This window comes from Amia ocellicauda, chromosome 10, assembly GCF_036373705.1.
Source record: "Amia ocellicauda isolate fAmiCal2 chromosome 10, fAmiCal2.hap1, whole genome shotgun sequence".
In the NCBI taxonomy this organism is placed as follows: domain Eukaryota; kingdom Metazoa; phylum Chordata; class Actinopteri; order Amiiformes; family Amiidae; genus Amia; species Amia ocellicauda.
Genome location: NC_089859.1, coordinates 26,103,657 through 26,175,745, shown reverse-complemented (window position 1 = coordinate 26,175,745; position 72,089 = coordinate 26,103,657). Strand labels below are relative to the sequence as shown.

At 42.1% G+C, this 72,089-nt stretch overlaps 3 long non-coding RNA genes across 3 annotated transcripts; all 3 read right to left on the bottom strand.

The window, feature by feature from the left end:
• Positions 1–322: 322 nt before the first annotated feature.
• Positions 323–1,696, bottom strand: LOC136760375 (uncharacterized). The gene is made up of 3 exons (XR_010820192.1): positions 1,399–1,696; positions 1,055–1,188; positions 323–550 (listed from the first exon to the last, which is right to left on the bottom strand). It is a non-coding gene; the product is annotated as an uncharacterized LOC136760375 (long non-coding RNA).
• Positions 1,697–29,685: 27,989 nt separating this feature from the next.
• Positions 29,686–30,975, bottom strand: LOC136760374 (uncharacterized). The gene is made up of 3 exons (XR_010820191.1): positions 30,673–30,975; positions 30,329–30,462; positions 29,686–29,824 (listed from the first exon to the last, which is right to left on the bottom strand). It is a non-coding gene; the product is annotated as an uncharacterized LOC136760374 (long non-coding RNA).
• A 1,483-nt stretch (positions 30,976–32,458) lies between these two features.
• LOC136760372 (uncharacterized) lies at positions 32,459–34,593 on the bottom strand. Its single transcript, XR_010820190.1, has 3 exons — positions 34,497–34,593; positions 32,932–33,012; positions 32,459–32,596 (listed from the first exon to the last, which is right to left on the bottom strand). It is a non-coding gene; the product is annotated as an uncharacterized LOC136760372 (long non-coding RNA).
• Positions 34,594–72,089: the final 37,496 nt, after the last annotated feature.

The window sequence follows — 72,089 nt, the reverse complement described above, 5'->3', positions numbered from 1 at the left end:
TCCTGGGTGAGAGTGCTGTTGTACCCTTGAGCAAGGTACTTCACTTAGATTACTGCAGTAAAAATGCCCAGCTGTATAAATGGGTACAAAATGTAAGTCGCCCTGGATAAGAGCGTCAGCTAAATGACAAAAATAATAAATAATAATAATAATAATAATAAAAAGCACAGTGAAGGCTTGGTAAAACCACTGCACAACTACAGACCTACAGTAATTTGATCAGGGTCAAATTGTAAAAGGGAAGCATGACCTGCCTTGGGCACAGCTTTGCAGCACATCTCTTTCCACTCTGCCACGCTGACTTCCCTATGTAGTCCTTACACTGCGCTGTATTTTAGTACACAATCGATACAGTGCAGCCTGTGTTTCACTGACCTGGGTGCTCTGTGTGGACTCCTTCTTAGCCTTCTCTTCATCTTCTATTGCCATGAGCATCTGCAGGTTGGTTGATATCACAGCAACCAGCAGGTTGACAAGGATGAAAGTCACACACATCATGTACAACAAAAAGAAAATGGAACCCCCAATCATCACCCAGCCTCCTTTTGCCCTGCGAACACACGGGGAGAAGGGAGGGAAACGAATCAATGTTAACCAATTCTGCATCGACACTATGCAGACAAAATCCATGAATCAACAAAACTGGTTATGTATAGATTTAACCAAGTTTAAACCTCGTTCTGGTCTTACTAAATTATATCTAGTGTACTGACATGGACAGAGCTTGAGGCTGTTAAAGCAGCCACACAATCAGGCAACTTTCCAGACGTATTTTCATGACTGTAGCACTGATAGCACTCGCTGCATAGCTGTACCAAGCCCAGTGTGGTGTGCAAAACCATGATATGCTGGGGTCTGCTCCAACTTGTGCTTGGTGTTGTGGCATCCTTATGTCAACATTGCTCATTATATGTCAGGACTCTGTTCTATCACTGTAGCTGTGCTTCTGTGTTCTCGCTGGACTGGTTTTGTTTCCGCTTAGTCTGACTGCAGAGGCTAAGGGTGTTTTGCCATTACCATTAACCTTGTGTTACTCGTGTGTGAGAGTACGTACAGTAACTGCTTAAAGATGTTCACCCATCCATCTTGCGTGATACAGATGAAGAGAGAGAACATCGAGGCACCCAGAGTCCCGAAGGCCGAGGGAACGTCATGCCCAAACAATGCGTTTCCAAATAACGCAAACGTCTACAGACAGAAACACAGCAATGAATAAACTGAACTGACATTAATCACAAAGCATAGGATTGGAATAATAACAGGGCTCCACTGAAGCAAACTATTCTATATCTTATCTCTCGGTCAAGAACAAGTTGACAATGACATCACTGAGCAACTGGCTGAGTGAATGGAGATCGTGATCCACTGACTATGCAGCACAATGGGCAGATATCTTACCACCATTATGATCATCAGCAGCGCAGTGATATTGGCCACCTCTGGTATGGAATCCCAAAGCGCCTGGAAAATGATCTGCACACCCCTTAGTGCAGACACGCAGCGGAATATGCGCATCACCCGCAGGATCCTGCGCACAATAGACAGAACACACCAAAGAAGATCAAAATCACACCACACGTCTGAACATCAGTTACACATTCATACTGCTACGAATGATGACAATATAATACTGGATGGTAGGAAGTCAGGACTGGGGCTCAAACACAGATCGCTAGCTTTGCAGACAAGCTTGTCACTGACTGTCCGTTGCTGCCTCTATCCTCTCTTCAGCAGCACACAGGCTGAAGAGTCTTAAATAAAACCATTCAATGGCAGTAACTGACCAAGTCCTTTCACTGACCTGAAAATCTTCAATATGGTGGTAGTGCTTCCCGCAGGCATTGCGATGGGAAGCACAATATGGCAGCCAACATTGAAGAGATCAAAAATGTTCCACCGATCCTGAAAAAAAGAGCAAAGCAGGTTGGAGTGTTACACTGAAGGAGGCTGTGAGAGTGTGTATGTAACTTGTGATCATCCACAACAGTGCAACAGAGAACGCATGCAAAATGAATGGTAATGAAGATGTGTAAGCTCTCTGGCACATACAGAAATTGAAACCTGGCAAACACAGCTGCGAGTCTTTTGGGGTAAATCTCTACCAGCGTTGCATATCTGGATTATGCAATATCCGTGCATTGGTCTTGGCAAAATTGTTCACACTGTCAAGTTGGGCCACTCAAGGACAGTAACTTAGTTTTTTCTAGTTTCTTGCCACTCCAGTGTCACTTTGCCTGTGGCTTCTCAGACCAATGCCCTTCTTTACCCTGCTGCTCGGATTGGGAGGATGACCCACTCTAAGCAGATTCAGACTACCAAACTGTGGGACGTCACAGAGACGGGTGTATTTCATGTGGAACACTTATTGCACACAGATGGACTCCATTCACTGTGTCAATTCTGAAGGCACTTGGTTGCACCAGAGCTTATTTACGAGTGAAAAGCAAAGGCGCTGAATACTCATTGGATTAAGTTTTAATTGTTTTTTCACCCCCCCCATTGTTCCCCACATTGAAAGTGTGGAGCAGGTTGTGTAGATCCCATTAAATGCATCACGATTTCAGGTTGTAACACATCAAAATGTATTCTTCCTATAGTCGCTGTGTCTATGCACATACCACTGTCTACCAAAGAGGTCTTTGATGTCAATGGCCAATACGAGCAGAAGGGAAAGACAATTGTCCATATCTAAGCCTTGGTTTCCTTCCCTTAAATCTAAAATTACTCACCTTCCAGAAAATGATGAAGCCACGGAACCACTTGAGGCCAATCTCCCACACGAAGATCACCAACAGGACTCGTTCAACAAAAAAGAAGGCAGTGGCATAGGTCTGAAACAGAAGTTTATTAAAGCTGTGAATGCTGTCCAACTCTAGCTGTGAAGAACCCCGGTGTCTTTTGAATATCAATTTTAAATGAACCCCTCTCTTATTAATTGAAGCCACTTCGGAAACCGAAGCCATCAAGAGCTCAGCTGTGAATACAACGCAGCAGACAGAAACCACCTCCAGGAAATGGGCGACTCTGAAAGCCCATTGGAGGACACCTGCAAGTCACCCACATTACAGGACAGTAGTGGTGAGTGGAGTTAATTAACAATGGAGAACAAAATGTGAAGGCATAAATATACATCATGGACAGCTCCAATTTAAAATCAAACAGTTTCACAGTGACTTACTGCAGCAATGGATGGGATGGTCTGCAAGCAAACCAAGAGACAACTGAAGGATCTAACACAGGTCATAACAAAACGAAAAAAGAAGGAGTTTAAAAGCCCTCCGATCAGTTTCTCAGCCACTTTCTCCTCTGCGTCACAATCATCCTGCAAAGGGAGGATACAAACAGGCCAGCAATTAACATCCAGTCAGCGGCTTCCAATTAAATTAGTATGTCACCCATTTCCTGATTCCCATCAGCCCATCCTGTTATTATTATTATTATTATGCATCCAAGGCCATTTACATGTTCATTCCAAATAACATACATGTTACAGGAGGGTTGACAACATTGCTACAAAAAAAACAAAAAACACATGTAATGTTCTTACAGCAAAGAACATTAAGTTGTATATCTGTAACTAAACCAGTCATGTCGATATACTGCTACACTGAGATATGAACCTATGACTTATCCTCAGGCACGCACTCACTCACCTCCCCATCAAGTATGCTCCACTTACTAATCCTCTCTGGCTCTGAGTCCCTGTCCCTGCTCATTTTACACTTTGAGTGATGCTGAAAATAAGAAACGGCATAAGAAACAGGTGACAAGGGCGGCCTCCAGTCAAGAAGCCTCCTGAAGACTTTCCCAGCACATTTCCTTGTCATTTCTATGACACTACACAGTCATATCAACCCTTTTATACACTGCATTTTATTCCTCAAACCCTTTAAGTGGCTTCAGTTTTTCTAAGCCCTGTTGTCTCAGTACCATCATTTGAGAAGATATGATGACAAAGTGTTCAACTCTAATAGATTCATGGATTGAATGAGACAGATGTCATTTCATTAAGAGGGTGATATACTGAACATACTTCGCTTTGAGGGCTGTATTACTCATACCTTTGGGTATTTCTGGTAAAAAAAAGTATGTGTTGAATATGTTCATTTTATAAGCAGCTGAAATGCTTACATACATAAATCACCACCCTGTATATTAATATATTATTCATTTCAAATAATATTATCATTCCTGGAATTTGAATCTGGTCAAATACCGTCAAACATGAAAGACCCTGCATAGAAAACTGTTAAGTAGGCGTTTAAAAAACAACAAGGTGTAACTGAATGATGCGGGACGTCTCTACTTAACCGACCTGCAATACAACTCACTTCCCCGGGTGGTGAAATCGTTTAACAGAAAGCAAGAGTTACAGGCCAACTTGCGAGCTTTTCTTTAATGTTGCTGCTCCAGTCAAAAAACACCCGTTTTGTTAATACACAGTACAAAGGCTTTATGGACAACGCAGTGAAGGACATGATCCATTCAACGGTTGTATTCATGAAAACACGAGTTGAAGATTAGCCCAAACGTTTCTGTTATTGAGAACAATTTGCACCAGTAAAAAACAAAAACGTTCATAGTCCTTAGAGGGATGTAGTAATCGCTCCACAATTAGTATTATAATTATGAATAATAATAAGCGCTGAGATTTAGGACAAGTCCTACATACAGGCGCTGCTTTATAAATCAGCCGTTGAGACCAATTCAAATCAAACAGTCGGATAACACTTCTTTGTTGACTTATGAACATCACACGTACAACATTTTCACAAACACCGCCTTTGTACTGTTTTTCAAAACCAGCACAACTAATCAAATAACGACAATATGGATATATGACGTGTAGAAATTCACGATGATAATTCTTTCACAATGGACTGATTTGATCACAAGCCCAGGTTGTCGGCTACATATGAAATGTAATAATACAGGCAGTGTTTGAAGGAGGACGTTTATACTGTACTATTAAATGCTGACCGTTAACAGCTGAAACGCCACTATTTCATTCAAATCTGCAGTAACAGGATCGGACAAGCAGGAAAACCATCATAGAGATTTTCATTTCAATTTCCAACGCCGTTCAAATGGCGGTTATGGCGCTGCCGGCGCTGAACTAAATTCAAACTCCAAATGCAGTTTTAACCATTTATTTCACCCGTCGCTACCTGAAGGTGTTAAAATGCCATTTGATGCCAGAGCAATGATAAGTGACTCACTTTTGCGTAGACTTTGCTGGGTGTCTGGCACGTCTGTCCGCCGCTCCTCTACCCGCCAACAGCCGCTCGTCACAGCCGCCTCTTCTCACCTGCTCGCGTCTCCCACAGCGCTCCGACGTCACACGCTGCCCGTGCGGCCACCGCACGTCAATTCCTGTGGCCGCACAGAGCGAACAGAGCATGCGCACAGTGCATCAACAGCGCGGCTGTGAGCGCATGCGTGTCTTATTACTAGTGCGTTACTGTAGTATAATCATTGTTTTGGTTTCATAAAACAATCAAAGGAATAATGCAACAAAACAATACAATAATGTAATATAAAATCAATAGGAAAGTACTCGTGAGTAGTCCCAGTGTGTGATACATTTCACATTAAACGAAGGTATGGGGCCTGGACTATAAGATAAGTGTGTTAATAACATACATTTGGAGATATTCAGCATTCTCATGGATTAATTACTTTCCATTGTATCTTCTTGGACTGGTTTGAGTAACTGAAGGTCTTCTAATCTTTCTCTTATCTGAGAGATTTCCAATTGTACATGGGTAATCCAGAAGATACAGACAATATCTATGACCCAGACAGAAAATAAGAAGTATCGGAACCATTCCCCAGGAAACCCTGTAAGGAAAGAAAAAGCTTAGGCTTTAAACTGTAAACTGTATACAGTTTAGTCCTGACGTTGTCACAAAATATTGCCCCTTCACACTTTAACGTTGTATCTCTGTGATTGTGGATACACACACACTTCCTTTTAACACATTGGCCAAGGAAACTTGTACACAGTGGCATGGTGGGGTAAAGTTACATTTATAATGATACCAATATTATCAATGATATTTTTATTTATTGTTACTTACAGTGCAGGTGTGATGTTCTTGAGTAGGAATTTCCTAAAGATGAAAATCAACATAAAGGCATAATAAGCTGAAAGTTCTTCTTCCTCCACATTTTCAGATGAATACAGACTCTTGTTTCAGTGTTTCAATGAAACTGAAGAATATAAAGTTAATCCTAAAGGCAGACTGAGTGTTTTCCATGGTTCACTAAGGATGCAAAATAATATATGATGTCTAAAAGAGGAAATATATAATTTCCTTCTGTTTGAAGGATTATTGTAATTTTTGTTTTAAATACTCTTGCTTTCACAAATCATCTACAAAGCAAAAGACAAATGTGCAAAATGAATGATGAATATTGTCCTAAGTCCTAACACCTAACTTCATACCTCTGGATGGATCACAGAAATTGACGATCAGACTCTGTTATAGGATTCATTGCTCCTGTCTCTTTGAACAAGATTAAACTGTACTCTTGTCTACAGTGTTTTTACATCTAACTAAACATAACACCTAATAACAACCCAAACACTGAGCTCATACAAACCAACATACAGTTTACTGACATAATCTTTGTTTAAGCCTATATTATAATTAATATGTTCACTTCTCTGTGAGGTGGGCATACAATGCAGGCACAGACCAGGTTAAAAACAAGGCCACAGCTTTTATTCAACCACTAAAAAATATTTTAAAAACAGAATTACTAGCACCAAAAGTGCCACACAAGCAACACAATGCAATGATCTACTGTGTAAAACAGCAGTATGTAATGTGCAGAATGGAATTAATCAAAATTTCAAAGAAGCACAATGTCCAAGAAAAACGTTAGCTCCAATATCTATAATGCAAAGAATAATAAATCAAATCATGTGAAAACTCCACAATCAAATGTTATTTGAGCGGAGAGATGAATGAGGCACATGCGGGTTTATAACCCCTGACCTGGAACCCCAAGCCCTCCTTCTTAAAGAGGACGTCACCCTCGCTCCACACACCCCGTGTATAACATGTATAATAACGTGAGTATCGCATCTTTCATAAAGTGTGTGTGGGGGGGGCACCTACGATGAGGTGGACAAATTGATGCGCTCTCACTATTGGTGGGGGGTGGGGGGGCTCAATTGATGCTTATGCTTATTAAGTATTGATGGTTAACAACACAATCTACTAAATTCCTTTTTCTTACAAACGTTGAGTCAAAGTTTTTCATTTCTTCTACCTGGATGTCAGAAGCAGTTTAATCCGGATCCACAAAGCTGACTGTGCATCAGAGCTCATAGTTTGAGTTGATTTCTCACTTAATCCACAGTTCAGTAGGGATTGTAGCAGTCTGATTCACCTTTACAAATAATGGTTAATATAACGGGCTCATCTTGCTCACAGCAGAGTGCAACAGTATACTACACAGCCCTTCCTACATTTAGGTGAATTGTAAATCATACAATTTTCCATTGTCTTGGAGTAAACCCATCAAGATTCTAGCATCATTTCACTGATAGTTTAACTCCTCTCTTACCTTGCTATTTCTAGGGCCGTTGCCATTTTATACAAGCACCTTTACCACTCTGCCAACAAATGCTCATTAGAGATTGAGATCACAGATCTGGATCTCATATTTGGCTAAAAGTGCTTTGAGCTCTACGGCCTGATCTTCATTTTGCAAAAGCACTTCCAACTTGACCATTTACAGATTGATTTTAAATCCCAGACTGGTGTCCTGTTGACCAGATTGTATATGTTTTGGGCAGTAGTGTGCATATGCAATATAGTGTAACAATTGTCACCCTGGATAATAATCAAATGTTTTTAACATTAGGAAATCATCTCTTTTAAGTTTTGAAGTTTATTGTCAAGACATTGATACATGTTGTTTGTTGTGTTCCTTTTATGTCTGTGTAACTTGGTGTATGCTGCCTTTTTGGTCAGGCCTGACTTGTAAAAGATGTAAATCTCAATGTGATTTCTCTGGTTAAATAAAGGATCAATTAAATAAACAAATAAAGCTGTATATATTTGTTTACCACTGCCTCTAAAATGTCGTGACATCATTTTAAAGCTGCTTTGCCATTTACATATATTGTCAAGGTGTGTACAACGGGGTACATCCCCCCCCAAAATAATTTCCATTGTTCGTATTGTTTACATCGAACTTATCAAAATAGTGTTTTATATTTGCATATATTTATCAATGGATCTAAAACCTTTTATTTGATAAAAACAAACTGGTAACTTCTTTACAAGTTCAGCTAAAGAAGACCCTCATGTCCCAATCCACACACATTGATTGCAATGGTTTTAACAATGCAAGCTTTGTATGACTATATACTCAATATGGCTACAAAGGACCTTTCAAGAACAACACTTGGTCCTGAGCAAAAGCTCCTACAATATTGTAATGAAAGAGCCCAGTTTAATTGTTCAGTAATGGCAGTTTCCCCTCACCTGGATCCCCAAACACCTGTGTCTAGGAGTCGTGATGCAAGCTGATCACCTGATGGCAGGTGAATTTCCTGGAAGCTACGCCACCTTGGGTTGTAAGTGAGAATGCCCTGAGTGTCAAAGACTCATCTCTGGCAACTGGCAAGGTGCTCATTTCTGTTCACAATGTAAACAGCCAGTGGCCCCACTCGCTCTCCTGTAGAGTACAGATGTTCTTCTAGAACATGCAGGTGTGAAAAATCATCCTCAGGTTTTGCACATGAAACTGTTCCAGAAACTGGCAATATTCTGTGCCCCGCACTTGGAAACAAGTCATGTGCACACAAGAATGACCGAGCCCTCAAGAGATGTTAAGTACACTTGGTAATGACATGTCACGTCTTCTATGGAAGTCATTAAAACAGTTGTCAATGTTTTTGTTTTTCATTTATTTACTTCAAAAGAAACGTCTATTCGATAAATAACTGCCATTTCCCCGCCTCAAGGTCTTCATCTAGTGGAATTTCTACTGCTTATACACTGTAATGATACAAAATAAAATAAAATCCTTACACTTGGAATTTGAAAGATGAGGAAAAAGGTGACCAAAAAATGACCAGCAACTAGTCACATTTCTGGACAAGTGGGGCAGAGACCTTGCAACACTTAGTTCTTAGTTAACACTTCTTAGTTAATGTTTTCTCGCCTTTTCTTGTGAGCAGTGAGAGTTGAAGGTTCTGTTTCTGAAGGCTCTCAATCAGTCAAAGGAATTAAATTGTCAGGTGTTGGATTCTTAGGGAAATGTGCCTTTGGATATTTTGTATAATGATTATTTCAAGTGAAACTCCTTAACAGGCTACGAGCACATGACAACAAAAGATGAGCGATAGTAAATAAAGTGTTTTGTGGTGTTGGTGTGGGTTGGGGTTCAGGCTGTTGTTGGCCTTATATGGAGTTAAATAACCCACTGCTGTAATACAGTAAGTTATAGTGAAATGTCTCTCCTTTGTGCAATGCAATGCAGTATCACATTTCAGAATAAAGCTTTTGATTTTTTTTAAGTGTAAGGCCAGTTCATCTTTATATATGTGTTAACTGATGATAAGGATGTTTAAACAAAAAACAACAACTGAAAAACATAAAATGAATTCAAAATCCAGAAAGCTTTAATAATTGATAAGTAAATAATTTAATAATTGTTATACAGCAGGGTAGGAAGGCAAGGAATGGGGATAAGTACAGATTTACATTTCACCAAAAAAGACTGCACTGACTTGACTAAAGCACCCAGCTGAGTTGGTAGAGTAGTCATAGGATGCACACATATTATTAAACGCCAACACCACCTCTGTATTCCCACAGATCACTATAGAACGTGCGTCTGGATCTGATGACGTGATGTCTTATTAGTGAAGATAGCGTTAAAATAATTCCACCCCTGCTATCGCCACCACCCCCACCAAGATCCCTCCCTCCCTCCCTCCCTCTCCTGAAGGCACCATACCAGTGTTTTCTCATCACACAAATCACAAGCGGAGTAGAGCACCCAGAGTCAGTGTTCCTGCTGTCTGACACACTCCCTCTGAGACCCTGCAGTCAGCGGAGCCCAAGATTTCAACAAAGTGACCCACAATCCAGGAGGTAAGAAGGAGCCTGTTTATTTTGCAGAGACTGGTGAACTGGGCTTTGAGTGGAAAGTTAACGTGTGAAGCTGACCTAGGGGTTAACAGCAAAACGAGCAGAGAAGGGGAGAGCGGCGGGGAGAAATCTCAGCCTTTTGCAAAGCCTCTCAGGCTGAAGGGAAGCTGTTGTCTCTCTATCTCTGGAATACTTTATTCCCGTCCAGATGGATGAACAGTGAAATGTATGTTTCCAGATGCTATGTAGATCTGTAGATCTTTATCATACCAGCTTTGTGGATAAAAGTAATCTATCAGCCTGGAAACTAAATACAGAATACTGCACTGTGCAAAAACAAACATCTCCATCAGAAATTGAATATTTTAGGTATTTTATTTTAAAAACATTTTTGTCCTTGGAAATGCAAGAAAATAAGGACAAATTTAGGTCCGTTTACTAAAACTAGCAAGTTGGAAGAAAAACAGTGTATTATAAGTGTATTAAACTAAAATTCACTAATTTTAATGAGCCAAGAACATCAGGAAACACCAGAGACTATTGCTGTTGTCACTACTTATATTCCTTCAAAAATTATATATATATATAATTATAGGGCTGTACCCAACTCAGAATTTTGTCAGCCGAATCGGATTTGGCTGTTCAATACAGAGATTTGACTATTCGTTCATTTTTTCTTATTTGTTCATAATAGACTATCTGGCAATCAGAAAATCCATTGGCATGAGTTTCAGTGATGATTTTGACCACATTAACATAATTAAATGCAACAGAGTCATGGGAACATAATTTTTTGCATTTAAAAATCAAGACAGATGCATGCGATGCAAGATTTGAACTGCGGTCCATTTGAATTGCCGACGTCGGGCTACCATAAGGATTTGTCGGAATAATGTGAGAGGCAGCACACGTGTATTTATTATTAAATCAAGCTAACCAAAATGTTTTATATCACTGTAAACATTAAAAACGTGTTAATGAGTAAACAAATCACTGTTTAAAAATGAATTCAAATTGATTTGACTGACAAAAAAAACGATAAAAAAAAACGACTGCTCGACTTGAAGAACCTCAGTGGACTGAGGGGTCTCCGACTGATGATTCGACTCGTCGACTTTCAGGGGGCAGCCCTAATATATTATTTTTTAATCGGAGTCCTGGTTTAGAATGACTTGGCCGTGCAGACTGCAGCTGTATAAGCGGGGTCTGTTCGAAGCATCAGCTATTGCAGTGAAGTGCAGAATACAAGCACCAGATGTAAGATCCCAAAGAAATGTAGAAATGCGTGTAATGTAAAGTGAATGAATGCACAAGCTGTGAAAGTTGAAATATAAGATATGATTTTCCACTTTCATTCCAATTAAATAATTTCACACCTCAAGGACAATTAATTGGAGTGATCTTCACACATGCAGGTAACATTAACTTGCTCATCCTACACTATGGGGGGCCAAACAGGCCATAATACATTACATTGGCTCGCAACTTCACGTGCAAACTACACTGCTCAAAAAAATTAAGGGAACACTTAAATCGCACAACGGATCCCGACGAACGAAATATATTAAAGATCAAAATCTTTACTGTACATTGTGTATTGCGTTGAGAACAAAAGGACGTACCAACGGTCAATGGAAATCAAAACCACCAACCGAGGGCTGGATTCAAACTCACACCGAAAATCAAAGTAAACAATTGTAATCACAGGCTGTTCCAACTTGCGTGAATTTCATCACGGCAACTCCTTCAAAGGTTCTCAGTTGGATTCAGGTCTGGGGAATGTGAGGGCCAGTCAATGGCATCACTGCCTTCGTCATCTAGGAACTGCCTACACACTCTGGCCACATGAGGCCAGGCATTGTCCTGCACCAAGAGGAACCCAGGGACCACTGCACCAGTTAAGGTCTGACGATCGGTCTGAGGATTTCATCCCGGTACAGCAGTCAGGGTACCGTTGGCTAGCACGTGGAGGTCTGTCACATGTGCTCAGTGTGAACTTGCTCTCATCTGTGAAGAGAACGGGGCGCAAATGGAAGATCTGCCAATTCTGGTGTTCTCTGGCAAATGCCAATCGAGCTGCACGGTGCTGTGCTGTGAGCACAGGTCCCACTAGACGACGTTGGGCCCTCATGCCACCCTCATGGAGTCTTTCTGACAGTTTGGTCAGAAACATGCACACCAGTAGCCCGCTGGAGGTCATTTTGTAGGGCTCTAGCAGTGCTCCTCCTGTTCCTTCTCACACAAAGGAGCAGATACCGGTCCTGCTGCTGGGGTGATGCCCTTCTAAGGCCCTGTCCAGCTTTCCTCATGTAACGGCCCATCTCTTGGTATCTCCTAAATGCTCTTGAGACTGTACTGGGAGACACAGCAAACCTTCTTGCGACGACATGTATGGATGTGCCATCCTGGAGGAGCTGAACTACCTGTGCAACCTGATTGGGCTGCAGGTTCCGCCTCATGCTTCCAGTAGTGACAAGGACACAATCAAAATGCAAAACTAGAGAAGAATCAGTCAGGAAGGATAACGAGAGAGCAATTGTCTGTGGCCACCACCAGCAAAACCATTCCCTTTTTGGGGGTTGTCTAGCTGTTGCCTCTATAGAGCAGCTGTTGTAACTTTCATTTGCACCAAAACAGGTGACATTGATTCACAATCACTTAGGCTTCCTAACTGGACAGATTGATATCCCTGAAGTTTAATTGACTTGGTGCTATACTGTGATGATTACGTGTTCACTTAATTTTTTTGAGCAGTGTATATTGGTTTGTGTGTGTACCATATCAGTTGTTCACATAGCAAGGCAGGACTAGGGACAAAGGGAAATCAAGGTGGATGTAGCACCTTGTCCTCAAGCAACACATTACGGAATAACTGAACCATGTCATCTGAGCAAGACATTACAGATTACTTTTCAAGTATTTCTCCATTTTCCATTTTCTCTCCTTCTCTCTTCTCAGTCCCCGCTCCGCCCCACTGCACTGCCTTTTCGTCCACAAAATGCTAAGCACTAAATAAGTATTTTGTAGGACAAAATACTCATGTGCATGAAATAGTAATTTCCTTGGACAAAATGTGTATTGCGTGCACAAAAGCACTTCTGTACACAAAATGTACAACAAACGGCACCCATAAGTGCGCACCATGGACACTGTGTGATTAATACTTAAAAAGTAATCTGCAATGTCTTGCTCAGATGACATGGTTAAGCAAGTCAATAATGTGTTTCTTGAGAACAAAGCTCACACGGCTGCTTGCGCCTTTTTCCCCCCTTTATCCCTAGTCCTGCCCCGCCCAGTTGTGTCACGTGAACAAACGATATGGAACGCACACAAACCAAGACAGTGCAAACCGATCTAGTACACACACAAACCAATATAGTATGCACACAAAGTTGTGAACCAATATATTATGTAGGGATGCACCGAAACCACTTTTATTCAGACCGAGTACAAGTACAAGTACTTACATTTGGGTGCTTGCCGATACCGAGTACCGATGCCAAGTACTTAATAAGGCAGTATTTTTCCCATAAAAATGACAATTACCATCAAAGTGCAATGCATTTGAAGAAAGTTTTTATTTGTCAGATGCACACTGGTTGATACAAAATAAAATATAAATAATATCTGAGTATTAAATAAAATGTATAACAGGAGGATATTTCTGACATCCAAAAATTAACATTAAACTTTCTGTGTAAACAAACACAGCCTCCACACTGGCACTGTCTCCACATTTCAATGAAATGTCTACCTCACTGAATAGCAGTACTACACCATAAAGCCTACTGTAACAGAGCGACGGAAATAGTCATCATACATTAGTGCGTCTCTAAGGGAAGCCTTTCTTGGGAAGGTGAGAGGCAGGTTCTTTTTGATGAATAGAATCATCTCAGTATGATCCGCTGTGAGCTTCATATGAACCAGCATGAATACATAATGTGCAGGACACCAGGTGAATATTTGTAGTTTGTGGTCACTCAATTAAAGTTTTTTTTTTGTACATGTTGCATTTATTTTTACTTCTTAGTTAATGTTATTATTGTTAAATAATAGTTAAAAAATAACAATAATAACAATTAGTCGGGAGAGAGACGGGGAGGAGGGAGTAATAATAATAATAATAATAATAATAATAATAATAATAACTAGTTGAGAGAGAGGCGGGGAGGAGGGGGTATTTAAAATAGGGCTAAAGCACAATTATTGACAAATTATATTTTACAACATAAAACCGTTTATACATATTTTATTACATCGAAATATGAAATACATATTTTACTTTTTACTTTATACAACGTTTCAGTAGTTTCACAACACCGATTTGCGTGGGGGCAGGCGAATGTGATTTATTTGATTTTGGCTAATTCTCTTGGTTACGGGAATGACGGTCCAGAGTTGGTCCGGACCGTCAAACCCCCCCCTTTTACAGTGACTGAGCCAAGGAACTGCTGCAGAGGCGGTTGGTGACAGCGGAGGTGGTGGGATGCAAGAGAATGAAGCGCTGGAGGTCTGCGTTGATGATGGGGTATTTATGCACTTTGACCGGAAGCGAGTGTGATGACATCGGAGTTGTCACATAGGGGCCAACGGCGCAGAGGTGATGGTGATGCTGGTGATGTGGGCCACACGAGGGCCATGTGTGATGGCGTGGTGGGGGCGGGGTGGAGCACCAAGCAGGGCTGCGGGAGGGTAGGTAGACAGCGGAAGCTAAAACGGGCTGCAGTGTGGGAAAGAGAGGGCTGCGTGGAGGTTGCAGGTATGTCAATGGTCCGCATCCACAGCCTATGATTGCTGTGGGGGGCCGCAGGCGAAGAGGGCCCTAGGTGAAACGTCACGAGGAGGGTGCAGGGGAAAGCAGAAAAGGGCTTGTAGGATGAAGAAGAGGAGGAGGAGGAGAGGAGGAAGGGAGCCAGAAGGTGAAATAACTGTTGCAGGGAGACCATGGAGGTAACCATGAGGTGCAGCAGAAGGGGGCAGGAATGAGCCACACAGGCCACACTGTGGGGAAACGTATTCGACTATGTGGGCTGCAGAAACAGGAAGGTACATATGGTGCTTTAAATTATTTGTCATTTAGCAGACACTCTTATCCAGGGCAACTTTCATTTGGGCATTTTACTGGAGCAATCTAAGTGAAGTACCTTGCTCAAGGGTACATAATTGGATTTAACCCACAACCTTCCAGTTAAGAGTCCAGAGCCCTAACCACTACTCCACAGTGCTGCCTAATGTGCAGCAGAGGGGACTGGAAGGAGCCGCATGGGGCTGCAGGGAAAAGGATGTGATCATGTAATGCACAGGGGGGTAGGAAGAAGCCACACAGGGCTGTAGGAAGTGCTGTGGGGAAAGACAGGGATGTAACCATATGGTGCAGCGAGGGGGACTAGAAGGAGCCGCGACGGCTGCAGGGAGTGCTGCGGGGAAGTGTGGATGTAACATGGGGTGTAGCGGGGGGACTGGGAGGAGCCACGCGGGGCTGCAGGATGACCATGAGGTGGACGGGGGAGGGGCACGAGCCGCAAGGGCTGCAGGGGGGGCGCTGGGCAACCAAAATGAGGCTAGGGGTGGGGCAGGGAAACAGCCCCCCAGGGCTGCATGGAGGGCCAGGGCTAACCAAACGAGGCTAGAGGTGGGGCAGAGAAGCAGCCACCCGGGGCTGGAGGGAGGGAGCCAGCGAAAGAGGGGTTTGGGAGGGTGTGGCCCACTGCCAGCACTGCGGGGCATGAGCCGATCATGCAGAGCAAGGCAAGTGACGGGGGCATCGGGGGCCACGGAAAAGGAAACCGGGGTCCTAGGATGGGACACGGCCCATGCCAAGCGGCACACCAGTCCGGACAGAAGGCAGGATAGAGGAAAAAGACGCAGAGTAGACATGGCGGACGGCGCTGGGCCCAGGGGAGTGGAGGGGGAGGGGAAAGGTGGGGGAGGAGCGATTGGGGGGAACTCAAGGATGATGGATAGGAACAAAGAAAGCAAAAGCAAGTAAACAGTGGCGGTGTGGGACAGTGGGCAGGAGCCACTGCGGGAGGAGGGAAGCGAGGTTTTTTCGGTAGTGTTGTTGGTGGTGGTGGTATTATTAAGCGAGCTGGGAGGGGGCGGGGCCGAAGGGAGGACAGAGATGTCATCATGAGGGGACGGCTGGCATCCAGGTGGCGGGGGTGGGGCGTAAGCAATCGTCCGGATGACAGGCAGGAGAGCGAGAGAAGCGACGCAGGTGAGCAGAGGGATGGGCGGCTGGATGTGGGCGGCGCGCTTGAATGATGCAAGAGAATGAAGCGCTGGAGGTGTGTGTTGATGACGGGGTATTTATGCGCTCTGACCGGAAGCCAGCGTGATGAAATTGGAGTAGTTCACTCCCGAAATTAATTCATAAATTCCACAAAGTGCTTTGAAATGGATCCGCCTGTCTATTACAGCTGCGTACATCAATGCAGAAAACACACTTTTCAAGTCAACAGGGCTGGGTGTTGCATTAGCAGCCTGGCAGTGTCTTATTCCGTGTGCCCGGGGCAGCTGGCTGAAGGCGAGAGGCTCCTTCAGTGCTGTATCGATGCTGAAGCCACAGCAGTCTAAACGCCACACCAGCAAGCCTGCCACTGCCCTGCACCAACACACATCTGTCCCGTCAGAGGACAGGCAGACGAGCTACATCACCTGCGATTCTTCAATGCATCAAAATGTGCGCATAAAGGCTACATAAACAAGAACAAAATAAAATTAAAAGAAAATTAACTTTTAGCAATAAACCGTGTAAACTGGTGTATGAATCGGTATGCACATATCTTATCAGACTTGTGCAATATGAACTTAAATAACCAGTTATAAAAATAGCATAAAACGAAAGAGCTTTGAAATGACTCCTGACTGAAATGAAGCTGTTTTACAGCTGCGTATCAATGTAGAAAATGCGCAATTTCAAATCTACAGTGCCTACACTAACACAAAAATTAACATCATGATCAAACAGCTGACTAATCAAGACATTGATCCAGAGACCTGGGTTTGCAACGAGATCATTAAGACATTAAGGGATATTCAATCTAAATCAAAAGAGACAGACCGTGTGTAATTTGTAACTGAATATGCATATTGCTGATGAAGTGCAAGACGAAAAGACGCGCTCCCGCCATGAAGTGGTATCGGAACATTTCTATGAGTACTGTACGAGTACATGAGCACAGTATCGGCCCGATACCCAATGCTGGTATCGGTATCGGTGCATCCCTAATATTATGCAAGCAATCCGATGCATTATGGCCTGTTTGGCCCCCATACTACACACTCCCTGTTTAAAAGATTCAGCTATTCTAATTCTGTTCATTTAAAGAAAATCCCTTCAATGAGCAAGCCAAAGATGACATGACGGCCTCTCATTAGTGACAGCCTGTAGAAACGAGCCCCGCTTGTACACACTGGGAGATGCAGCTCCGGAGTCGGTCACATTTGCCTGCAATTCAAAATGACAACATATAAATGACGAGTTATGAGCAGTGGTGTAGTGGTGCCTGGAGAAGTGGGTATACTCTTAATTTATGCCCCCCATTACTCATTTTTTTAAAGCGGCCCAGCAAAGGATGAACGCCCTGTGTTATAAACTGTGACATGGAAGACTAGTTTTAGTTCACCCCAAAATGGGCCAGTAGTATTTGCACATTGTCACTTAACTTCTGCTGCTTGGAGTAAGGATCATTATGAAATTAATATTAGCCACAGAAGAGGTGCAGATTTTGCAAGCAATACTGACCCAAAGACTGTAGAAAGAGACAACTACATAATTATGAATTTTGAGTGAACTATTCCTTATTCCTTAGTCCATCCACACATGAAAATTGGACAACTATTCTCTAACCTTGCAAGTAGTCTGCGCCAGTAGTTTCTTTTGTAAACTATCTCTTGAAACAGCTGATTTGCAACAGATAGTGTAGGCCAGAATGTGCCACCATTATAAGTTTAAGGGGCATTTTGCAAATATTACTGGTCCTACACAGGCCTAATGCATGAATATAAGATATACCAAGATTAGGCAAGCATGGTGTTTCAGTCAGAGATTCATTTATTTAAAAAAAACATTAAAATATCATCAAAGAATTCAACAATATATTCAAAATAATGTTAAAAAGAACAATATTTAGTTAAATATGTTGTAAAATGTATATATTTTTGTTCATTATATTTATGAAAACCACAGTGAAATACTCCCTCAACCCAATGCAGGGTTTCTAAATAAGTGATCATATTTTTGGCTCAAGGGACTTAACTTCAGGTAGGTAAGTAGTGCAATACTTATATAAATACGAAATAACAAATAACTGAATTTGAACACAAGATTTTTTGTCAGTGCAGGATTTGAAACATGAACTACAGTATTTTCCAGACAGACTTGCTCTATGCAGGGGTTTTCACACTGCATTGTCTAGCGTTATGTTGGGTGTATTTGGATAAGAGCATTTGGGCTCTGAGCTGAAGCACTGATCTAAAGAAGACCTCTCCCCCCCACAGTTATCAGATTCCCTTGGCTCATCAGCTTGGAACTGGTTTGCATCAAAGTGACAGTTTTGGGGAGGATGGCACCAAGAAGAGGCCAAATAGTTTGGAATTCTGCTATGAGTTTTCTGGAGGAAGGGGCCTGTAGGTGATAAAAACTCTTTGAAGTGGACAGGAGCCGAAATCCCGACATAGAGCTACGAACCCGGGCCAACTGGCATTTCCAAAAGATGGCATGGATTGACATCAGTCATAAATCAAGCCCCCCTCCAATAGGACACTGGGGGCTGAAACCGAAATCCAATCTCAAGAACTCAGGAACCAATCACCTATTGATCTGACAGACTATAAGGAACAGCGGACAGTCAGTCGCTCTCTCTCTCTCACCTGAACCAGTAACTCGCTGCCACAGCTCAACCTGTAGCTCTGTTGCCCGAACCGGAACCAGAAACCAACCAAGTCTTTGCCGGCAACAGAAGAGTTAAACTGGGAGAAGGAGATTGAGCCGTATGAAGAATTCTTTTAAAGGACTTTATTAAATAAAGAACTTTACAGACTGCGCTGCCCGCCCGTGCCCACCTGATCAGTGGAGTTTTACGGCTGGACAATTGACTAAGTCGACTGAATACGAAAGTGTCAGTCATTTAAATAGCTATTTGAGTCCAAACCACACGGACCTCGTGCCGTGTGCTGTTATCTGAGCCCGAAGACAGAGAGGCCTCTCTGCGACGAAGTTCACATAAGTTTAACAGTTTGGAGTTCATGATTCATGACATTTGAGAAATCAATTAGAAATGTTAATCTGTGATTCATAACTCTAGAATGTGTAATATCATTTAGTTTTCTTAAATATAAATGTGTGTTGCATTAAACTGTTTTGTTGATAATTTTAGAAATAAAATCTGTCAACGCCGAGAAATATCTTCTCATTCCTGTTTAACTGTTTAGTCTGAAACTGACACAAGTTAATAGACATTAGATTATTGGTGGCCCTGCCTATCCTTAATCATTGAATAATAATCATTAAGGGGAAATTGTGGTAACAAGTAATGATAGGATCTTTCTCGGCACCTAAACGTAAATGAGACTGATATATATATAACGAGAAGTTACCTGAAGTTACATAAATACTAACCTGCGTAGTTATTTAATGTCTGACTAACAATACTAATGAGAGACTCACCTTCGTCTTACTAACCGGTATTGTAGTCAATGTGTTTATAACCTTTTTTGTTTAACGATTTGTGTTATCATATGCGATCCCATGGTCTTTGACTTGGTCACGGAAGTGATTTGTCTTTGATTTGTTGATCTAGAGTTGAATTTTAATTAGTTTTTCCCTTTTGTATAATTAGTGTAGTGCTACATTTAGTCTTTTTTTTGAATAAATTTGACAATTTATATCTTTGGAATTGGTGTCTGCGTCCAATTATTACAGAAATTGAGTTCTACAAGATTCCAGGATTCGTGATAAGGTGATACTATAAATTCACTTCTTTAATTGAAATTTATAAGTGTACCTTACGCTACACACAGAAGAGGCAGCACGGTGGCTCTTCAACCAGGTTCTTGTATACTTTCTAGGATCAATCTTGGAAGTAGGGGGTCTGTTGATGTTAATCATCATTAAGTTTGATATGTTTGAGACCAGTAGGACAGCCCTTTTGTCTGTGCTGATATTGTTCATAAGGCTAAAGTTCCTTTCACACTCTGCTATGCTGACAGGGAATGTTTTCATACAGTTAATGAGCGGTTTTAGGTTGTTGGGCTCACTGTTGGGCTCTTCCAGTAGGTCCCGCAACCCATTCAGTGCTTGGTCTGTGCACAAGTTAAATCGCTTGCACAGTCACTTAACTTGTTCTTCACCATGGCGGATGCTGGGGTTTGATGGCCATTTACTCTGAGCAAGGATGTGGAGGTCCTTGATGGTCTCATCTTCGAAAGACAAGCGTTGCTCAAGATTGTTCACAAGGCTTTGTAAGAACTGGCCTGGATTGATAGACTTGAGCTTTGCATTTCTTTTCAAGGCTATAGATCGATACACCCCACTCTCTTTTGCTTCTAAAGCCTCACCATATTTCTCACCTGGACTCTCTTTAAATTAATGTAACACTCTGCGTTTCAGCAGATGCTCTGCTCTGAGGAGAGTTATAGAACGAGCCTGAAGCTCCTGTGACAGGACACTTAATTCATGGAGTGTGTCATACATGAGCCCAAGGTCACAAAGAAATTCAGGACTTTGAACACGGTCCAATAAACCTCTGTACATTTGCTTCTCATTGTTGGACCTCCTCTCATCAGAACAAGCATTCTTAAAGTGCTGCACAAGAGCTCCCAGTGATGTCCAAACAGCACGAACAGTCCGAAAGCTACTGGCCACCCAGCGTACATCCAAGACTCTGTGAGCCTACTTCGGCTGCTGCACCTTTGAGTTCACGCTCATTTTTGTCTGACATACTAGAGTTTACCTCATCAACTACATCTGACACAGCTAGCTCAGCACTAGGCAGCACTGTGGAGTAGTGGTTAGGCAATGCTGTGGTCCCCTTGAGCAAGGTACTTCACTTAGATTGCTTTAGTAAAATGCCCAGCTGTATAAATGGCTACAAATGTAAGTTGCCCTGGATAAGAGCATCTGCTAAATGACAAATAATGTAGTTCAAGTCTATGGTTCATACTCGATGATGCTATTATGCTACTGATGATTTTGCTCTGCATCTCACTGGCAACATGTTTGGTTATTTGTGTTGCACTGTAACATGAATGAAGTATTGAGCCCATCTTTATGCCATTCAATTCCTGCAGCTCAATGAGGCTCTCATGGTCAGAAAAGGGTCTGTTCTTTTTGGCCAAATGGTAGGCTGTTCGAAACACAGCTTCGGTTTCCTTCATGTAGGAATCAGTCATAGCCTCCACCGCATTCTCAATGACCACTTCTTTCTGTTGTTCTGCCATCTTCACAACTTGAGTGTGGGCCTTAGGCAAAGCATGTTTCCTCACCTTATTTCCCAAGACTGACAGACTTCTCTCTCTACTTCCATTCTCTCTCTCTCTCTCTCTCTCTCTCTCTCGATACACCTTGCTCCTTGATGATTCCAATGGAGTTCGCAGTGCTACAGACCAGACATCCTGTGAAGCATAAACAAACAATGTAACTACTGTATTCATATTTCTATGTGTGTAGTGTCCATTTCACCCACATACATACAAGCACACAAACACACACACTGTATATTTCTCTGTGTCCACTGTTTTAGAAGCTGCCAAAACTAACAATCTACCTAAACTTACTCAATTTTTTTCATCCTAACCAGGGGTTCTTGGATTTATAATCTTATTTTTGTTTGGCTGTCCACAGGTCTGGCCAGTCATTATTGTTGTCTACAAAAACAACAACAACATGAGTGATTGAATTATGGGCTATAAATGTAATAATGGAAACAATTACCATAACCTGAACATTACTGAATTTAGTTCATTGGCACAAAATTTTACTAACAATGTGAAATCTAAATATATTTGTCATTGAATCATTCATTCAAGAGATTCGTTCAAAAACACTAAATCATCCAGTAATGAAACAAGTGACGTCTCTATGAGTGAGTCATTGAATCATTCATTAAACCAGATTATTTTTAATAATTCAAATTAAAAAAAAAATAGACTGCAGCAAATTAACATTTTGTCAGAACCTCTAGTAAATTACATGCTATTTTGTTTAGTTGTCTGTAGTGATGTTACATATGACACTGAAGATTCAAAGCGTGTATCGAGTTCGCAGCGCAATTTCTCATGAAGCTCCGTGCCGGAGCGCGTATCGTTTTCAGAGAAACACGTGATCAACGAAAAAGAAGCCTCACTTTCTTTCCAGTCACGTGAATGTGTGTCGAAATGTTTAACACAAGACCACTACTCTATGGGTCTATAGAAGTTCAAGTCCATTTACTAAACATTTTTATATATATTACATTATCATATATTCGGCCATATAAACCCCATAAATATAAATGTAAGGACATATAAGTATAAAAACCATAAAATAAGCCATATAGGCTACTTGCCTCTGTTGGTCTTATTAATAGTATTGTTGTTGTTACATTTAATTTATTGCCTCACTATAATATGTGAATTATATTATGTCACAAAGGTCGAATCATTTCAAATTGGTTTCTTGAACATGACAATGAGTTCACTGTACTAAACTGGCCCCCACAGTCACCAGATCTCAACCCAATAGAGCATCTTTGGGATGTGGTGGAACGGGAGCTTCGTGCCCTGGCTGTGCATCCCACAAATCTCCATCAACTGCAAGATGCTATCCTATCAATATGGGCCAACATTTCTAAAGAATGCTTTCAGCACCTTGTTGAATCAATGCCACGTAGAATTAAGGCAGTTCTGAAGGCGAAAGGGGGTCAAACACAGTATTAGTATGGTGTTCCTAATAATCCTTTAGGTGAGTGTATGTTATTAAGATAATTTACAAGGTCCTGCTATCAAAAAGTGCTCACCTTGGTTGACGTCTTCGATGACTATATTCAAAGTTGTGGGTGAAGAGGCAGCATCTCTGTCACCGTCAGCATCCTCTCTGACTGGGGTGGGGGACGGAGCGGGCGCGGGCACTTGGCTATCGTTAGCTGAGCTGCTGGCTAAAAGCACCGATGCAGCATTGCATCACAGGGCCAGACACAGGGTGAACACAAACAAAGCTGTTAACCCCTGGAAATCCTGAAATACAGATTTGAAAAAGCAATTTAAGCATCATTTCACCTAGTCCTTTTATTGGGTCATAAGATCATATAACAAGCCACTTGTATATTTACCATTTCAGACCTGTGCTTACTATTCAAACATGCTGTATTCTGCATTACCTCTTTTGAGGTCTTATATTGCATTGTCCCTTTTTGAGCCATGCAACATTTACATGCACATTTTGAGGGACTTCCAAGTTTAAAATGTTATTGTTATTGTCATTGTTAATATCATCACCACCACCACCTTGGGTAACAACATCAGCCAATTAAATACAATACTCTGTTATAGCGCAAGAGAGATGGAAATAGTTTGATGAATAGGGGTTTGTTGTCCTTCATACTCTCATATTTGGCTAAAAGTGCTTTGAGCTCTACGGCCTCATCTTCATTTTGCAAAAGCACTTCCAACTTGACCATTTACAGATTGATTTTAAATCCCAGACTGGTGTCCTGTTGACCAGATTGTATATGTTTTGGGCAGTAGTGTGCATATGCAATATAGTGTAACAATTGTCACCCTGGATAATAATCAAATGTTTTTAACATTAGGAAATCATCAATTAAATAAACAAATAAAGCTGTATATATTTGTTTACCACTGCCTCTAAAATGTCGTGACATCATTTTAAAGCTGCTTTTCCATTTACATATATTGTCAAGGTGTGTACAATGGGATACACTCATACAGTAGCATCATTGCATTTGGGCACGGGGTACATGCCCCCTCAAATGATTTCCATTGTTTGTATTTTTTATGTCAAACTTGTCAAAATGTGCATATATTTATCAATCAATCTGAAACCTTTCATTTGATAAAAACAAATTGGTAACACTTTACAATGAGTGTCTATTGTATACCATTAATATGTTAATTAACATGACCAAGTCAGTAACTATTGCATCAACATGGCATGAAAATAATTTGTTAATGTTTACTAATGAATTAAGTACTTTTATTTTTATTTTCAATCTCTGAACCTGAATAGTTTTTTTTAAGCCTACTGCATTTTTACAGGATTGGAAAAATGTTTAAAAAAAATCTGAAGTCCTACCAATACTTTTGCAATATGTATGTTCAGCAGGGTTCGCAACCCTGGTCCTGGGGACACCCTACCCTACCCTAGTGGTTTTTGTTACTTAATTGAACCATTCATTTAAGTAATTTGATTACATTGGACTCTTTAAATTGTTTAACTGATACAGAAGTTGGTTCCTTACTAAGATGATCATTTCCTTATATAATGTTATACTTAACTTTAAATCCTTCGTGTTAGAAATAATTAAAAGGCTCTGATTTAAGAAATGATTAGTTCAATGAAGGGTTCAAATCAGGGTCGGTGGTACTCCAGGACAGGTTTCAGAATCACTGCTCTGAATGATTTGCAGGTAAATCATTTCTAGATATCTTAAAACACCTTAATTCAATATCTGTAAATGGTTTAAAGATATCTGAAATTCAATGAACGATATCTTGAAATAATACTAGAGAGATTTCTAAATGATCATTCGGCTTGCCATCAAGTTCAAGCAGGAATTTGATTGTTTTACAGCAATTACACAACACTGCTGCCCTCTTGTGGACAGATAGATGCATTGAAAGCAGTGTACAGTGTACAGTGTACAGGCGTGTGGACCAGATATGAACTCGGACTGAAAGCAATCATGAATCTGCGCAGAAGTCATGTTGACACATTTAAAACGATTCCAAATTGTCTCATACATGGAAAGGCATCAGCTTCAAAACGCTGCCCTATATTTAACAGTCAGTGGCTAGGGTTGCCACCTTTGATTTGTCTGCTGTTGTCCTTTTCTACATTAAATACAGCCATTTTACTTCAATGTGTAAACATATACTGTCTAATTATAATCTAATCATATGTACATATACTCCCTTTAGCAATGAAAACATGATTATTATAACATGTATTATAATTATAAACAACTTTTTAGCTTAATGAAATTGGGCAACCCAACACTGAAATGTATCACCGCTCTTTCCATGTGTATTTCTCATCCCTTTTTGCTGCCTGCAGAAGTCCCTGTGGTCCCTCAATGAATGCTTTAAACTCCAAGCATGATAACTGAAAGTTGAATCTAATTTGACGTTCTGCTTTGACCAACCCCACTGACATCCTGTTCCTTTTGTCTGACCAGACATCCTCCATATGGCTAAATACACGCTCAGCATAGGCGTTACTGACGGGGACAGACAAAACAAAGGATACCACTTTGAGCAATTCAGTCGCTGCTTTCTCCTTCTTGGAAAAAAAAAGCTGGTGGACAGGGGTGGTGGGGGGAGGAGGGAGGGTTGTCGTGCTCTGGCTCCTCTCCTTGGCGACAGCTGTGTTTTACCCGTTTACGGACACAAGATTGGATGTATGAACATATCCAGGAAGACAACACAACAGCAGTAGAAGGAAAACAAACGATATTGATTTATTATTTCTTTGAAACTAATAAATTCTAATTTAAATGTAGATTTTCACAAAAAACGGGACAACGGGAGGAGGGAGGGTTGTCATGCAATTAAAAAGTCTTCGGGTGCAGGGGGGGCAGGGGTGGTGTGGGGAGGACGGAGGGTTGTCATGCAATTAAAAAATAACAATTAAAAAAAGTCTTCGGGGGCAGGGGGGGCGGCATCGGGGGCAGGGGGGCTGTCTTCGGGGGCCGGGGGGGTGTCTTCGGGGGCCGGGGGGGCTGTCTTCGGGGGCAGGGGGGCTGTCTTCAGGGGCAGGGGGGGCTGTCTTCGGGGGCAGGGGGGGCGGCTTCGGGGGCAGGGGGGCTGTCTTCGGGGGCAGGGGGGCTGACTTCGGGGGCAGGGGGGGCGTCTTCAGGGGCAGGGGGGGTGTCTTCGGGGGCAGGGGGGGCGTCTTCGGGGGCAGGGGGGCTGTCTTCAGGGGCAGAGGGGGTGTCTTCGGGGGCAGGGGGGGCGTCTTCAGGGGCAGGGGGGCTGTCTTCAGGGGCAGGGGGGGTGTCTTTGGGGGCAGGGGGGGCGTCTTCAGGGGCAGAGGGGCTGTCTTTGGGGGCAGGGGGGGCGTCTTCAGGGGCAGGGGGGCTGTCTTCAGGGGCAGGGGGGGTGTCTTCGGGGGCAGGGGGGCTTTCTTCAGGGGCAGGGGGGGTGGCAGGGGGGGAGGGGGGGACAGGGGTGGTGGGGGGAGGAGGGAGGGTTGTCGTGCTCTGCCTCCTCTCCTTGGCGACAGCCAGTAGAAAGGAGCCCCGCTTGTATATACAGGGAGATGCTGCCCCCGAGTCGGTCACATTTGCCTGCAATTCAAAAAGACAACATATAAATGACTGTTGCACTGATAACACGTCGCGTGCATTTGTAAAACACACATGAGCACTTCTGTGGTATTCATTGAGAAACATTTCTGTCCAGCTTGCTTAAAAAAGTAAGTTACACTTCAAACGACCTGCAACATTTGTAATCCAGCATGACGCACAATGACACATTAACCCAATCAACAGTATGTAATGCAGATCAATGCTTCAACACTAACTCAGTACCAATTCAGCACATGTAGTGAAGCTATTCTGTTAACCTTAGTAGTACATGTATCATATCCCTATATGGAAGTTTAAATGTTTAAACTAGTGGGATCCTAGTGGGGGGTCACATTTGGAGGAATTGGAAATGGGAGTGTTAGGGAACTGGTGTCCCCCAGCACTCCCATTTCAGATGTTTTTAGCGCCAACCTCAGTACTACTTGCGTGCGTGTCCCTTTAGTTAGGAGAGCGGGGAACCATCACTCTGAAAACACAGTCCAGCCACTTACCGCGTCCAGGGTGAGGAGGGTGGACAGCATGTCTCCCGACCTGCCCGTGGCCACATCATTATGCAGCAGGTTCTGCCTCAATGCAGCTGCCCTCTGGAGCCCCATCTCCCTCTCTTCAACCTTCTTCTGGTTGATGGGGAGCGCCTTCACTTCTGCCACGATTCTGCCATGAGTAGGAGGACACAGAACACGTCAGCTCAGCTGGGTCGTGCTGGTCGTGGAGCTTCGGGGGGTCGAAGCTGATCGAGCCAAATCGTTCCAGAATGTGTTGTCGGAGGCAGAAACTTTATTCAATTACCTTTCTTTTTGTTGGGAGGCTGATGAACTGCACTTCTAACCCTGTGCGTCTGTGTAAACAAGGTCACTGTCTCACAGCCTTGCTGTGCTACGGTACTGTGCCATAGTGCAGCCCTGATACCCAGAGGAACAGAGTCTGATAAGAACCAGTTTTCTCCAGCAATTTGGGCTCGATACATCACACAAACCCCCCTATTATTAAACATTAAGTATGCTTTAATTTTCTCCGGTTTAACCATATATGGGGTTTTCCTAATGAGTTGTCAGGCAGAACCCGAACTTGCACTCATCACGGGACAGACGTGTGGGTCCTGTTATCTTTCGCTCCTGTCTGGTCTGCATAAAAGAGAAGTTACAAACTACAGGCACTAATTCTGTTCTTGAGATCGCCTCTTGAACCTCTTCCTTGCAGCTGCATATATTCAAAACCTTGACTGGAAACAGCTCTCTCCGGATTTCTTTGACTCTTCAGAGGCCTTTATCTAAGGTGACGCCCATTCAGTAACACAACTGCATTACAGACATAACAGGGAACTGTACAGAAGTGATATTGGTTACAAAACTTAAAACATACCACAATGGATAAAAAAAAGTTAAGCTCTCATCATTACTCCTTTTCTCCCTCTTTGGTTCCAAGTATCTGTGGCAGGTTTCTAAATTCAAAATAACTAAGCAGAGACTGGTGCTGCTCTGTCATTTTCCTCCAGAGCTACTAAACTAGTGATCGCGGAGCGGCAGATCCCCGGCATCTTCAAATGATGCCACAAGGAGCTCATGTCACGTCAGAGCCTGTACAGTGGGCACCTCCAGCAGGCCCAGTGTGACGCACGAGACCAGTGACCAGACACTGCCCTGGGTGTTCTCTCGCTGGGTGCGAGAGGTGACCATATTTTGTGAAGCCTGTTCAGTTTGTATGGATGTCAGCAAAGCCAGGAGAGGGTGCTCTACTGTGCAGCTAGGCCACTCACCGGTTAAGCTCGGCACGGATCGCGTAGTACTCCCTCATATTCCTCTTCCTGTCCTCTACGTGCTGCTTTAATGCCGCCAAGGTCTTGTGGTTCAGGTTTGGCAGGCGTCGGTGTTTGTGGGGAGTTTGCCGTTGGGTCGTCTCAGGCTCCCGTACCTCCTCCTCCTGCTGGCCGACCCCTGCCTGCTCCTGGGCCTGTCAGTACAGCGCACACACACACACGTACATGTTTAAAGAAGCGCACAAGAAGTGATGCATCCGACTGCGCTCGGGGGGACTTTGCGGCATTCAGCTGAGCTGTGCTTCACTGCAGTGTAGCATGAAGTTAGATTATTGTTAGAATCATCCAGTCATTGATTCAGTTAAGTCAGAGCTCAGGACGAAGGAACGCAACAAGGATCTGTATTTCTAATGGCAGCATTTGGTACCGTTGCATTACTGTTTTGTAATTTATTTTAAGACATTAATAGGAATTCTGGTCATTATTTTCACAGCAGCACAATTTTCTGTAACAGAAGGGTCTTGATCAAATGGGAAACTGAACAAAAAAACCCTGATCATTTTCAAAGGAAGGTCTCTGCTCTTTTCAACTTCAGTGTGCAGTGCATTTCATGCTTATTAGAATCACAGACAAAATCCCACAGGACTCTTGCACTTCTGACTTGGTTGTACTGTGGTTTAAGCATAGTGCTACAGTGCTTTCCCACGGATTCAACGTCTTCGCAGTGCTTTACTACCCTGGACGAGGGGAAAACCCTGAAAGATTTCAGGGCATATTCACTATGGAAGACCATGGATTATTCATGGCAGAATGTAGTAAAGGCAGCACTGTGGAGTAGTGGTTAGGGCTCTGGACTCAAGACTAGAAGGTTGTGTTCAAATCCTGGGTGAGAGTGCTGTTGTACCCTTGAGCAAGGTACTTCACTTAGATTACTCCAGTAAAAATGCCCAGCTGTATAAATGGGTACAAAATGTAAGTCGCCCTGGATAAGAGCGTCAGCTAAATGACAAAAATAATAAATAATAATAATAATAAAAAGCACAGTGAAGGCTTGGTAAAACCACTGCACAACTACAGACCTACAGTAATTTGATCAGGGTCAAATTGTAAAAGGGAAGCATGACCTGCCTTGGGCACAGCTTTGCAGCACATCTCTTTCCACTCTGCCACGCTGACTTCCCTATGCAGTCCTTACACTGCGCTGTATTTTAGTACACAATCGATACAGTGCAGCCTGTGTTTCACTGACCTGGGTGCTCTGTGTGGACTCCTTCTTAGCCTTCTCTTCATCGTCTATTGCCATGAGCATCTGCAGGTTGGTTGATATCACAGCAACCAGCAGGTTGACAAGGATGAAAGTCACACACATCATGTACAACAAAAAGAAAATGGAACCCCCAATCATCACCCAGCCTCCTTTTGCCCTGCAAACACACGGGGAGAAGAGAGGGAAACGAATCAATGTTAACAAATTCTGCATCGACACTATGCAGACAAAATCCATGAATCAACAAAACTGGTTATGTATAGATTTAACCAAGTTTAAACCTCGTTCTGGTCTTACTAAATTATATCTAGTGTACTGACATGGACAGAGCTTGAGGCTGTTAAAGCAGCCACACAATCAGGCAACTTTCCAGACGTATTTTCATGACTGTAGCACTGATAGCACTCGCTGCATAACTGTACCAAGCCCAGTGTGGTGTGCAAAACCATGATATGCTGGGGTCTGCTCCAACTTGTGCTTGGTGTTGTGGCATCCTTATGTCAACATTGCTCATTATATGTCAGGACTCTGTTCTATCACTGTAGCTGTGCTTTTGTGTTCTCGCTGGACTGGTTTTGTTTCCGCTTAGTCTGACTGCAGAGGCTAAGGGTGTTTTGCCATTACCATTAACCTTGTGTTACTCGTGTGTGAGAGTACGTACAGTAACTGCTTAAAGATGTTCACCCATCCATCTTGCGTGATACAGATGAAGAGAGAGAACATCGAGGCACCCAGAGTCCCGAAGGCCGAGGGAACGTCATGCCCAAACAATGCGTTTCCAAATAACGCAAACGTCTACAGACAGAAACACAGCAATGAATAAACTGAACTGACATTAATCACAAAGCATAGGATTGGAATAATAACAGGGCTCCACTGAAGCAAACTATTCTATATCTTATCTCTCGGTCAAGAACAAGTTGACAATGACATCACTGAGCAACTGGCTGAGTGAATGGAGATCGTGATCCACTGACTATGCAGCACAATGGGCAGATATCTTACCACCATTATGATCATCAGCAGCGCAGTGATATTGGCCACCTCTGGTATGGAATCCCAAAGCGCCTGGAAAATGATCTGCACACCCCTTAGTGCAGACACGCAGCGGAATATGCGCATCACCCGCAGGATCCTGCGCACAATAGACAGAACACACCAAAGAAGATCAAAATCACACCACACGTCTGAACATCAGTTACACATTCATACTGCTACGAATGATGACAATATAATACTGGATGGTAGGAAGTCAGGACTGGGGCTCAAACACAGATCGCTAGCTTTGCAGACAAGCTTGTCACTGACTGTCCGTTGCTGCCTCTATCCTCTCTTCAGCAGCACACAGGCTGAAGAGTCTTAAATAAAACCATTCAATGGCAGTAACTGACCAAGTCCTTTCACTGACCTGAAAATCTTCAATATGGTGGTAGTGCTTCCCGCAGGCATTGCGATGGGAAGCACAATATGGCAGCCAACATTGAAGAGATCAAAAATGTTCCACCGATCCTGAAAAAAAGAGCAAAGCAGGTTGGAGTGTTACACTGAAGGAGGCTGTGAGAGTGTGTATGTAACTTGTGATCATCCACAACAGTGCAACAGAGAACGCATGCAAAATGAATGGTAATGAAGATGTGTAAGCTCTCTGGCACATACAGAAATTGAAACCTGGCAAACACAGCTGCGAGTCTTTTGGGGTAAATCTCTACCAGCGTTGCATATCTGGATTATGCAATATCCGTGCATTGGTCTTGGCAAAATTGTTCACACTGTCAAGTTGGGCCACTCAAGGACAGTAACTTAGTTTTTTCTAGTTTCTTGCCACTCCAGTGTCACTTTGCCTGTGGCTTCTCAGACCAATGCCCTTCTTTACCCTGCTGCTCGGATTGGGAGGATGACCCGCTCTAAGCAGATTCAGACTACCAAACTGTGGGACGTCACAGAGACGGGTGTATTTCATGTGGAACACTTATTGCACACAGATGGACTCCATTCACTGTGTCAATTCTGAAGGCACTTGGTTGCACCAGAGCTTATTTACGAGTGAAAAGCAAAGGCGCTGAATACTCATTGGATTAAGTTTTAATTGTTTTTTCACCCCCCCCATTGTTCCCCACATTGAAAGTGTGGAGCAGGTTGTGTAGATCCCATTAAATGCATCACGATTTCAGGTTGTAACACATCAAAATGTATTCTTCCTATAGTCGCTGTGTCTATGCACATACCACTGTCTACCAAAGAGGTCTTTGATGTCAATGGCCAATACGAGCAGAAGGGAAAGACAATTGTCCATATCTAAGCCTTGGTTTCCTTCCCTTAAATCTAAAATTACTCACCTTCCAGAAAATGATGAAGCCACGGAACCACTTGAGGCCAATCTCCCACACGAAGATCACCAACAGGACTCGTTCAACAAAAAAGAAGGCAGTGGCATAGGTCTGAAACAGAAGTTTATTAAAGCTGTGAATGCTGTCCAACTCTAGCTGTGAAGAACCCCGGTGTCTTTTGAATATCAATTTTAAATGAACCCCTCTCTTATTAATTGAAGCCACTTCGGAAACCGAAGCCATCAAGAGCTCAGCTGTGAATACAACGCAGCAGACAGAAACCACCTCCAGGAAATGGGCGACTCTGAAATCCCATTGGAGGACACCTGCAAGTCACCCACATTACAGGACAGTAGTGGTGAGTGGAGTTAATTAACAATGGAGAACAAAATGTGAAGGCATAAATATACATCATGGACAGCTCCAATTTAAAATCAAACAGTTTCACAGTGACTTACTGCAGCAATGGATGGGATGGTCTGCAAGCAAACCAAGAGACAACTGAAGGATCTAACACAGGTCATAACAAAACGAAAAAAGAAGGAGTTTAAAAGCCCTCCGATCAGTTTCTCAGCCACTTTCTCCTCTGCGTCACAATCATCCTGCAAAGGGAGGATACAAACAGGCCAGCAATTAACATCCAGTCAGCGGCTTCCAATTAAATTAGTATGTCACCCATTTCCTGATTCCCATCAGCCCATCCTGTTATTATTATTATTATTATGCATCCAAGGCCATTTACATGTTCATTCCAAATAACATACACGTTACAGGAGGGTTGACAACATTGCTACAAAAAAAACAAAAAACACATGTAATGTTCTTACAGCAAAAAACATTAAGTTGTATATCTGTAACTAAACCAGTCATGTCGATATACTGCTACACTGAGATATGAACCTATGACTTATCCTCAGGCACGCACGCACTCACTCACCTCCCCATCAAGTATGCTCCACTTACTAATCCTCTCTGGCTCTGCGTCCCTGTCCCTGCTCATTTTACACTTTGAGTGATGCTGAAAATAAGAAACGGCATAAGAAACAGGTGACAAGGGCGGCCTCCAGTCAAGAAGCCTCCTGAAGACTTTCCCAGCACATTTCCTTGTCATTTCTATGACACTACACAGTCATATCAACCCTTTTATACACTGCATTTTATTCCTCAAACCCTTTAAGTGGCTTCAGTTTTTCTAAGCCCTGTTGTCTCAGTACCATCATTTGAGAAGATATGATGACAAAGTGTTCAACTCTAATAGATTCATGGATTGAATGAGACAGATGTCATTTCATTAAGAGGGTGATATACTGAACATACTTCGCTTTGAGGGCTGTATTACTCATACCTTTGGGTATTTCTGGTAAAAAAAGTATGTGTTGAATATGTTCATTTTATAAGCAGCTGAAATGCTTACATACATAAATCACCACCCTGTATATTAATATATTATTCATTTCAAATAATATTATCATTCCTGGAATTTGAATCTGGTCAAATACCGTCAAACATGAAAGACCCTGCATAGAAAACTGTTAAGTAGGCGTTTAAAAAACAACAAGGTGTAACTGAATGATGCGGGACGTCTCTACTTAACCGACCTGCAATACAACTCACTTCCCCGGGTGGTGAAATCGTTTAACAGAAAGCAAGAGTTACAGGCCAACTTGCGAGCTTTTCTTTAATGTTGCTGCTCCAGTCAAAAAACACCCGTTTTGTTAATACACAGTACAAAGGCTTTATGGACAACGCAGTGAAGGACATGATCCATTCAACGGTTGTATTCATGAAAACACGAGTTGAAGATTAGCCCAAACGTTTCTGTTATTGAGAACAATTTGCACCAGTAAAAAACAAAAACGTTCAAAGTCCTTAGAGGGATGTAGTAATCGCTCCACAATTAGTATTATAATTATGAATAATAATAAGCGCTGAGATTTAGGACAAGTCCTACATACAGGCGCTGCTTTATAAATCAGCCGTTGAGACCAATTCAAATCAAACAGTCGGATAACACTTCTTTGTTGACTTATGAACATCACACGTACAACATTTTCACAAACACCGCCTTTGTACTGTTTTTCAAAACCAGCACAACTAATCAAATAACGACAATATGGATATATGACGTGTAGAAATTCACGATGATAATTCTTTCACAATGGACTGATTTGATCACAAGCCCAGGTTGTCGGCTACATATGAAATGTAATAATACAGGCAGTGTTTGAAGGAGGACGTTTATACTGTACTATTAAATGCTGACCGTTAACAGCTGAAACGCCACTATTTCATTCAAATCTGCAGTAACAGGATCGGACAAGCAGGAAAACCATCATAGAGATTTTCATTTCAATTTCCAACGCCGTTCAAATGGCGGTTATGGCGCTGCCGGCGCTGAACTAAATTCAAACTCCAAATGCAGTTTTAACCATTTATTTCACCCGTCGCTACCTGAAGGTGTTAAAATGCCATTTGATGCCAGAGCAATGATAAGTGACTCACTTTTGCGTAGACTTTGCTGGGTGTCTGGCACGTCTGTCCGCCGCTCCTCTACCCGCCAACAGCCGCTCGTCACAGCCGCCTCTTCTCACCTGCTCGCGTCTCCCACAGCGCTCCGACGTCACACGCTGCCCGTGCGGCCACCGCACGTCAATTCCTGTGGCCGCACAGAGCGAACAGAGCATGCGCACAGTGCATCAACAGCGCGGCTGTGAGCGCATGCGTGTCTTATTACTAGTGCGTTACTGTAGTATAATCATTGTTTTGGTTTCATAAAACAATCAAAGGAATAATGCAACAAAACAATACAATAATGTAATATAAAATCAATAGGAAAGTACTCGTGAGTAGTCCCAGTGTGTGATACATTTCACATTAAACGAAGGTATGGGGCCTGGACTATAAGATAAGTGTGTTAATAACATACATTTGGAGATATTCAGCATTCTCATGGATTAATTACTTTCCATTGTATCTTCTTGGACTGGTTTGAGTAACTGAAGGTCTTCTAATCTTTCTCTTATCTGAGAGATTTCCAATTGTACATGGGTAATCCAGAAGATACAGACAATATCTATGACCCAGACAGAAAATAAGAAGTATCGGAACCATTCCCCAGGAAACCCTGTAAGGAAAGAAAAAGCTTAGGCTTTAAACTGTAAACTGTATACAGTTTAGTCCTGACGTTGTCACAAAATATTGCCCCTTCACACTTTAACGTTGTATCTCTGTGATTGTGGATACACACACACTTCCTTTTAACACATTGGCCAAGGAAACTTGTACACAGTGGCATGGTGGGGTAAAGTTACATTTATAATGATACCAATATTATCAATGATATTTTTATTTATTGTTACTTACAGTGCAGGTGTGATGTTCTTGAGTAGGAATTTCCTAAAGATGAAAATCAACATAAAGGCATAATAAGCTGAAAGTTCTTCTTCCTCCACATTTTCAGATGAATACAGACTCTTGTTTCAGTGTTTCAATGAAACTGAAGAATATAAAGTTAATCCTAAAGGCAGACTGAGTGTTTTCCATGGTTCACTAAGGATGCAAAATAATATATGATGTCTAAAAGAGGAAATATATAATTTCCTTCTGTTTGAAGGATTATTGTAATTTTTGTTTTAAATACTCTTGCTTTCACAAATCATCTACAAAGCAAAAGACAAATGTGCAAAATGAATGATGAATATTGTCCTAATTCCTAACACCTAACTTCATACCTCTGGATGGATCACAGAAATTGACGATCAGACTCTGTTATAGGATTCATTGCTCCTGTCTCTTTGAACAAGATTAAACTGTACTCTTGTCTACAGTGTTTTTACATCTAACTAAACATAACACCTAATAACAACCCAAACACTGAGCTCATACAAACCAACATACAGTTTACTGACATAATCTTTGTTTAAGCCTATATTATAATTAATATGTTCACTTCTCTGTGAGGTGGGCATACAATGCAGGCACAGACCAGGTTAAAAACAAGGCCACAGCTTTTATTCAACCACTAAAAAATATTTTAAAAACAGAATTACTAGCACCAAAAGTGCCACACAAGCAACACAATGCAATGATCTACTGTGTAAAACAGCAGTATGTAATGTGCAGAATGGAATTAATGAAAATTTCAAAGAAGCACAATGTCCAAGAAAAACGTTAGCTCCAATATCTATAATGCAAAGAATAATAAATCAAATCATGTGAAAACTCCACAATCAAATGTTATTTGAGCGGAGAGATGAATGAGGCACATGCGGGTTTATAACCCCTGACCTGGAACCCCAAGCCCTCCTTCTTAAAGAGGACGTCACCCTCGCTCCACACACCCCGTGTATAACATGTATAATAACGTGAGTATCGCATCTTTCATAAAGTGTGTGTGGGGGGGGCACCTACGATGAGGTGGACAAATTGATGCGCTCTCACTATTGGTGGGGGGTGGGGGGGCTCAATTGATGCTTATGCTTATTAAGTATTGATGGTTAACAACACAATCTACTAAATTCCTTTTTCTTACAAACGTTGAGTCAAAGTTTTTCATTTCTTCTACCTGGATGTCAGAAGCAGTTTAATCCGGATCCACAAAGCTGACTGTGCATCAGAGCTCATAGTTTGAGTTGATTTCTCACTTAATCCACAGTTCAGTAGGGATTGTAGCAGTCTGATTCACCTTTACAAATAATAGTTAATATAACGGGCTCATCATGCGCACAACAGAGTGCAACAGTATACTACACAGCCCTTCCTACATTTAGGTGAATTGTAAATCATACAATTTTCCATTGTCTTGGAGTAAACCCATCAAGATTCTAGCATCATTTCACTGATAGTTTAACTCCTCTCTTACCTTGCTATTTCTAGGGCCGTTGCCATTTTATACAAGCACCTTTACCACTCTGCCAACAAATGCTCATTAGAGATTGAGATCACAGATCTGGATCTCATATTTGGCTAAAAGTGCTTTGATCTCTACGGCCTGATCTTCATTTTGCAAAAGCACTTCCAACTTGACCATTTACAGATTGATTTTAAATCCCAGACTGGTGTCCTGTTGACCAGATTGTATATGTTTTGGGCAGTAGTGTGCATATGCAATATAGTGTAACAATTGTCACCCTGGATAATAATCAAATGTTTTTAACATTAGGAAATCATCTCTTTTAAGTTTTGAAGTTTATTGTCAAGACATTGATACATGTTGTTTGTTGTGTTCCTTTTATGTCTGTGTAACTTGGTGTATGCTGCCTTTTTGGTCAGGGCTGACTTGTAAAAGATGTAAATCTCAATGTGATTTCTCTGGTTAAATAAAGGATCAATTAAATAAACAAATAAAGCTGTATATATTTGTTTACCACTGCCTCTAAAATGTCGTGACATCATTTTAAAGCTGCTTTGGCATTTACATATATTGTCAAGGTGTGTACAACGGGGTACATCCCCCCCCCAAAATAATTTCCATTGTTCGTATTGTTTACATCGAACTTATCTAAATAGTGTTTTATATTTGCATATATTTATCAATGGATCTAAAACCTTTTATTTGATAAAAACAAACTGGTAACTTCTTTACAAGTTCAGCTAAAGAAGACCCTCATGTCCCAATCCACACACATTGATTGCAATGGTTTTAACAATGCAAGCTTTGTATGACTATATACTCAATATGCCTACAAAGGACCTTTCAAGAACAACACTTGGTCCTGAGCAAAAGCTCCTACAATATTGTAATGAAAGAGCCCAGTTTAATTGTTCAGTAATGGCAGTTTCCCCTCACCTGGATCCCCAAACACCTGTGTCTAGGAGTCGTGATGCAAGCTGATCACCTGATGGCAGGTGAATTTCCTGGAAGCTACCCCACCTTGGGTTGTAAGTGAGAAAGCCCTGAGTGTCAAAGACTCATCTCTGGCAACTGGCAAGGTGCTCATTTCTGTTCACAATGTAAACAGCCAGTGGCCCCACTCGCTCTCCTGTAGAGTACAGATGTTCTTCTAGAACATGCAGGTGTGAAAAATCATCCTCAGGTTTTGCACATGAAACTGTTCCAGAAACTGGCAATATTCTGTGCCCCGCACTTGGAAACAAGTCATGTGCACACAAGAATGACCGAGCCCTCAAGAGATGTTAAGTACACTTGGTAATGACATGTCACGTCTTCTATGGAAGTCATTAAAACAGTTGTCAATGTTTTTGTTTTTCATTTATTTACTTCAAGAGAAACGTCTATTCGATAAATAACTGCCATTTCCCCGCCTCAAGGTCTTCATCTAGTGGAATTTCTACTGCTTATACACTGTAATGATACAAAATAAAATAAAATCCTTACACTTGGAATTTGAAAGATGAGGAAAAAGGTGACCAAAAAATGACCAGCAACTAGTCACATTTCTGGACAAGTGGGGCAGAGACCTTGCAACACTTAGTTCTTAGTTAACACTTCTTAGTTAATGTTTTCTCGCCTTTTCTTGTGAGCAGTGAGAGTTGAAGGTTCTGTTTCTGAAGGCTCTCAATCAGTCAAAGGAATTAAATTGTCAGGTGTTGGTTTCTTAGGGAAATGTGCCTTTGGATATTTTGTATAATGATTATTTCAAGTGAAACTCCTTAACAGGCTACGAGCACATGACAACAAAAGATGAGCGATAGTAAATAAAGTGTTTTGTGGTGTTGGTGTGGGTTGGGGTTCAGGCTGTTGTTGGCCTTATATGGAGTTAAATAACCCACTGCTGTAATACAGTAAGTTATAGTGAAATGTCTCTCCTTTGTGCAATGCAATGCAGTATCACATTTCAGAATAAAGCTTTTGATTTTTTTTTAAGTGTAAGGCCAGTTCATCTTTATATATGTGTTAACTGATGATAAGGATGTTTAAACAAAAAACAACAACTGAAAAACATAAAATGAATTCAAAATCCAGAAAGCTTTAATAATTGATAAGTAAATAATTTAATAATTGTTATACAGCAGGGTAGGAAGGCAAGGAATGGGGATAAGTACAGATTTACATTTCACCAAAAAAGACTGCACTGACTTGACTAAAGCACCCAGCTGAGTTGGTAGAGTAGTCATAGGATGCACACATATTATTAAACGCCAACACCACCTCTGTATTCCCACAGATCACTATAGAACGTGCGTCTGGATCTGATGACGTGATGTCTTATTAGTGAAGATAGCGTTAAAATAATTCCACCCCTGCTATCGCCACCACCCCCACCAAGATCCCTCCCTCCCTCCCTCCCTCTCCTGAAGGCACCATACCAGTGTTTTCTCATCACACAAATCACAAGCGGAGTAGAGCACCCAGAGTCAGTGTTCCTGCTGTCTGACACACTCCCTCTGAGACCCTGCAGTCAGCGGAGCCCAAGATTTCAACAAAGTGACCCACAATCCAGGAGGTAAGAAGGAGCCTGTTTATTTTGCAGAGACTGATGAACTGGGCTTTGAGTGGAAAGTTAACGTGTGAAGCTGACCTAGGGGTTAACAGCAAAACGAGCAGAGAAGGGGAGAGCGGCGGGGAGAAATCTCAGCCTTTTGCAAAGCCTCTCAGGCTGAAGGGAAGCTGTTGTCTCTCTATCTCTGGAATACTTTATTCCCGTCCAGATGGATGAACAGTGAAATGTATGTTTCCAGATGCTATGTAGATCTGTAGATCTTTATCATACCAGCTTTGTGGATAAAAGTAATCTATCAGCCTGGAAACTAAATACAGAATACTGCACTGTGCAAAAACAAACATCTCCATCAGAAATTGAATATTTTAGGTATTTTATTTTAAAAACATTTTTGTCCTTGGAAATGCAAGAAAATAAGGACAAATTTAGGTCCGTTTACTAAAACTAGCAAGTTGGAAGAAAAACAGTGTATTATAAGTGTATTAAACTAAAATTCACTAATTTTAATGAGCCAAGAACATCAGGAAACACCAGAGACTATTGCTGTTGTCACTACTTATATTCCTTCAAAAATTATATATATATATACATTATAGGGCTGTACCCAACTCAGAATTTTGTCAGCCGAATCGGATTTGGCTGTTCAATACAGAGATTTGACTATTCGTTCATTTTTTCTTATTTGTTCATAATAGACTATCTGGCAATCAGAAAATCCATTGGCATGAGTTTCAGTGATGATTTTGACCACATTAACATAATTAAATGCAACAGAGTCATGGGAACATAATTTTTTGCATTTAAAAATCAAGACAGATGCATGCGATGCAAGATTTGAACTGCGGTGTATTTATTATTAAATCAAGCTAACCAAAATGTTTTATATCACTGTAAACATTAAAAACGTGTTAATGAGTAAACAAATCACTGTTTGAAAATGAATTCAAATTGATTTGACTGACAAAAAAAACGATAAAAAAAAACGACTGCTCGACTTGAAGAACCTCAGTGGACTGAGGGGTCTCCGACTGATGATTCGACTCGTCGACTTTCAGGGGGCAGCCCTAATATATTATTTTTTAATCGGAGTCCTGGTTTAGAATGACTTGGCCGTGCAGACTGCAGCTGTATAAGCGGGGTCTGTTCGAAGCATCAGCTATTGCAGTGAAGTGCAGAATACAAGCACCAGATGTAAGATCCCAAAGAAATGTAGAAATGCGTGTAATGTAAAGTGAATGAATGCACAAGCTGTGAAAGTTGAAATATAAGATATGATTTTCCACTTTCATTCCAATTAAATAATTTCACACCTCAAGGACAATTAATTGGAGTGATCTTCACACATGCAGGTAACATTAACTTGCTCATCCTACACTATGGGGGGCCAAACAGGCCATAATACATTACATTGGCTCGCAACTTCACGTGCAAACTACACTGCTCAAAAAAATTAAGGGAACACTTAAATCGCACAACGGATCCCGACGAACGAAATATATTAAAGATCAAAATCTTTACTGTACATTGTGTATTGCGTTGAGAACAAAAGGACGTACCAACGGTCAATGGAAATCAAAACCACCAACCGAGGGCTGGATTCAAACTCACACCGAAAATCAAAGTAAACAATTGTAATCACAGGCTGTTCCAACTTGCGTGAATTTCATCACGGCAACTCCTTCAAAGGTTCTCAATTGGATTCAGGTCTGGGGAATGTGAGGGCCAGTCAATGGCATCACTGCCTTCGTCATCTAGGAACTGCCTACACACTCTGGCCACATGAGGCCAGGCATTGTCCTGCACCAAGAGGAACCCAGGGACCACTGCACCAGTTAAGGTCTGACGATCGGTCTGAGGATTTCATCCCGGTACAGCAGTCAGGGTACCGTTGGCTAGCACGTGGAGGTCTGTCACATGTGCTCAGTGTGAACTTGCTCTCATCTGTGAAGAGAACGGGGCGCAAATGGAAGATCTGCCAATTCTGGTGTTCTCTGGCGAATGCCAATCGAGCTGCACGGTGCTGTGCTGTGAGCACAGGTCCCACTAGACGACGTTGGGCCCTCATGCCACCCTCATGGAGTCTTTCTGACAGTTTGGTCAGAAACATGCACACCAGTAGCCCGCTGGAGGTCATTTTGTAGGGCTATAGCAGTGCACCTCCTGTTCCTTCTCACACAAAGGAGCAGATACCGGTCCTGCTGCTGGGGTGATGCCCTTCTAAGGCCCTGTCCAGCTTTCCTCATGTAACGGCCCATCTCTTGGTATCTCCTAAATGCTCTTGAGACTGTACTGGGAGACACAGCAAACCTTCTTGCGACGACATGTATGGATGTGCCATCCTGGAGGAGCTGAACTACCTGTGTAACCTGATTGGGCTGCAGGTTCCGCCTCATGCTTCCAGTAGTGACAAGGACACAATCAAAATGCAAAACTAGAGAAGAATCAGTCAGGAAGGATAACGAGAGAGCAATTGTCTGTGGCCACCACCAGCAAAACCATTCCCTTTTTGGGGGTTGTCTAGCTGTTGCCACCTGTTGTCACTTTCATTTGCACCAAAACAGGTGACATTGATTCACAATCACTTAGGCTTCCTAACTGGACAGATTGATATCCCTGAAGTTTAATTGACTTGGTGCTATACTGTGATGATTACGTGTTCACTTAATTTTTTTGAGCAGTGTATATTGGTTTGTGTGTGTACCATATCAGTTGTTCACATAGCAAGGCAGGACTAGGGACAAAGGGAAATCAAGGTGGATGTAGCACCTTGTCCTCAAGCAACACATTACGGAATAACTGAACCATGTCATCTGAGCAAGACATTACAGATTACTTTTTAAGTATTTCTCCATTTTCCATTTTCTCTCCTTCTCTCTTCTCAGTCCCCGCTCCGCCCCACTGCACTGCCTTTTCGTCCACAAAATGCTAAGCACTAAATAAGTATTTTGTAGGACAAAATACTCATGTGCATGAAATAGTAATTTCCTTGGACAAAATGTGTATTGCGTGCACAAAAGCACTTCTGTACACAAAATGTACAACAAACGGCACCCATAAGTGCGCACCATGGACACTGTGTGATTAATACTTAAAAAGTAATCTGCAATGTCTTGCTCAGATGACATGGTTAAGCAAGTCAATAATGTGTTTCTTGAGAACAAAGCTCACACGGCTGCTTGCGCCTTTTTCCCCCCTTTATCCCTAGTCCTGCCCTGCCCAGTTGTGTCACGTGAACAAACGATATGGAACGCACACAAACCAAGACAGTGCAAACCGATCTAGTACACACACAAACCAATATAGTATGCACACAAAGTTGTGAACCAATATATTATGTAGGGATGCACCGAAACCACTTTTATTCAGACCGAGTACAAGTACAAGTACTTACATTTGGGTGCTTGCCGATACCGAGTACCGATGCCAAGTACTTAATAAGGCAGTATTTTTCCCATAAAAATGACAATTACCATCAAAGTGCAATGCATTTGAAGAAAGTTTTTATTTGTCAGATGCACACTGGTTGATACAAAATAAAATATAAATAATATCTGAGTATTAAATAAAATGTATAACAGGAGGATATTTCTGACATCCAAAAATTAACATTCAACTTTCTGTGTAAACAAACACAGCCTCCACACTGGCACTGTCTCCACATTTCAATGAAATGTCTACCTCACTGAATAGCAGTACTACACCATAAAGCCTACTGTAACAGAGCGACGGAAATAGTCATCATACATTAGTGCGTCTCTAAGGGAAGCCTTTCTTGGGAAGGTGAGAGGCAGGTTCTTTTTGATGAATAGAATCATCTCAGTATGATCCGCTGTGAGCTTCATATGAACCAGCATGAATACATAATGTGCAGGACACCAGGTGAATATTTGTAGTTTGTGGTCACTCAATTAAAGTTTTTTTTTTTGTACATGTTGCATTTATTTTTACTTCTTAGTTAATGTTATTATTGTTAAATAATAGTTAAAAAATAACAATAATAACAATTAGTCGGGAGAGAGACGGGGAGGAGGGAGTAATAATAATAATAATAATAATAATAATAATAATAATAATAATAATAACTAGTTGAGAGAGAGGCGGGGAGGAGGGGGTATTTAAAATAGGGCTAAAGCACAATTATTGACAAATTATATTTTACAACATAAAACCGTTTATACATATTTTATTACATCGAAATATGAAAAACATATTTTACTTTTTACTTTATACAACGTTTCAGTAGTTTCACAACACCGATTTGCGTGGGGGCAGGCGAATGTGATTTATTTGATTTTGGCTAATTCTCTTGGTTACGGGAATGACGGTCCAGAGTTGGTCCGGACCGTCAAACCCCCCCCTTTTACAGTGACTGAGCCAAGGAACTGCTGCAGAGGCGGTTGGTGACAGCGGAGGTGGTGGGATGCAAGAGAATGAAGTGCTGGAGGTGTGCGTTGATGATGGGGTATTTATGCACTTTGACCGGAAGCGAGTGTGATGACATCGGAGTTGTCACATAGGGGCCAACGGCGCAGAGGTGATGGTGATGCTGGTGATGTGGGCCACACGAGGGCCATGTGTGATGGCGTGGTGGGGGCGGGGTGGAGCACCAAGCAGGGCTGCGGGAGGGTAGGTAGACAGCGGAAGCTAAAACGGGCTGCAGTGTGGGAAAGAGAGGGCTGCGTGGAGGTTGCAGGTATGTCAATGGTCCGCATCCACAGCCTATGATTGCTGTGGGGGGCCGCAGGCGAAGAGGGCCCTAGGTGAAACGTCACGAGGAGGGTGCAGGGGAAAGCAGAAAAGGGCTTGTAGGATGAAGGAGAGGAGGAAGGGAGCCAGAAGGTGGAATAACTGTTGCAGGGAGACCATGGAGGTAACCATGAGGTGCAGCAGAAGGGGGCAGGAATGAGCCACACAGGCCACACTGTGGGGAAACGTATTCAACTATGTGGGCTGCAGAAACAGGAAGGTACATATGGTGCTTTAAATTATTTGTCATTTAGCAGACACTCTTATCCAGGGCAACTTTCATTTGGGCATTTTACTGGAGCAATCTAAGTGAAGTACCTTGCTCAAGGGTACAACATCATTGGATTTAACCCACAACCTTCCAGTTAAGAGTCCAGAGCCCTAACCACTACTCCACAGTGCTGCCTAATGTGCAGCAGAGGGGACTGGAAGGAGCCGCATGGGGCTGCAGGGAAAAGGATGTGATCATGTAATGCACAGGGGGGTAGGAAGAAGCCACACAGGGCTGTAGGAAGTGCTGTGGGGAAAGACAGGGATGTAACCATATGGTGCAGCGAGGGGGACTAGAAGGAGCCGCGACGGCTGCAGGGAGTGCTGCGGGGAAGTGTGGATGTAACATGGGGTGTAGCGGGGGGACTGGGAGGAGCCGCGCGGGGCTGCAGGATGACCATGAGGTAGACGGGGAGGGGCACGAGCCGCAAGGGCTGCAGGGGGGGCCGCTGGGCAACCAAAATGAGGCTAGGGGTGGGGCAGGCAAACAGCCACCCAGGGCTGCATGGAGGGCCAGGGCTAACCAAACGAGGCTAGAGGTGGGGCAGAGAAGCAGCCACCCGGGGCTGGAGGGAGGGAGCCAGCGAAAGAGGGGTTTGGGAGGGTGTGGCCCACTGCCAACACTGCGGGGCATGAGCCGATCATGCAGAGCAAGGCAAGTGACGGGGGCATCGGGGGCCACGGAAAAGGAAACCGGGGTCCTAGGATGGGACACGGCCCATGCCAAGCGGCACACCAGTCCGGACAGAAGGCAGGATAGAGGAAAAAGACGCAGAGTAGACATGGCGGACGGCGCTGGGCCCAGGGGAGTGGAGGGGGAGGGGAAAGGTGGGGGAGGAGCGATTGGGGGGAACTCAAGGATGATGGATAGGAACAAAGAAAGCAAAAGCAAGTAAACAGTGGCGGTGTGGGACAGTGGGCAGGAGCCACTGCGGGAGGAGGGAAGCGAGGTTTTTTCGGTAGTGTTGTTGGTGGTGGTGGTATTATTAAGCGAGCTGGGAGGGGGCGGGGCCGAAGGGAGGACAGAGATGTCATCATGAGGGGACGGCTGGCATCCAGGTGGCGGGGGTGGGGCGTAAGCAATCGTCCGGATGACAGGCAGGAGAGCGAGAGAAGCGACGCAGGTGAGCAGAGGGATGGGCGGCTGGATGTGGGCGGCGCGCTTGAATGATGCAAGAGGATGAAGCGCTGGAGGTGTGTGTTGATGACGGGGTATTTATGCGCTCTGACCGGAAGCCAGCGTGATGAAATTGGAGTAGTTCACTCCCGAAATTAATTCATAAATTCCACAAAGTGCTTTGAAATGGATCCGCCTGTCTATTACAGCTGCGTACATCAATGCAGAAAACACACTTTTCAAGTCAACAGGGCTGGGTGTTGCATTAGCAGCCTGGCAGTGTCTTATTCCGTGTGCCCGGGGCAGCTGGCTGAAGGCGAGAGGCTCCTTCAGTGCTGTATCGATGCTGAAGCCACAGCAGTCTAAACGCCACACCAGCAAGCCTGCCACTGCCCTGCACCAACACACATCTGTCCCGTCAGAGGACAGGCAGACGAGCTACATCACCTGCGATTCTTCAATGCATCAAAATGTGCGCATAAAGGCTACATAAACAAGAACAAAATAAAATTAAAAGAAAATTAACTTTTAGCAATAAACCGTGTAAACTGGTGTATGAATCGGTATGCACATATCTTATCAGACTTGTGCAATATGAACTTAAATAACCAGTTATAAAAATAGCATAAAACGAAAGAGCTTTGAAATGACTCCTGACTGAAATGAAGCTGTTTTACAGCTGCGTATCAATGTAGAAAATGCGCAATTTCAAATCTACAGTGCCTACACTAACACAAAAATTAACATCATGATCAAACAGCTGACTAATCAAGACATTGATCCAGAGACCTGGGTTTGAATATCCCTTAATGTCTTAATGATCTCGTTGCAATCTAAATCAAAAGAGACAGACCGTGTGTAATTTGTAACTAAATATGCATATTGCTGATGAAGTGCAAGACGAAAAGACGCGCTCCCGCCATGAAGTGGTATCGGAACATTTCTATGAGTACTGTACGAGTACATGAGCACAGTATCGGCCCGATACCCAATGCTGGTATCGGTATCGGTGCATCCCTAATATTATGCAAGCAATCCGATGCATTATGGCCTGTTTGGCCCCCATACTACACACTCCCTGTTTAAAAGATTCAGCTATTCTAATTCTGTTCATTTAAAGAAAATCCCTTCAATGAGCAAGCCAAAGATGACATGACGGCCTCTCATTAGTGACAGCCTGTAGAAACGAGCCCCGCTTGTACACACTGGGAGATGCAGCTCCGGAGTCGGTCACATTTGCCTGCAATTCAAAATGACAACATATAAATGACGAGTTATGAGCAGTGGTGTAGTGGTGCCTGGAGAAGTGGGTATACTCTTAATTTATGCCCCCCATTACTCATTTTTTTAAAGCGGCCCAGCAAAGGATGAACGCCCTGTGTTATAAACTGTGACATGGAAGACTAGTTTTAGTTCACCCCAAAATGGGCCAGTAGTATTTGCACATTGTCACTTAACTTCTGCTGCTTGGAGTAAGGATCATTATGAAATTAATATTAGCCACAGAAGAGGTGCAGATTTTGCAAGCAATACTGACCCAAAGACTGTAGAAAGAGACAACTACATAATTATGAATTTTGAGTGAACTATTCCTTATTCCTTAGTCCATCCACACATGAAAATTGGACAACTATTCTCTAACCTTGCAAGTAGTCTGCGCCAGTAGTTTCTTTTGTAAACTATCTCTTGAAACAGCTGATTTGCAACAGATAGTGTAGGCCAGAATGTGCCACCATTATAAGTTTAAGGGGCATTTTGCAAATATTACTGGTCCTACACAGGCCTAATGCATGAATATAAGATATACCAAGATTAGGCAAGCATGGTGTTTCAGTCAGAGATTCATTTATTTAAAAAAAACATTAAAATATCATCAAAGAATTCAACAATATATTCAAAATAATGTTAAAAAGAACAATATTTAGTTAAATATGTTGTAAAATGTATATATTTTTGTTCATTATATTTATGAAAACCACAGTGAAATACTCCCTCAACCCAATGCAGGGTTTCTAAATAAGTGATCATATTTTTGGCTCAAGGGACTTAACTTCAGGTAGGTAAGTAGTGCAATACTTATATAAATACGAAATAACAAATAACTGAATTTGAACACAAGATTTTTTGTCAGTGCAGGATTTGAAACATGAACTACAGTATTTTCCAGACAGACTTGCTCTATGCAGGGGTTTTCACACTGCATTGTCTAGAACGCACATGTAGCGTTATGTTGGGTGTATTTGGATAAGAGCATTTGGGCTCTGAGCTGAAGCACTGATCTAAAGAAGACCTCTCCCCCCCACAGTTATCAGATTCCCTTGGCTCATCAGCTTGGAACTGGTTTGCATCAAAGTGACAGTTTTGGGGAGGATGGCACCAAGAAGAGGCCAAATAGTTTGGAATTCTGCTATGAGATGTCTGGAGAAAGGGGCCCGTAGGTGATAAAAACTCTTTGAAGTGGACAGGAGCCGAAATCCCGACATAGAGCTACGAACCCGGGCCAACCGGCATTTCCAAAAGATGGCATGGATTGACATCAGTCATAAATCAAGCCCCCCTCCAATAGGACACTGGGGGCTGAAACCGAAATCCAATCTCAAGAACTCAGGAACCAATCACCTATTGATCTGACAGACTATAAGGAACAGCGGACAGTCAGTCTCTCTCTCTCTCTCACCTGAACCAGTAACTCGCTGCCACAGCTCAACCTGTAGCTCTGTTGCCCGAACCGGAACCAGAAACCAACCAAGTCTTTGCCGGCAACAGAAGAGTTAAACTGGGAGAAGGAGATTGAGCCGTATGAAGAATTCTTTTAAAGGACTTTATTAAATAAAGAACTTTACAGACTGCGCTGCCCGCCTGTGCCCACCTGATCAGTGGAGTTTTACGGCTGGACAATTGACTAAGTCGACTGTATACGAAAGTGTCAGTCATTTAAATAGCTATTTGAGTCCAAACCACACGGACCTCGTGCCGTGTGCTGTTATCTGAGCCCGAAGACAGAGAGGCCTCTCTGCGACGAAGTTCACATAAGTTTAACAGTTTGGAGTTCATGATTCATGACATTTGAGAAATCAATTAGAAATGTTAATCTGTGATTCATAACTCTAGAATGTGTAATATCATTTAGTTTTCTTAAATATAAATGTGTGTTGCATTAAACTGTTTTGTTGATAATTTTAGAAATAAAATCTGTCAACGCCGAGAAATATCTTCTCATTCCTGTTTAACTGTTTAGTCTGAAACTGACACAAGTTAATAGACATTAGATTATTGGTGGCCCTGCCTATCCTTAATCATTGAATAATAATCATTAAGGGGAAATTGTGGTAACAAGTAATGATAGGATCTTTCTCGGCACCTAAACGTAAATGAGACTGATATATATATAACGAGAAGTTACCTGAAGTTACATAAATACTAACCTGCGTAGTTATTTAATGTCTGACTAACAATACTAATGAGAGACTCACCTTCGTCTTACTAACCGGTATTGTAGTCAATGTGTTTATAACCTTTTTTGTTTAACGATTTGTGTTATCATATGCGATCCCATGGTCTTTGACTTGGTCACGGAAGTGATTTGTCTTTGATTTGTTGATCTAGAGTTGAATTTTAATTAGTTTTTCCCTTTTGTATAATTAGTGTAGTGCTACATTTAGTCTTTTTTTTGAATAAATTTGACAATTTATATCTTTGGAATTGGTGTCTGCGTCCAATTATTACAGAAATTGAGTTCTACAAGATTCCAGGATTCGTGATAAGGTGATACTATAAATTCACTTCTTTAATTGAAATTTATAAGTGTACCTTACGCTACACACAGAAGAGGCAGCACGGTGGCTCTTCAACCAGGTTCTTGTATACTTTCTAGGATCAATCTTGGAAGTAGGGGGTCTGTTGATGTTAATCATCATTAAGTTTGATATGTTTGAGACCAGTAGGACAGCCCTTTTGTCTGTGCTGATATTGTTCATAAGGCTAAAGTTCCTTTCACACTCTGCTATGCTGACAGGGAATGTTTTCATACAGTTAATGAGCGGTTTTAGGTTGTTGGGCTCACTGTTGGGCTCTTCCAGTAGGTCCCGCAACCCATTCAGTGCTTGGTCTGTGCACAAGTTAAATCGCTTGCACAGTCACTTAACTTGTTCTTCACCATGGCGGATGCTGGGGTTTGATGGCCATTTACTCTGAGCAAGGATGTGGAGGTCCTTGATGGTCTCATCTTCGAAAGACAAGCGTTGCTCAAGATTGTTCACAAGGCTTTGTAAGAACTGGCCTGGATTGATAGACTTGAGCTTTGCATTTCTTTTCAAGGCTATAGATCGATACACCCCACTCTCTTTTGCTTCTAAAGCCTCACCATATTTCTCACCTGGACTCTCTTTAAATTAATGTAACACTCTGCGTTTCAGCAGATGCTCTGCTCTGAGGAGAGTTATAGAACGAGCCTGAAGCTCCTGTGACAGGACACTTAATTCATGGAGTGTGTCATACATGAGCCCAAGGTCACAAAGAAATTCAGGACTTTGAACACGGTCCAATAAACCTCTGTACATTTGCTTCTCATTGTTGGACCTCCTCTCATCAGAACAAGCATTCTTAAAGTGCTGCACAAGAGCTCCCAGTGATGTCCAAACAGCACGAACAGTCCGAAAGCTACTGGCCACCCAGCGTACATCCAAGACTCTGTGAGCCTACTTCGGCTGCTGCACCTTTGAGTTCACGCTCATTTTTGTCTGACATACTAGAGTTTACCTCATCAACTACATCTGACACAGCTAGCTCAGCACTAGGCAGCACTGTGGAGTAGTGGTTAGGCAATGCTGTGGTCCCCTTGAGCAAGGTACTTCACTTAGATTGCTTTAGTAAAATGCCCAGCTGTATAAATGGCTACAAATGTAAGTTGCCCTGGATAAGAGCATCTGCTAAATGACAAATAATGTAGTTCAAGTCTATGGTTCATACTCGATGATGCTATTATGCTACTGATGATTTTGCTCTGCATCTCATTGGCAACATGTTTGGTTATTTGTGTTGCACTGTAACATGAATGAAGTATTGAGCCCATCTTTATGCCATTCAATTCCTGCAGCTCAATGAGGCTCTCATGGTCAGAAAAGGGTCTGTTCTTTTTGGCCAAATGGTAGGCTGTTCGAAACACAGCTTCGGTTTCCTTCATGTAGGAATCAGTCATAGCCTCCACCGCATTCTCAATGACCACTTCTTTCTGTTGTTCTGCCATCTTCACAACTTGAGTGTGGGCCTTAGGCAAAGCATGTTTCCTCACCTTATTTCTCAAGACTGACAGACTTCTCTCTCTACTTCCATTCTCTCTCTCTCTCTCTCTCTCTCTCTCTCTCTCTCTCTCTCTCGATACACCTTGCTCCTTGATGATTCCAATGGAGTTCGCAGTGCTACAGACCAGACATCCTGTGAAGCATAAACAAACAATGTAACTACTGTATTCATATTTCTATGTGTGTAGTGTCCATTTCACCCACATACATACAAGCACACAAACACACACACTGTATATGTCTCTGTGTCCACTGTTTTAGAAGCTGCCAAAACTAACAATCTACCTAAACTTACTCAATTTTTTTCATCCTAACCAGGGGTTCTTGGATTTATAATCTTATTTTTGTTTGGCTGTCCACAGGTCTGGCCAGTCATTATTGTTGTCTACAAAAACAACAACAACATGAGTGATTGAATTATGGGCTATAAATGTAATAATGGAAACAATTACCATAACCTGAACATTACTGAATTTAGTTCATTGGCACAAAATTTTACTAACAATGTGAAATCTAAATATATTTGTCATTGAATCATTCATTCAAGAGATTCGTTCAAAAACACTAAATCATCCAGTAATGAAACAAGTGACGTCTCTATGAGTGAGTCATTGAATCATTCATTAAACCAGATTATTTTTAATAATTCAAATTAAAAAAAAAATAGACTGCAGCAAATTAACATTTTGTCAGAACCTCTAGTAAATTACATGCTATTTTGTTTAGTTGTCTGTAGTGATGTTACATATGACACTGAAGATTCAAAGCGTGTATCGAGTTCGCAGCGCAATTTCTCATGAAGCTCCGTGCCGGAGCGCGTATCGTTTTCAGAGAAACACGTGATCAACGAAAAAGAAGCCTCACTTTCTTTCCAGTCACGTGAATGCGTGTCGAAATGTTTAACACAAGACCACTACTCTATGGGTCTATAGAAGTTCAAGTCCATTTACTAAACATTTTTATATATATTACATTATCATATATTCGGCCATATAAACCCCATAAATATAAATGTAAGGACATATAAGTATAAAAACCATAAAATAAGCCATATAGGCTACTTGCCTCTGTTGGTCTTATTAATAGTATTGTTGTTGTTACATTTAATTTATTGCCTCACTATAATATGTGAATTATATTATGTCACAAAGGTCGAATCATTTCAAATTGGTTTCTTGAACATGACAATGAGTTCACTGTACTAAACTGGCCCCCACAGTCACCAGATCTCAACCCAATAGAGCATCTTTGGGATGTGGTGGAACGGGAGCTTCGTGCCCTGGATGTGCATCCCACAAATCTCCATCAACTGCAAGATGCTATCCTATCAATATGGGCCAACATTTCTAAAGAATGCTTTCAGCACCTTGTTGAATCAATGCCACGTAGAATTAAGGCAGTTCTGAAGGCGAAAGGGGGTCAAACACAGTATTAGTATGGTGTTCCTAATAATCCTTTAGGTGAGTGTATGTTATTAAGATAATTTACAAGGTCCTGCTATCAAAAAGTGCTCACCTTGGTTGACGTCTTCGATGACTATATTCAAAGTTGTGGGTGAAGAGGCAGCATCTCTGTCACCGTCAGCATCCTCTCTGACTGGGGTGGGGGACGGAGCGGGCGCGGGCGCTTGGCTATCGTTAGCTGAGCTGCTGGCTAAAAGCACCGATGCAGCATTGCATCACAGGGCCAGACACAGGGTGAACACAAACAAAGCTGTTAACCCCTGGAAATCCTGAAATACAGATTTGAAAAAGCAATTTAAGCATCATTTCACCTAGTCCTTTTATTGGGTCATAAGATCATATAACAAGCCACTTGTATATTTACCATTTCAGACCTGTGCTTACTATTCAAACATGCTGTATTCTGCATTACCTCTTTTGAGGTCTTATATTGCATTGTCCCTTTTTGAGCCATGCAACATTTACATGCACATTTTGAGGGACTTCCAAGTTTAAAATGTTATTGTTATTGTCATTGTTAATATCATCACCACCACCACCTTGGGTAACAACATCAGCCAATTAAATACAATACTCTGTTATAGCGCAAGAGAGATGGAAATAGTTTGATGAATAGGGGTTTGTTGTCCTTCATACTCTCATATTTGGCTAAAAGTGCTTTGAGCTCTACGGCCTCATCTTCATTTTGCAAAAGCACTTCCAACTTGACCATTTACAGATTGATTTTAAATCCCAGACTGGTGTCCTGTTGACCAGATTGTATATGTTTTGGGCAGTAGTGTGCATATGCAATATAGTGTAACAATTGTCACCCTGGATAATAATCAAATGTTTTTAACATTAGGAAATCATCAATTAAATAAACAAATAAAGCTGTATATATTTGTTTACCACTGCCTCTAAAATGTCGTGACATCATTTTAAAGCTGCTTTTCCATTTACATATATTGTCAAGGTGTGTACAATGGGATACACTCATACAGTAGCATCATTGCATTTGGGCACGGGGTACATGCCCCCTCAAATGATTTCCATTGTTTGTATTTTTTATGTCAAACTTGTCAAAATGTGCATATATTTATCAATCAATCTGAAACCTTTCATTTGATAAAAACAAATTGGTAACACTTTACAATGAGTGTCTATTGTATACCATTAATATGTTAATTAACATGACCAAGTCAGTAACTATTGCATCAACATGGCATGAAAATAATTTGTTAATGTTTACTAATGAATTAAGTACTTTTATTTTTATTTTCAATCTCTGAACCTGAATAGTTTTTTTTAAGCCTACTGCATTTTTACAGGATTGGAAAAATGTTTAAAAAAAATCTGAAGTCCTACCAATACTTTTGCAATATGTATGTTCAGCAGGGTTCGCAACCCTGGTCCTGGGGACACCCTACCCTACCCTAGTGGTTTTTGTTACTTAATTGAACCATTCATTTAAGTAATTTGATTACATTGGACTCTTTAAATTGTTTAACTGATACAGAAGTTGGTTCCTTACTAAGATGATCATTTCCTTATATAATGTTATACTTAACTTTAAATCCTTCGTGTTAGAAATAACTAAAAGGCTCTGATTTAAGAAATGATTAGTTCAATGAAGGGTTCAAATCAGGGTCGGTGGTACTCCAGGACAGGTTTCAGAATCACTGCTCTGAATGATTTGCAGGTAAATCATTTCTAGATATCTTAAAACACCTTAATTCAATATCTGTAAATGGTTTAAAGATATCTGAAATTCAATGAACGATATCTTGAAATAATACTAGAGAGATTTCTAAATGATCATTCGGCTTGCCATCAAGTTCAAGCAGGAATTTGATTGTTTTACAGCAATTACACAACACTGCTGCCCTCTTGTGGACAGATAGATGCATTGAAAGCAGTGTACAGTGTACAGTGTACAGGCGTGTGGACCAGATATGAACTCGGACTGAAAGCAATCATGAATCTGCGCAGAAGTCATGTTGACACATTTAAAACGATTCCAAATTGTCTCATACATGGAAAGGCATCAGCTTCAAAACGCTGCCCTATATTTAACAGTCAGTGGCTAGGGTTGCCACCTTTGATTTGTCTGCTGTTGTCCTTTTCTACATTAAATACAGCCATTTTACTTCAATGTGTAAACATATACTGTCTAATTATAATCTAATCATATGTACATATACTCCCTTTAGCAATGAAAACATGATTATTATAACATGTATTATAATTATAAACAACTTTTTAGCTTAATGAAATTGGGCAACCCAACACTGAAATGTATCACCGCTCTTTCCATGTGTATTTCTCATCCCTTTTTGCTGCCTGCAGAAGTCCCTGTGGTCCCTCAATGAATGCTTTAAACTCCAAGCATGATAACTGAAAGTTGAATCTAATTTGACGTTCTGCTTTGACCAACCCCACTGACATCCTGTTCCTTTTGTCTGACCAGACATCCTCCATATGGCTAAATACACGCTCAGCATAGGCGTTACTGACGGGGACAGACAAAACAAAGGATACCACTTTGAGCAATTCAGTCGCTGCTTTCTCCTTCTTGGAAAAAAAAAGCTGGTGGACAGGGGTGGTGGGGGGAGGAGGGAGGGTTGTCGTGCTCTGGCTCCTCTCCTTGGCGACAGCTGTGTTTTACCCGTTTACGGACACAAGATTGGATGTATGAACATATCCAGGAAGACAACACAACAGCAGTAGAAGGAAAACAAACGATATTGATTTATTATTTCTTTGAAACTAATAAATTCTAATTTAAATGTAGATTTTCACAAAAAACAGGACAACGGGAGGAGGGAGGGTTGTCATGCAATTAAAAAGTCTTCAGGTGCAGGGGGGGCAGGGGTGGTGTGGGGAGGACGGAGGGTTGTCATGCAATTAAAAAATAACAATTAAAAAAAGTCTTCGGGGGCAGGGGGGGTGTCTTCAGGGGCAGGGGGGCTGTCTTCGGGGGCAGGGGGGGCGGCTTCGGGGGCAGGGGGGCTGTCTTCGGGGGCAGGGGGGCTGTCTTCGGGGGCAGGGGGGCTGTCTTCAGGGGCAGGGGGGGCGTCTTTGGGGGCAGGGGGGCTGTCTTCAGGGGCAGGGGGGCTGTCTTCAGTGGCAGGGGGGGTGTCTTCGGGGGCAGGGGGGGCGTCTTCAGGGGCAGGGGGGCTGTCTTCAGGGGCAGGGGGGGTGTCTTCAGGGGCAGGGGGGGTGTCTTCGGGGGCAGGGGGGCTGTCTTCAGGGGCAGGGGGGCTGTCTTCAGGGGCAGGGGGGGTGTCTTCGGGGGCAGGGGGGCTTTCTTCAGGGGCAGGGGGGGTGGCAGGGGGGGAGGGGGGGACAGGGGTGGTGGGGGGAGGAGGGAGGGTTGTCGTGCTCTGCCTCCTCTCCTTGGCGACAGCCAGTAGAAAGGAGCCCCGCTTGTATATACAGGGAGATGCTGCCCCCGAGTCGGTCACATTTGCCTGCAATTCAAAAAGACAACATATAAATGACTGTTGCACTGATAACACGTCGCGTGCATTTGTAAAACACACATGAGCACTTCTGTGGTATTCATTGAGAAACATTTCTGTCCAGCTTGCTAAAAAAAGTAAGTTACACTTCAAACGACCTGCAACATTTGTAATCCAGCATGACGCACAATGACACATTAACCCAATCAACAGTATGTAATGCAGATCAATGCTTCAACACTAACTCAGTACCAATTCAGCACATGTAGTGAAGCTATTCTGTTAACCTTAGTAGTACATGTATCATATCCCAATATGGAAGTTTAAATGTTTAAACTAGTGGGATCCTAGTGGGGGGTCACATTTGGAGGAATTGGAAATGGGAGTGTTAGGGAACTGGTGTCCCCCAGCACTCCCATTTCAGATGTTTTTAGCGCCAACCTCAGTACTACTTGCGTGCGTGTCCCTTTAGTTAGGAGAGCGGGGAACCATCACTCTGAAAACACAGTCCAGCCACTTACCGCGTCCAGGGTGAGGAGGGTGGACAGCATGTCTCCCGACCTGCCCGTGGCCACATCATTATGCAGCAGGTTCTGCCTCAATGCAGCTGCCCTCTGGAGCCCCATCTCCCTCTCTTCAACCTTCTTCTGGTTGATGGGGAGCGCCTTCACTTCTGCCACGATTCTGCCATGAGTAGGAGGACACAGAACACGTCAGCTCAGCTGGGTCGTGCTGGTCGTGGAGCTTCGGGGGGTCGAAGCTGATCGAGCCAAATCGTTCCAGAATGTGTTGTCGGAGGCAGAAACTTTATTCAATTACCTTTCTTTTTGTTGGGAGGCTGATGAACTGCACTTCTAACCCTGTGCGTCTGTGTAAACAAGGTCACTGTCTCACAGCCTTGCTGTGCTACGGTACTGTGCCATAGTGCAGCCCTGATACCCAGAGGAACAGAGTCTGATAAGAACCAGTTTTCTCCAGCAATTTGGGCTCGATACATCACACAAACCCCCCTATTATTAAACATTAAGTATGCTTTAATTTTCTCCGGTTTAACCATATATGGGGTTTTCCTAATGAGTTGTCAGGCAGAACCCGAACTTGCACTCATCACGGGACAGACGTGTGGGTCCTGTTATCTTTCGCTCCTGTCTGGTCTGCATAAAAGAGAAGTTACAAACTACAGGCACTAATTCTGTTCTTGAGATCGCCTCTTGAACCTCTTCCTTGCAGCTGCATATATTCAAAACCTTGACTGGAAACAGCTCTCTCCGGATTTCTTTGACTCTTCAGAGGCCTTTATCTAAGGTGACGCCCATTCAGTAACACAACTGCATTACAGACATAACAGGGAACTGTACAGAAGTGATATTGGTTACAAAACTTAAAACATACCACAATGGATAAAAAAAAGTTAAGCTCTCATCATTACTCCTTTTCTCCCTCTTTGGTTCCAAGTATCTGTGGCAGGTTTCTAAATTCAAAATAACTAAGCAGAGACTGGTGCTGCTCTGTCATTTTCCTCCAGAGCTACTAAACTAGTGATCGCGGAGCGGCAGATCCCCGGCATCTTCAAATGATGCCACAAGGAGCTCATGTCACGTCAGAGCCTGTACAGTGGGCACCTCCAGCAGGCCCAGTGTGACGCACGAGACCAGTGACCAGACACTGCCCTGGGTGTTCTCTCGCTGGGTGCGAGAGGTGACCATATTTTGTGAAGCCTGTTCAGTTTGTATGGATGTCAGCAAAGCCAGGAGAGGGTGCTCTACTGTGCAGCTAGGCCACTCACCGGTTAAGCTCGGCACGGATCGCGTAGTACTCCCTCATATTCCTCTTCCTGTCCTCTACGTGCTGCTTTAATGCCGCCAAGGTCTTGTGGTTCAGGTTTGGCAGGCGTCGGTGTTTGTGGGGAGTTTGCCGTTGGGTCGTCTCAGGCTCCCGTACCTCCTCCTCCTGCTGGCCGACCCCTGCCTGCTCCTGGGCCTGTCAGTACAGCGCACACACACACACGTACATGTTTAAAGAAGCGCACAAGAAGTGATGCATCCGACTGCGCTCGGGGGGACTTTGCGGCATTCAGCTGAGCTGTGCTTCACTGCAGTGTAGCATGAAGTTAGATTATTGTTAGAATCATCCAGTCATTGATTCAGTTAAGTCAGAGCTCAGGACGAAGGAACGCAACAAGGATCTGTATTTCTAATGGCAGCATTTGGTACCGTTGCATTACTGTCTTGTAATTTATTTTAAGACATTAATAGGAATTCTGGTCATTATTTTCACAGCAGCACAATTTTCTGTAACAGAAGGGTCTTGATCAAATGGGAAACTGAACAAAAAAACCCTGATCATTTTCAAAGGAAGGTCTCTGCTCTTTTCAACTTCAGTGTGCAGTGCATTTCATGCTTATTAGAATCACAGACAAAATCCCACAGGACTCTTGCACTTCTGACTTGGTTGTACTGTGGTTTAAGCATAGTGCTACAGTGCTTTCCTACGGATTCAACGTCTTCGCAGTGCTTTACTACCCTGGACGAGGGGAAAACCCTGAAAGATTTCAGGGCATGTTCACTATGGAAGACCATGGATTATTCATGGCAGAATGTAGTAAAGGCAGCACTGTGGAGTACTGGTTAGGGCTCTGGACTCAAGACTAGAAGGTTGTGTTCAAATCCTGGGTGAGAGTGCTGTTGTACCCTTGAGCAAGGTACTTCACTTAGATTACTCCAGTAAAAATGCCCAGCTGTATAAATGGGTACAAAATGTAAGTCGCCCTGGATAAGAGCGTCAGCTAAATGACAAAAATAATAAATAATAATAATAAAAAGCACAGTGAAGGCTTGGTAAAACCACTGCACAACTACAGACCTACAGTAATTTGATCAGGGTCAAATTGTAAAAGGGAAGCATGACCTGCCTTGGGCACAGCTTTGCAGCACATCTCTTTCCACTCTGCCACGCTGACTTCCCTATGCAGTCCTTACACTGCGCTGTATTTTAGTACACAATCGATACAGTGCAGCCTGTGTTTCACTGACCTGGGTGCTCTGTGTGGACTCCTTCTTAGCCTTCTCTTCATCTTCTATTGCCATGAGCATCTGCAGGTTGGTTGATATCACAGCAACCAGCAGGTTGACAAGGATGAAAGTCACACACATCATGTACAACAAAAAGAAAATGGAACCCCCAATCATCACCCAGCCTCCTTTTGCCCTGCAAACACACGGGGAGAAGAGAGGGAAACGAATCAATGTTAACCAATTCTGCATCGACACTATGCAGACAAAATCCATGAATCAACAAAACTGGTTATGTATAGATTTAACCAAATTTAAACCTCGTTCTGGTCTTACTAAATTATATCTAGTGTACTGACATGGACAGAGCTTGAGGCTGTTAAAGCAGCCACACAATCAGGCAACTTTCCAGACGTATTTTCATGACTGTAGCACTGATAGCACTCGCTGCATAGCTGTACCAAGCCCAGTGTGGTGTGCAAAACCATGATATGCTGGGGTCTGCTCCAACTTGTGCTTGGTGTTGTGGCATCCTTATGTCAACATTGCTCATTATATGTCAGGACTCTGTTCTATCACTGTAGCTGTGCTTCTGTGTTCTCGCTGGACTGGTTTTGTTTCCGCTTAGTCTGACTGCAGAGGCTAAGGGTGTTTTGCCATTACCATTAACCTTGTGTTACTCGTGTGTGAGAGTACGTACAGTAACTGCTTAAAGATGTTCACCCATCCATCTTGCGTGATACAGATGAAGAGAGAGAACATCGAGGCACCCAGAGTCCCGAAGGCCGAGGGAACGTCATGCCCAAACAATGTGTTTCCAAATAACGCAAACGTCTACAGACAGAAACACAGCAATGAATAAACTGAACTGACATTAATCACAAAGCATAGGATTGGAATAATAACAGGGCTCCACTGAAGCAAACTATTCTATATCTTATCTCTCGGTCAAGAGCAAGTTGACAATGACATCACTGAGCAACTGGCTGAGTGAATGGAGATCGTGATCCACTGACTATGCAGCACAATGGGCAGATATCTTACCACCATTATGATCATCAGCAGCGCAGTGATATTGGCCACCTCTGGTATGGAATCCCAAAGCGCCTGGAAAATGATCTGCACACCCCTTAGTGCAGACACGCAGCGGAATATGCGCATCACCCGCAGGATCCTGCGCACAATAGACAGAACACACCAAAGAAGATCAAAATCACACCACACGTCTGAACATCAGTTACACATTCATACTGCTACGAATGATGACAATATAATACTGGATGGTAGGAAGTCAGGACTGGGGCTCAAACACAGATCACTAGCTTTGCAGACAAGCTTGTCACTGACTGTCCGTTGCTGCCTCTATCCTCTCTTCAGCAGCACACAGGCTGAAGAGTCTTAAATAAAACCATTCAATGGCAGTAACTGACCAAGTCCTTTCACTGACCTGAAAATCTTCAATATGGTGGTAGTGCTTCCCGCAGGCATTGCGATGGGAAGCACAATATGGCAGCCAACATTGAAGAGATCAAAAATGTTCCACCGATCCTGAAAAAAAGAGCAAAGCAGGTTGGAGTGTTACACTGAAGGAGGCTGTGAGAGTGTGTATGTAACTTGTGATCATCCACAACAGTGCAACAGAGAACGCATGCAAAATGAATGGTAATGAAGATGTGTAAGCTCTCTGGCACATACAGAAATTGAAACCTGGCAAACACAGCTGCGAGTCTTTTGGGGTAAATCTCTACCAGCGTTGCATATCTGGATTATGCAATATCCGTGCATTGGTCTTGGCAAAATTGTTCACACTGTCAAGTTGGGCCACTCAAGGACAGTAACTTAGTTATTTCTAGTTTCTTGCCACTCCAGTGTCACTTTGCCTGTGGCTTCTCAGACCAATACCCTTCTTTACCCTGCTGCTCGAATTGGGAGGATGACCCGCTCTAAGCAGATTCAGACTACCAAACTGTGGGACGTCACAGAGACGGGTGTATTTCATGTGGAACACTTATTGCACACAGATGGACTCCATTCACTGTGTCAATTCTGAAGGCACTTGGTTGCACCGGAGCTTATTTACGAGTGAAAAGCAAAGGCGCTGAATACTCATTGGATTAAGTTTTAATTGTTTTTTCACCCCCCCCCATTGTTCCCCACATTGAAAGTGTGGAGCAGGTTGTGTAGATCCCATTAAATGCATCACGATTTCAGGTTGTAACACATCAAAATGTATTCTTCCTATAGTCGCTGTGTCTATGCACATACCACTGTCTACCAAAGAGGTCTTTGATGTCAATGGCCAATACGAGCAGAAGGGAAAGACAATTGTCCATATCTAAGCCTTGGTTTCCTTCCCTTAAATCTAAAATTACTCACCTTCCAGAAAATGATGAAGCCACGGAACCACTTGAGGCCAATCTCCCACACGAAGATCACCAACAGGACTCGTTCAACAAAAAAGAAGGCAGTGGCATAGGTCTGAAACAGAAGTTTATTAAAGCTGTGAATGCTGTCCAACTCTAGCTGTGAAGAACCCCGGTGTCTTTTGAATATCAATTTTAAATGAACCCCTCTCTTATTAATTGAAGCCACTTCGGAAACCGAAGCCATCAAGAGCTCAGCTGTGAATACAACGCAGCAGACAGAAACCACCTCCAGGAAATGGGCGACTCTGAAAGCCCATTGGAGGACACCTGCAAGTCACCCACATTACAGGACAGTAGTGGTGAGTGGAGTTAATTAACAATGGAGAACAAAATGTGAAGGCATAAATATACATCATGGACAGCTCCAATTTAAAATCAAACAGTTTCACAGTGACTTACTGCAGCAATGGATGGGATGGTCTGCAAGCAAACCAAGAGACAACTGAAGGATCTAACACAGGTCATAACAAAACGAAAAAAGAAGGAGTTTAAAAGCCCTCCGATCAGTTTCTCAGCCACTTTCTCCTCTGCGTCACAATCATCCTGCAAAGGGAGGATACAAACAGGCCAGCAATTAACATCCAGTCAGCGGCTTCCAATTAAATTAGTATGTCACCCATTTCCTGATTCCCATCAGCCCATCCTGTTATTATTATTATTATTATGCATCCAAGGCCATTTACATGTTCATTCCAAATAACATACACGTTACAGGAGGGTTGACAACATTGCTACAAAAAAAACAAAAAACACATGTAATGTTCTTACAGCAAAGAACATTAAGTTGTATATCTGTAACTAAACCAGTCATGTCGATATACTGCTACACTGAGATATGAACCTATGACTTATCCTCAGGCACGCACTCACTCACCTCCCCATCAAGTATGCTCCACTTACTAATCCTCTCTGGCTCTGCGTCCCTGTCCCTGCTCATTTTACACTTTGAGTGATGCTGAAAATAAGAAACGGCATAAGAAACAGGTGACAAGGGCGGCCTCCAGTCAAGAAGCCTCCTGAAGACTTTCCCAGCACATTTCCTTGTCATTTCTATGACACTGCACAGTCATATCAACCCTTTTATACACTGCATTTTATTCCTCAAACCCTTTAAGTGGCTTCAGTTTTTCTAAGCCCTGTTGTCTCAGTACCATCATTTGAGAAGATATGATGACAAAGTGACACTCTAATAGATTCATGGATTGAATGAGACAGATGTCATTTCATTAAGAGGGTGATATACTGAACATACTTCGCTTTGAGGGCTGTATTACTCATACCTTTGGGTATTTCTGGTAAAAAAAGTATGTGTTGAATATGTTCATTTTATAAGCAGCTGAAATGCTTACATACATAAATCACCACCCTGTATATTAATATATTATTCATTTCAAATAATATTATCATTCCTGGAATTTGAATCTGGTCAAATACCGTCAAACATGAAAGACCCTGCATAGAAAACTGTTAAGTAGGCGTTTAAAAAACAACAAGGTGTAACTGAATGATGCGGGACGTCTCTACTTAACCGACCTGCAATACAACTCACTTCCCCGGGTGGTGAAATCGTTTAACAGAAAGCAAGAGTTACAGGCCAACTTGCGAGCTTTTCTTTAATGTTGCTGCTCCAGTCAAAAAACACCCGTTTTGTTAATACACAGTACAAAGGCTTTATGGACAACGCAGTGAAGGACATGATCCATTCAACGGTTGTATTCATGAAAACACGAGTTGAAGATTAGCCCAAACGTTTCTGTTATTGAGAACAATTTGCACCAGTAAAAAACAAAAACGTTCATAGTCCTTAGAGGGATGTAGTAATCGCTCCACAATTAGTATTATAATTATGAATAATAATAAGCGCTGAGATTTAGGACAAGTCCTACATACAGGCGCTGCTTTATAAATCAGCCGTTGAGACCAATTCAAATCAAACAGTCGGATAACACTTCTTTGTTGACTTATGAACATCACACGTACAACATTTTCACAAACACCGCCTTTGTACTGTTTTTCAAAACCAGCACAACTAATCAAATAACGACAATATGGATATATGACGTGTAGAAATTCACGATGATAATTCTTTCACAATGGACTGATTTGATCACAAGCCCAGGTTGTCGGCTACATATGAAATGTAATAATACAGGCAGTGTTTGAAGGAGGACGTTTATACTGTACTATTAAATGCTGACCGTTAACAGCTGAAACGCCACTATTTCATTCAAATCTGCAGTAACAGGATCGGACAAGCAGGAAAACCATCATAGAGATTTTCATTTCAATTTCCAACGCCGTTCAAATGGCGGTTATGGCGCTGCCGGCGCTGAACTAAATTCAAACTCCAAATGCAGTTTTAACCATTTATTTCACCCGTCGCTACCTGAAGGTGTTAAAATGCCATTTGATGCCAGAGCAATGATAAGTGACTCACTTTTGCGTAGACTTTGCTGGGTGTCTGGCACGTCTGTCCGCCGCTCCTCTACCCGCCAACAGCCGCTCGTCACAGCCGCCTCTTCTCACCTGCTCGCGTCTCCCACAGCGCTCCGACGTCACACGCTGCCCGTGCGGCCACCGCACGTCAATTCCTGTGGCCGCACAGAGCGAACAGAGCATGCGCACAGTGCATCAACAGCGCGGCTGTGAGCGCATGCGTGTCTTATTACTAGTGCGTTACTGTAGTATAATCATTGTTTTGGTTTCATAAAACAATCAAAGGAATAATGCAACAAAACAATACAATAATGTAATATAAAATCAATAGGAAAGTACTCGTGAGTAGTCCCAGTGTGTGATACATTTCACATTAAACGAAGGTATGGGGCCTGGACTATAAGATAAGTGTGTTAATAACATACATTTGGAGATATTCAGCATTCTCATGGATTAATTACTTTCCATTGTATCTTCTTGGACTGGTTTGAGTAACTGAAGGTCTTCTAATCTTTCTCTTATCTGAGAGATTTCCAATTGTACATGGGTAATCCAGAAGATACAGACAATATCTATGACCCAGACAGAAAATAAGAAGTATCGGAACCATTCCCCAGGAAACCCTGTAAGGAAAGAAAAAGCTTAGGCTTTAAACTGTAAACTGTATACAGTTTAGTCCTGACGTTGTCACAAAATATTGCCCCTTCACACTTTAACGTTGTATCTCTGTGATTGTGGATACACACACACTTCCTTTTAACACATTGGCCAAGGAAACTTGTACACAGTGGCATGGTGGGGTAAAGTTACATTTATAATGATACCAATATTATCAATGATATTTTTATTTATTGTTACTTACAGTGCAGGTGTGATGTTCTTGAGTAGGAATTTCCTAAAGATGAAAATCAACATAAAGGCATAATAAGCTGAAAGTTCTTCTTCCTCCACATTTTCAGATGAATACAGACTCTTGTTTCAGTGTTTCAATGAAACTGAAGAATATAAAGTTAATCCTAAAGGCAGACTGAGTGTTTTCCATGGTTCACTAAGGATGCAAAATAATATATGATGTCTAAAAGAGGAAATATATAATTTCCTTCTGTTTGAAGGATTATTGTAATTTTTGTTTTAAATACTCTTGCTTTCACAAATCATCTACAAAGCAAAAGACAAATGTGCAAAATGAATGATGAATATTGTCCTAATTCCTAACACCTAACTTCATACCTCTGGATGGATCACAGAAATTGACGATCAGACTCTGTTATAGGATTCATTGCTCCTGTCTCTTTGAACAAGATTAAACTGTACTCTTGTCTACAGTGTTTTTACATCTAACTAAACATAACACCTAATAACAACCCAAACACTGAGCTCATACAAACCAACATACAGTTTACTGACATAATCTTTGTTTAAGCCTATATTATAATTAATATGTTCACTTCTCTGTGAGGTGGGCATACAATGCAGGCACAGACCAGGTTAAAAACAAGGCCACAGCTTTTATTCAACCACTAAAACATATTTTTAAAACAGAATTACTAGCACCAAAAGTGCCACACAAGCAACACAATGCAATGATCTACTGTGTAAAACAGCAGTATGTAATGTGCAGAATGGAATTAATCAAAATTTCAAAGAAGCACAATGTCCAAGAAAAACGTTAGCTCCAATATCTATAATGCAAAGAATAATAAATCAAATCATGTGAAAACTCCACAATCAAATGTTATTTGAGCGGAGAGATGAATGAGGCACATGCGGGTTTATAACCCCTGACCTGGAACCCCAAGCCCTCCTTCTTAAAGAGGACGTCACCCTCGCTCCACACACCCCGTGTATAACATGTATAATAACGTGAGTATCGCATCTTTCATAAAGTGTGTGTGGGGGGGGCACCTACGATGAGGTGGACAAATTGATGCGCTCTCACTATTGGTGGGGGGTGGGGGGGCTCAATTGATGCTTATGCTTATTAAGTATTGATGGTTAACAACACAATCTACTAAATTCCTTTTTCTTACAAACGTTGAGTCAAAGTTTTTCATTTCTTCTACCTGGATGTCAGAAGCACAGTTTAATCCGGATCCACAAAGCTGACTGTGCATCAGAGCTCATAGTTTGAGTTGATTTCTCACTTAATCCACAGTTCAGTAGGGATTGTAGCAGTCTGATTCACCTTTACAAATAATGGTTAATATAACGGGCTCATCTTGCTCACAGCAGAGTGCAACAGTATACTACACAGCCCTTCCTACATTTAGGTGAATTGTAAATCATACAATTTTCCATTGTCTTGGAGTAAACCCATCAAGATTCTAGCATCATTTCACTGATAGTTTAACTCCTCTCTTACCTTGCTATTTCTAGGGCCGTTGCCATTTTATACAAGCACCTTTACCACTCTGCCAACAAATGCTCATTAGAGATTGAGATCACAGATCTGGATCTCATATTTGGCTAAAAGTGCTTTGATCTCTACGGCCTGATCTTCATTTTGCAAAAGCACTTCCAACTTGACCATTTACAGATTGATTTTAAATCCCAGACTGGTGTCCTGTTGACCAGATTGTATATGTTTTGGGCAGTAGTGTGCATATGCAATATAGTGTAACAATTGTCACCCTGGATAATAATCAAATGTTTTTAACATTAGGAAATCATCTCTTTTAAGTTTTGAAGTTTATTGTCAAGACATTGATACATGTTGTTTGTTGTGTTCCTTTTATGTCTGTGTAACTTGGTGTATGCTGCCTTTTTGGTCAGGGCTGACTTGTAAAAGATGTAAATCTCAATGTGATTTCTCTGGTTAAATAAAGGATCAATTAAATAAACAAATAAAGCTGTATATATTTGTTTACCACTGCCTCTAAAATGTCGTGACATCATTTTAAAGCTGCTTTGGCATTTACATATATTGTCAAGGTGTGTACAACGGGGTACATCCCCCCCCCAAAATAATTTCCATTGTTCGTATTGTTTACATCGAACTTATCTAAATAGTGTTTTATATTTGCATATATTTATCAATGGATCTAAAACCTTTTATTTGATAAAAACAAACTGGTAACTTCTTTACAAGTTCAGCTAAAGAAGACCCTCATGTCCCAATCCACACACATTGATTGCAATGGTTTTAACAATGCAAGCTTTGTATGACTATATACTCAATATGCCTACAAAGGACCTTTCAAGAACAACACTTGGTCCTGAGCAAAAGCTCCTACAATATTGTAATGAAAGAGCCCAGTTTAATTGTTCAGTAATGGCAGTTTCCCCTCACCTGGATCCCCAAACACCTGTGTCTAGGAGTCGTGATGCAAGCTGATCACCTGATGGCAGGTGAATTTCCTGGAAGCTACCCCACCTTGGGTTGTAAGTGAGAAAGCCCTGAGTGTCAAAGACTCATCTCTGGCAACTGGCAAGGTGCTCATTTCTGTTCACAATGTAAACAGCCAGTGGCCCCACTCGCTCTCCTGTAGAGTACAGATGTTCTTCTAGAACATGCAGGTGTGAAAAATCATCCTCAGGTTTTGCACATGAAACTGTTCCAGAAACTGGCAATATTCTGTGCCCCGCACTTGGAAACAAGTCATGTGCACACAAGAATGACCGAGCCCTCAAGAGATGTTAAGTACACTTGGTAATGACATGTCACGTCTTCTATGGAAGTCATTAAAACAGTTGTCAATGTTTTTGTTTTTCATTTATTTACTTCAAGAGAAACGTCTATTCGATAAATAACTGCCATTTCCCCGCCTCAAGGTCTTCATCTAGTGGAATTTCTACTGCTTATACACTGTAATGATACAAAATAAAATAAAATCCTTACACTTGGAATTTGAAAGATGAGGAAAAAGGTGACCAAAAAATGACCAGCAACTAGTCACATTTCTGGACAAGTGGGGCAGAGACCTTGCAACACTTAGTTCTTAGTTAACACTTCTTAGTTAATGTTTTCTCGCCTTTTCTTGTGAGCAGTGAGAGTTGAAGGTTCTGTTTCTGAAGGCTCTCAATCAGTCAAAGGAATTAAATTGTCAGGTGTTGGTTTCTTAGGGAAATGTGCCTTTGGATATTTTGTATAATGATTATTTCAAGTGAAACTCCTTAACAGGCTACGAGCACATGACAACAAAAGATGAGCGATAGTAAATAAAGTGTTTTGTGGTGTTGGTGTGGGTTGGGGTTCAGGCTGTTGTTGGCCTTATATGGAGTTAAATAACCCACTGCTGTAATACAGTAAGTTATAGTGAAATGTCTCTCCTTTGTGCAATGCAATGCAGTATCACATTTCAGAATAAAGCTTTTGATTTTTTTTAAGTGTAAGGCCAGTTCATCTTTATATATGTGTTAACTGATGATAAGGATGTTTAAACAAAAAACAACAACTGAAAAACATAAAATGAATTCAAAATCCAGAAAGCTTTAATAATTGATAAGTAAATAATTTAATAATTGTTATACAGCAGGGTAGGAAGGCAAGGAATGGGGATAAGTACAGATTTACATTTCACCAAAAAAGACTGCACTGACTTGACTAAAGCACCCAGCTGAGTTGGTAGAGTAGTCATAGGATGCACAGATATTATTAAACGCCAACACCACCTCTGTATTCCCACAGATCACTATAGAACGTGCGTCTGGATCTGATGACGTGATGTCTTATTAGTGAAGATAGCGTTAAAATAATTCCACCCCTGCTATCGCCACCACCCCCACCAAGATCCCTCCCTCCCTCCCTCCCTCTCCTGAAGGCACCATACCAGTGTTTTCTCATCACACAAATCACAAGCGGAGTAGAGCACCCAGAGTCAGTGTTCCTGCTGTCTGACACACTCCCTCTGAGACCCTGCAGTCAGCGGAGCCCAAGATTTCAACAAAGTGACCCACAATCCAGGAGGTAAGAAGGAGCCTGTTTATTTTGCAGAGACTGATGAACTGGGCTTTGAGTGGAAAGTTAACGTGTGAAGCTGACCTAGGGGTTAACAGCAAAACGAGCAGAGAAGGGGAGAGCGGCGGGGAGAAATCTCAGCCTTTTGCAAAGCCTCTCAGGCTGAAGGGAAGCTGTTGTCTCTCTATCTCTGGAATACTTTATTCCCGTCCAGATGGATGAACAGTGAAATGTATGTTTCCAGATGCTATGTAGATCTGTAGATCTTTATCATACCAGCTTTGTGGATAAAAGTAATCTATCAGCCTGGAAACTAAATACAGAATACTGCACTGTGCAAAAACAAACATCTCCATCAGAAATTGAATATTTTAGGTATTTTATTTTAAAAACATTTTTGTCCTTGGAAATGCAAGAAAATAAGGACAAATTTAGGTCCGTTTACTAAAACTAGCAATTTGGAAGAAAAACTGTATTATAAGTGTATTAAACTAAAATTCACGAATTTTAATGAGCCAAGAACATCAGGAAACACCAGAGACTATTGCTGTTGTCACTACTTATATTCCTTCAAAAATGTATATATATATATATATATATATATATATATATATATATATAATTATAGGGCTGTACCCAACTCAGAATTTTGTCACATGCAGGTAACATTAACTTGCTCATCCTACACTATGGGGGGCCAAACAGGCCATAATACATTACATTGGCTCGCAACTTCACGTGCAAACTACACTGCTCAAAAAAATTAAGGGAACACTTAAATCGCACATCGGATCCCGACGAACGAAATATATTAAAGATCAAAATCTTTACTGTACATTGTGTATTGCGTTGAGAACAAAAGGACGTACCAACGGTCAATGGAAATCAAAACCACCAACCGAGGGCTGGATTCAAACTCACACCGAAAATCAAAGTAAACAATTGTAATCACAGGCTGTTCCAACTTGCGTGAATTTCATCACGGCAACTCCTTCAAAGGTTCTCAATTGGATTCAGGTCTGGGGAATGTGAGGGCCAGTCAATGGCATCACTGCCTTCGTCATCTAGGAACTGCCTACACACTCTGGCCACATGAGGCCAGGCATTGTCCTGCACCAAGAGGAACCCAGGGACCACTGCACCAGTTAAGGTCTGACGATCGGTCTGAGGATTTCATCCCGGTACAGCAGTCAGGGTACCGTTGGCTAGCACGTGGAGGTCTGTCACATGTGCTCAGTGTGAACTTGCTCTCATCTGTGAAGAGAACGGGGCGCAAATGGAAGATCTGCCAATTCTGGTGTTCTCTGGCGAATGCCAATCGAGCTGCACGGTGCTGTGCTGTGAGCACAGGTCCCACTAGACGACGTTGGGCCCTCATGCCACCCTCATGGAGTCTTTCTGACAGTTTGGTCAGAAACATGCACACCAGTAGCCCGCTGGAGGTCATTTTGTAGGGCTCTAGCAGTGCTCCCCTTGTTCCTTCTCACACAAAGGAGCAGATACCGGTCCTGCTGCTGGGGTGATGCCCTTCTAAGGCCCTGTCCAGCTTTCCTCATGTAACGGCCCATCTCTTGGTATCTCCTAAATGCTCTTGAGACTGTACTGGGAGACACAGCAAACCTTCTTGCGACGACATGTATGGATGTGCCATCCTGGAGGAGCTGAACTACCTGTGTAACCTGATTGGGCTGCAGGTTCCGCCTCATGCTTCCAGTAGTGACAAGGACACAATCAAAATGCAAAACTAGAGAAGAATCAGTCAGGAAGGATAACGAGAGAGCAATTGTCTGTGGCCACCACCAGCAAAACCATTCCCTTTTTGGGGGTTGTCTAGCTGTTGCCACCTGTTGTCACTTTCATTTGCACCAAAACAGGTGACATTGATTCACAATCACTTAGGCTTCCTAACTGGACAGATTGATATCCCTGAAGTTTAATTGACTTGGTGCTATACTGTGATGATTACGTGTTCACTTAATTTTTTTGAGCAGTGTATATTGGTTTGTGTGTGTACCATATCAGTTGTTCACATAGCAAGGCAGGACTAGGGACAAAGGGAAATCAAGGTGGATGTAGCACCTTGTCCTCAAGCAACACATTACGGAATAACTGAACCATGTCATCTGAGCAAGACATTACAGATTACTTTTCAAGTATTTCTCCATTTTCCATTTTCTCTCCTTCTCTCTTCTCAGTCCCCGCTCCGCCCCACTGCACTGCCTTTTCGTCCACAAAATGCTAAGCACTAAATAAGTATTTTGTAGGACAAAATACTCATGTGCATGAAATAGTAATTTCCTTGGACAAAATATGTATTGCGTGCACAAAAGCACTTCTGTACACAAAATGTACAACAAACGGCACCCATAAGTGCGCACCATGGACACTGTGTGATTAATACTTAAAAAGTAATCTGCAATGTCTTGCTCAGATGACATGGTTAAGCAAGTCAATAATGTGTTTCTTGAGAACAAAGCTCACACGGCTGCTTGCGCCTTTTTCCCCCCTTTATCCCTAGTCCTGCCCCGCCCAGTTGTGTCACGTGAACAAACGATATGGAACGCACACAAACCAAGACAGTGCAAACCGATCTAGTACACACACAAACCAATATAGTATGCACACAAAGTTGTGAACCAATATATTATGTAGGGATGCACCGAAACCACTTTTATTCAGACCGAGTACAAGTACAAGTACTTACATTTGGGTGCTTGCCGATACCGAGTACCGATGCCAAGTACTTAATAAGGCAGTATTTTCCCATAAAAATGACAATTACCATCAAAGTGCAATGCATTTGAAGAAAGTTTTTATTTGTCAGATGCACACTGGTTGATACAAAATAAAATATAAATAATATCTGAGTATTAAATAAAATGTATAACAGGAGGATATTTCTGACATCCAAAAATTAACATTAAACTTTCTGTGTAAACAAACACAGCCTCCACACTGGCACTGTCTCCACATTTCAATGAAATGTCTACCTCACTGAATAGCAGTACTACACCATAAAGCCTACTGTAACAGAGCGACGGAAATAGTCATCATACATTAGTGCGTCTCTAAGGGAAGCCTTTCTTGGGAAGGTGAGAGGCAGGTTCTTTTTGATGAATAGAATCATCTCAGTATGATCCGCTGTGAGCTTCATATGAACCAGCATGAATACATAATGTGCAGGACACCAGGTGAATATTTGTAGTTTGTGGTCACTCAATTAAAGTTTTTTTTTTTGTACATGTTGCATTTATTTTTACTTCTTAGTTAATGTTATTATTGTTAAATAATAGTTAAAAAATAACAATAATAACAATTAGTCGGGAGAGAGACGGGGAGGAGGGAGTAATAATAATAATAATAATAATAATAATAACTAGTTGAGAGAGAGGCGGGGAGGAGGGGGTATTTAAAATAGGGCTAAAGCACAATTATTGACAAATTATATTTTACAACATAAAACCGTTTATACATATTTTATTACATCGAAATATGAAATACATATTTTACTTTTTACTTTATACAACGCTTCAGTAGTTTCACAACACCGATTTGCGTGGGGGCAGGCGAATGTGATTTATTT